Source organism: Leucopleurus acutus, assembly GCF_964270905.1.
Source record: "Leucopleurus acutus genome assembly, chromosome: X".
Lineage (NCBI taxonomy): Eukaryota > Metazoa > Chordata > Mammalia > Artiodactyla > Delphinidae > Leucopleurus > Leucopleurus acutus.
Window position 1 is genome coordinate 109,817,015 of NC_139148.1, and position 72,089 is coordinate 109,889,103.

The window sequence follows — 72,089 nt, forward strand, 5'->3', positions numbered from 1 at the left end:
AACGTTCCATTTTTAAAACAAATTGTGACGGGTGATGAAAAGTGGATACTGTACAATAATGTGGAACAGAAGAGATCGTGGGGCAAGCAAAATGAACCACCACCAACCACACCAAAGGCTGGTCTTCATCCAAAGAAGGCGATGTTGTGTATATGGTGGGACTGGAAGGGAGTCCTCTATTATGAGCTCCTTCCAGAAAATCAAACGATTGATTCCAGCAAGTACTGCTCCCAATTAGACCAACTGAAAGAAGCACTTGACGAAAAGTGTCCAGAATTAGTCAAAAGAAAATGCATAATCTTCCATCGGGATAATGCAAGACCGCATGTCTCTTTGATGACCAGGCAAAAACTGTTACAGCCTGGCTGGGAAGTTCTGATTCATCTGCCATATTCACTAGACATTGGACCTTTGGATTTTCATTTATTTCGGCCTTTAAAAATTTCAATTCCCTGGAAGACTGTAAAAGGCACCTGGAACAGTTCTTTGCTCAAAAAGATAAGAAGTTTTGGGAAAATGGAATTATGAAGTTGTCTGAAAAATGGCAGAAAGTAGTGGAACAAAAGGGTGAATATGTTGTTCATAAAGTTCTTGGTGAAAATGAGTCTTTTATTTTTTACTTAAGAAGTGAAGGCACTTTTTGGCCAACCTGATATGTATACATATAGCTGATTCACTTCATTGTACAGCAGAAACTAACATAACATTGTAAAGCAATTATACTCCAATTAAAAAAAAAACTAATGAACATTGAAATAATTAATTAAAAACAGATTCAACTATATGACACTCCTTAGACACCTTATCAAAGACATACTGTATTCAAAGATAAAATTGGGTTGGAAATAAAAAGATGGAAAAAGATGTATCCTGCAAACAGAAACCATAAGAAAGCTTGAGTGGCTAAACTAATTATAAGGTAAAATAGATTTAAGAACCAAAAATGTTATTGGAAATGAAAAAAAAAGCTTTATAATGAAAAAAGTGTCAATAAATTATGAAGTTATAATAATTATAAAAATATACATACTGAACAGCAGGGCACAAAAATACATGAAGCAAAGGCTGACAGAATTGTGGGGAAAATAGAAAGTTCAACAATAATAGAGACTAAGTACTCCACTTTCAATAATGGATAAAACAACTAGGCAGAAGATCAGTATGGATATAGAAGACTTGAACAACCACATAACCAAACTAGACTTAATATGCATCTATTGAACACTCTACCCAAAAACAGCAGAACACACATTCCTCTCAAGTGCACATGGAACATTCTCCAAGGTAGATCATATGCTAAGCCATGAAACAAGCCACAGTGGAGTTAAACTGAAAATTAATAATACAAAGAGATTTGGGAAATTCACACATTTGTGGGAGTTAACACTCTACTCAATAACCAATAGGACAAAAAAGAAATCACAATAGAAATTACAAAATACTTTGAGATGAAGGAAAATGAATCACAACAAACCAGAACTTACAGGATGCAGTTAACACAGTGCTCAAAGGTATATTTAGAGCTGTAAATGCCTATATTAAGAAAGAAGAAAAATCTTAAGTTAACAACGTAATCTTCCATCCTCAGACACATAAAGAGGAAGAGCAAACTATATTCATAACGAGGAGAGGTAGAATAAGGATTAGAGTAGAAATTAAAGAAATAGACACTAGAGAAACAATAGAGAAAACTAACAAAACAAAATGTTCGTACTTTGAAGAGACAAAAACAAACTGACAACCTGTAATTTGACCAAGAAACAAAGATAAAGACTCATGACTAAAATCATAAATGAAAGAGGGGACATAACTTTTGACTTTATAGAAATAAAAATTATTATGAATGAATACTATGAATAACTGCATGCAACCAAATTTCACCAACTAGGTGAAATGGGAACATTCCTAGAAAGGTGCAAACTATGAATACTGACTTAAGAACTAGAAAATCTGAATAAAATATAATGAGTAATGAGAATGAATTAGTAAAATTATTTTCTGAATCAAAGTAGTTAGGGCTCTAAAGAAAAATATTTCTTTAATTTTATGGTTTTTTTAAATTTTCACTTGTCACTTTGCTCATTTGGTTTGCAGAAAGTTTTATTTTTAAAAATGTAGCTATAGTAACTAAAAGAAGCATGCTTAAAAGACAAATGATAGGTACAAATAATTTTTATACCTAGTAAGGCACCAACATTAACGTAAAAATCCATAAGATTTGTATCCACTAAAATGCATTTAATAGAAAATTCTTGTTTTCTTAGCCTAACGTATGAATTCAATTTATATACAATCATTTTCCTGTGGAGACTGGTTACATTTTTCATTTTCAAACAATAATAGTGAGGTTTATTCATCTCTTTCATCTCTGTATTATTCATCTTTGTTCCTCAAAGTTAATACCCAACTGCCAATAAATATATTCAAGAAAATTGTTTGAAGTGAACTGTTTCCTGTCTATATATTTGTATTACAATGAAAATGTCAGAATTATGGTATCTTCTGAATTCTAACTTGTACACATTATAGATTCTTTGTAGCTGAAAAGACTTAAAAATAGTGGTGAATGTTACATGTCTATTCAGATAGCTCAAGGGACAGAATCTAGTATAATGGCCTTTACCTTTTGGAGCTACATAGGTGGGTCAATTACAATTCATTCATTCTTCTTAGCTAACGATATTTTAGAATTACAAAAATAACTGTAAAACTTTTGTGACCCAGTAATAATCAACATCCATTTTGAATATTTAAGGGAAGGGAGTTGTCCAAATCAACTTCTGCCTATGACAAAGTCTATTAAAATATCTTTTAATTTCAAGGTTAACACTTTAATAATTATGATCACATCAAACATGTTCTCTATATATACTTTAAGCATTCAAGGAAGTCATGAGACCTTCATATTTTTTGCAAAGAAAATTCAACCAACATAATAATTTAGTAATATAAGCAACAAAAATAATGATTTCAATTTCCTCTGACCTAGAAGTATTTAGGTGACTGAGAAATATAGACAAAGGAAAAGCAAGCTATACTGTTTCATTGTTCATGTGTGCTTTTCACATTTAGGCCTCCAATATGGTAACTACTATAAAAACATCTGGTAAATTTAGCAAACCATCGCAAGTGGCAAATTGATAAAAAGACACCGTCCTTGTTCATACAGCACTTACATAGGCGATAAAAATGTTTGTCAATTCATTGACCTTGAAGAGGAGGTAAAAAAATATATATAATAATATTTAGGTAGCTTAGAGAGTATAGCATAAGGTGAAAGTTCATTCTTTATTCCATACCATTCTAGATGTGATTCAGGTCTATATAAATAATCAAATAACTAAATTTATTTTACAGTTAAAGTGATAACTGTACATCTCCTTAAAATTGTTTTTTCAGCAGCAGGCAAACAACCATTACTTTATTTTATTCAACCTGCCAAACAAAATCTGACATTATGCCTTATTTCAGTATTTTTTCAGTCTTTGGAATCAGAATAGAGAGGTTTAAAGTTGATTTCTAAGTTTCCTTCTTTTGTGAAGGTCTAAGAAAGAAAACAACAGTTTATAAAGATAACAGATGCTGCTAAGTGCCTTTTGTCCTTACTTGCTAAAGTTTTATTTCTCTTCTGATGGCCTGGAAGCTGAAGACTTCAATAAAAAACAAACAAACAACTGTTCTCATTTGATTTTGATTATAAATATATGAACAGTATTCTATTTATTGCTCATTTATGATGAACAGTAAATTATCCTAGCAACGTTTACAATTCTATTTATTTTTCATTTGAGAATGATTAGAAGTGAGTGGCTATTAAAGAGCCTTTGGCAGGTGGCAAAAATGGAACTTATATAATTTTATTGTGTTTATTCTCATCTGTAATTGCCTTAGGTACATTGTCTCCTACACACACATATCAGCCAGGGGTGGTCACTTCAATGAATATCGGCACACTGGTCCTCACATAACAACAAAAAAATACCCTCTGATACGCAATCCATTTTTAGGTGGTTGCTGAACTCAGTATCAAGGAATAACTTCCTGTGGTTATTAGATGGTTATCTGTCCAGCTCAATCTAATTTCTTATTTTTTATTATCAATTGTACCTAGGTAGCAGTTACCCAGCCAGCAAGTTGTGTGACCACTACTAGTCTTTTGTGGTCACAAGACTAGTTATCCACAGTGGCATGTGGGTAGATGTGATCTACGTCACTTCTAGGCCAAGGCTCTTAAGAAACTAGCGTGCTTTCTCCAGGTTCTTTTTCCTTTCTGGCCACCTGGATGGCAATCTCCTGGGTAACACTAGAAATCAAGTTTTAGAAAAGGCAGAACTAACAAAACTGAAACTTCCCTGGACTCTTAGGTAAGCAAGAAATGAACTACATATTTATTAAGCAATTTCATATTTTAATCTGTTACCATGATCTAGCCTACTCTAATATATCCCTCAAAAGTTCTTTTCTTCTATAACCAAAATGGAGCTATAGAACACTATTCTCTCATCACCACCCATCTCATAATAATAGGTATTGTTTTCAGCCTATAGTGTTTTTCAATAGCTAGCTTCAATTTGTACTCAGTATAATGTGTAGGAAAGTATATATTTCGTGGTGTCAGGAGACTTCATTTTGAACCCCACTTTGCCTCTTTCTAGTTGTGTGATTTATAACCTTTGTGCCTCAATTTCCTCATTTGAAAACTGTTTAATAATACATAATTCACAATTTTATGTGAGTTTGTGTCTGTTGTGTGAAATAACTAAAAGAAGTAGTACTTATGAAAGTTCCAAACACATACTTGAAATATTAATTCCAGAAATTTAATAATTAATATTTAATAAATAATCGAATGAAATGAATGATATTGATATTCAATGAATGATATTAAATAATATTATAAATGAATGATATTAAATAATATTAATACTACTGGTATTAATATTTACATTTAATTTATTAATTTTTAACTGATTTTAATAATAAGAAGGTGGCAATATAAACAAGCAGGCATTACCTCAGGATTTAGATGGAGAAAATGAAATCCAGGGAATTTAACTCACCAGCACTGGTGAGGTTAAGGGGAAACTGTCACTTTTACTTCATTTATGTTTTGCTAGTCCTTTTTCAGTGAAACTGAATAATTATTAGGATTAAAGTAAAGATTTAATGTAAACACTCCTTGGGGGTTAAAACATTGAATTACTCATTGATTAATGAAACTTGGACAGCTTAAAGAGCTATTTAAAGTGGGGGAAAAAAACCAACAGATTTTGATAATGTTATAGGTTGGCAGTTAAGAGTAGAGATTCAGTTAAGGGTAAACAAGACTGCTTAGATACATAACTCTGTTTTACCACTTACTATCTGTGTGATTTTGGGTAAATTCTTCAACTCTCTAGGTCCCAATTTCATAATCTATAAAAAGTAGGTAATAACGGCACTTACTGGGTTCTTGTGAAGATTAAGGGAGATAATCTATAAAAGAACTCAGAACATTTGGTACACAGTAAGCTCTGAAATGTTATTTTTATAATTAATATGTGATACATATAAGAAAATATGGATGTTGAATGTTAAAAGAACAGAGACAGAATCTGTTGCTTGTGTTAGCATCTGACTGTCTAACTTCTCATTAATGTGGCTGAGAGATACCCAATCATATCTAATACCCTTTTGATCACAGCTTAAACCTTCAAGTCCAAGTTCATTCACCCACGCATGGTTACCTAAATACAGGGAAATGTCAGGTAGATAAATGTAGACATAGGATGATGCCACACTATGACTGAGATGTCATTTCCAATGCCCAGTATAATCAAATGATCAGAAGCTAAAAATGCTAGCATCATTATTTGTATTTGAACAAGACTTCTGCTTCCTTTAAATATTCCTCTCCATTTATGATAAAATTATGATTATAAAACTTTTTATTTTTAAACTATTATTTTATTATGATGATGATAAAACTATTATTATTATAAACAAATAATTATTTGTTTTTTTCTGATTAAATAAGCATCTACCAAAAATGGTTTTATTACCAGGGAAAAGGATTTATAAAGTGGAAAATACAATGGATTCTTTGAAATTGTTTGACTCCACTCAGTCACTGGAGCACTGGAGCACTTAATTCATCCATTGACATATGTAGATAATAGTTCTAAATTACCACCCTCTCCTCAAGAGTAGATAAGTACAAGCAATTTATGTACATGTGAGTGGCCAACTTATTGTCCAAATCAATAAAACTGAGCTTCTAAAACTATTTTAAATATACATATCTGTACAGTATGAAAGATCAGACAGAAGTATCAAATTTAATTCTACTTTGACTAAATTGTCTAAATTGACTTTCATCTTGTGAAAATAAACCTACAGGGAGACAATGTCAAAGACTTTTTAGTATGAAAATGGGCACTGCCACATTCTAGAACATTCTTTTTATAAAAACTCAATTTTCTGGTACAACCATTATGGAAAAAACAAGTATGAAGGTTCCTCAAAGAATTAAAAATAGATACCATATCATCCAGAAATCCCACTTCTGGGTATACATCTGAAGGAAATTAAATCCAGATCTCAAAGAGCTATTTGTACCCCCATGTTCTTGCAGCATTATTCACAACAGCCAAGACATAGAAAGAACTTAAGTGTCCATCACTGGCAAATGGATAAAGAAATATATACATATATATATTTTGTACATACATATATACAATGGACTATATTCAGCCATAAGAAAGGAGGAAATGCTGCCATTTGTGACAACATGGAGGGTACCTGAGGGTATTATGCTCAGTGAGATAAGTTAGAGAGAGACAAATACTGTATGATCTTCCTTATATGAGGAATCTAAAAGAAAAAAAAATTATAGAGACAGAGTAGAATAATGGTAGAGGGGTAGGGAAAATGGGGAGATGTTGGCTAAAGGATACAAACTTCCAGTTATAAGGTGAATACGTTCTGGGGATCTAATGTACAGTATGGTGACTATAGTTAACAATTCTGTATTATATACTTGATAGTTGCTAAGAAAGTAGATCTTAAATGTTTTCACCACACACCAAGAATTTATAACTATATGAGGTGATGGATGTGTTAACTAACCATATTCTGAAAATCATTTGTAATAAATATGTGTATCAAATCATCACATGGTACACCTTAAACTTACACAATGTTATATGTCAATTATATCTCAACAAAGCTGGGGGAAAAAGTCAATTTTCCACACAGTATCCATAGCACATACGTTCAATTTAGTCTTAGCTGCCATAAGATTAGTTCAACCATCATTTCTATTCATGTGAGCAACTGAATATTTTTCATTTGCTTGCGTTCCATTTATAGGATCATTCTCAAAAAGAAGGGCTATGTCAATTCTAAAAGAATCTCACGTTTGCAAACTCACTAATGAATGGTCATGTACATCCTCTCTCAAATTTGTATCTGCAAATAGTATTTATCGTTTAAAATTATTTGTGGACTATTAGAATAACATGTACTTACTTTAGGGTAAAATAAATGGCATATAGAAGGAAAATATTGTTTCCAAAATTATAAATATAATTATTCAAAGTAACTTGTAACCAGATTCAGATTTTCCTTCCACCTCTTTATTATGTGAATAATTACTTCTTCAAAACTACTATTAATTAGCTAGCACTTTCCTCCCATTGTCATTGACTCATTTAATTTCTATTCCAAAGAATCATGTGCTTTATTTTGGGTGATGACATTACTATCTCCATTTTACAAATGAGGAAACTGAGGCACATTTAGGGGTTGAAATGCTTGCCCAACAGTTGCAACTTGCCATGGACTTAATAGTGTCCTCCCCAAATTCAAATGTTGCCCTAATCCCCAATGTGATGTTATTTGGAGATGAGGCCTTTGGGAAGGAATTAGGTTTAGTAGAGGTCATGATGGTAGGACCCTTGTGATGGGACTGGTACCTTATAAGGAGATCTTGTGTTCTCTCTCTCTCTGTCTCTCTTCCTCCCTCCCTTCTTCCCATCTGCAAGCCAGGAGGAGACCCTCATTGGGGAATCAAATCAGCTGGCACTCTGATTTTGGACTTCCGAGCCTCAATAATTGTGTACAATAAGTACCTACTGTTTAAGCCATCCAGTCTGTGGTATCTTGTTACACCACCCTAAGCTAATATGCAACCTTTTTAAATTTAATATTAATTATGTCTTGTACAGGATGATGCAAAAAATATTATCAAGCCGGTTAAGCTTGCAAAGTGTTTTGGCCTGAATCCTTTGTTCATAGTGGAGATATTTGAAATGCACTGAGTACAGATCAACCTTCTACTACATTTTAAAACAAACAAAAATCTGGAATTGTATTTTCAAGGTGAAGTCCAGGTATAACTTGCATCAAATTCCCTGAAAAGCTAACCAAAATTTCAGATTCCTAGAACAAAATCTAGGCCTACTGAATCACAATTTCTGTGGTAGATCACCAGGATCTATATTTGCAAACATTTCCTTTTTTTAAAATGTACTCTAAAATGTGAGGCCTAGCAATTTGGAGGGCTAAGTTGTAGATAGAAAATAGGAGCAATTAGAAAATAAGTATGTCAGCAGTCTTCACTGGAGCTCTTTTGTAAATCAGAAAAAGTAAAGGATATGCTAATCCATAAACCACTGTTATTTGATCAAAGACCCCAGTTGTAATGGCCCAATGCCAGTATACCTACCTTTTCAATCTTTTCTTCTACCATATTTTTTCTAGTTTAACTGATAAGTTCATCATCTCCCCCAAAAAGCCAACCCTTGCTTATATTGCCTCTTTTCATCCTTTCATTCACTCATTAATTGTTTACTGCTTTTCAACCATGTGCAAAACACTGTTCTATGCAGTAGGCATAAAACAACTAATTAGATAGCCAAAGGCCATAACTTTATGCCACTTACACGAGGGGGGCAGAAAATCAACACAAAATCAAATAAATAAGCAATTAAATTTATGATAAGACCTATGATGAAAATGAAACATAGTATATTATAGAGAATGATTTAATGAACGTGTGGTGTAGGGTAATTTAGCTATGGTCATTAGCAAAGTTCTTCCTGTGATGGTGAAAGTTATCTAATCTGAGAAATAAATAATGAAAAGGAACAAGTAACGAAAAGGTCTAGAGGAAAAGCATTCTAGGCCAAGGGAATAGCTAGTGCAAATGACTTGAGATAGAAAAAATCTTGGAGTGTTTCATGTCAGAAGGAAGTCCAGTGGCTGCAGAATAGTAAATAAGAATGGGAATCGTAAGAGATGTGGTAGGAAAGGTAGTCAGGGCCTTCTCTGCCCAGAACCCAGGGCATCCTTCCAAAAATGCAAAGCTAATTATGGCATCAATTACCCAAAAAACTTCAGTTGCTATCAAATTGCACATAGAAGAAAATAAAAACTCCCTCTCTCCCTTCTTACCAGCCTTTTTCCTTCCTTACTTTATTTCCTCATAAATATTTATTGGGAAATTACTATGTGGCCTGTAACCTTCTAAGCACTAAGGAAATGCTAAGTAAAAGACAAAGATTCTTGCTCATATTGGAATTCATCATCTAATTTGAGGATTAAGACAATAAATGTATAAATAAGTACAATAAAGTGTAAAACATATCAGATTGAGATATGTGGCATGGAGGAAAACAATTGGAAACAGGAAATACAAAGTGTGTCAGGGAATCCAAATTTAAATAGAATGGTCATGAAAGACCACACTATGTATATGACCAAAGTCCTAAAGAAGGTAAGGGCTGGATTCAGAGTCCAGAGTGCTCACCATTACACCATGGAACATATATACATTACTATTTATAAAATAACTAATGAGAATCTACTGTATAGCACAGGGGACTATACTCAATGCTCTGTGGTGACCCAAACAAGAAGGAAATCTAAAAAAAAGGGGACACATATATATATATATATATATATACACACATGACTGATCCACTTTGCTGTACAGCAAGAAACTAACACAGCATTGGAAAGCAACTACACTCCAATAAAATTTTTTTTTAAGAAAAATGAATTTGAATTTTTTACACCTTTTTAATTGTATGGATTATATTCTTTAATTTAAAAAAACTGAAAAAAAAATAAAAAAAGAAGGTAGGGCTTCCCTGGTGGCACAGTTGTTGAGAGTTCACCTGCCGATGCAGGGGACATGGGTTCGTGCCCCGGTCCGGGAAGATCCCACATGCCACGGAGCGGCTGGGCCCGTGAGCCATGGCCGCTGAGCCTGCGCAGCTGGAGCCTGTGCTCCGCAATGGGAGAGGCCACAACAGTGAGAGGCCTGCGTACCGCAAAAAAAAAAAAAGGTACGGGCATGAGTCATGTGAATATCAGCAGAAGAAAATTCCAGATAAAAACAACAGCAGGTTTGAATGCCCCATACTGGAATTGTGCCTAAAATTACAGGAACAAAGAGTCAGTATGGCTGGAGTACAGTGAGGAAGGATAAGTTTAGACAAATAACTCGTGTTTCCTTGGTGCCATTTGCAGGGATTCTCTGGTGAGGTTTACTCAGGGGCTTTTGCATGGGTTTCCTGTTGTAGTTCTGATTGCAATCATCCAGAACATCTTTTTTTTTTTTTTAAACATCTTTATTGGAGTATAATTGCTTTACAGTGGTGTGTTAGTTTCTGCTTTATAACAAAGTGAATCACTTATACATATACATATGTCCCCATATCTCTTCCCTCTTGAGTCTCCCTCCCACCCTCCCTATCCCACTCCTCTAGGTGGTCACAAAGCACCGAGCTGATCTCCCTGTGCTATGCGGCTGCTTCCCACTAGCTATCTATTTTACGTTTGGTAGTGTATATATGTCCATGCCACTCTCTCACTATGTCCCAGCTTACCCTTCCCCCTCCCCGTGTCCTCAAGTCCATTCTCTACGTCTACGTCTTTATTCCTGTCCTGCCCCTAGGTTTTTCAGAACCTTTTTTTTAATTTTAGTTTCCATATATATGTGTCAGCATATGTTATTCGTTTTTCTCTTTCTGACTTACTTCACTCTGTATAACAGTCTCTAGGTCCATCCACCTCACTACAAATAACTCAATTTCGTTTCTTTTTATGGCTGAGTAATATTCCATTGCATATATGTGCCACATCTTCTTTATCCATTCATCTGTCGATGGACACTTAGGTTGCTTCCATGTCCTGGCTATTGTAAATAGGGCTGCAATGAACACTGTGGTACATGACTCTTTTTGAATTAGGGTTTTCTCAGGGTATATGCCCAGTAGTGGGATTGCTGGGTCATATGGTAGCTCTATTTTTAGTTTTTTAAGGAACCTCCATACTGTTCTCCATAGTGGCTGTATCAATTTACATTCCCACTAACAGTGCAAGAAGGCAGAACCACAACCTTTTAATGCTCGCTAGTATTATCTGCCTCTTTCTCCGTCTCCTCTCCCCCCCCCATCATGGAGGTCCCACTCCAATACTTGGGGTGCTGTGGGAGAAAAACTGGTTTCTCCAGAAGCATCCTGCACAGCTGAGGAAACCAGGCACTCACTCACTACTCTCCCTTTCCCTGTGGGAGAGGTCACCACCGGCTAATTCAGCTCCATGCAGTGCCGCCATGGGGGAAGTCAGCGCTGGCAAAGCTCCTCTTACCATCTCTACTGCATCTAAACTCGTAATTTGTTTTTTTTCTCCAATGGAGTGCTGGAGTCTCTCCTCAGGAAACCTGAACTCCTACAAAGACCAGCTCTCCTTGCTTCTAGACCTTTAACTAGACTCAAGTTTTAGCAGGTCCCTAAAGATGAGGTATACTTTGTGACCCATGAAGATGTGTGCTACACATCAAAAGAACTACCTGAGTTTTCTAATTTATACCAACAGATCTCCGGGACATGTGTGAGAATGGACAGAATGTTGATGTGTGGGATAATGATGGAACAAATTTAATGTTGCTAAGGCAGAATTTATTGAGATGGGCTCACTAAGCAGAAATTCTGCTTTTGATGCTGTGGCACAGTGAGTGAATTAGAAAAGCCAGATCTGCCTAGTTTTAATGTACAGAAAGGAATTCAAAGGTTTAGGGAGATTTGAATGTTAGAGTGGGTACTTAAGACCTACTCACCAACACAGGGATGGTTCAGAAGACACACCTTTCATCAAAATGCTGAGAAATAAATTTCTGAGGGGACTTCCAAAATCCTTGAAGAGCTCTGTAATTGCTCTTCGGTGTAGGTGAGACCTTTTCATGGAACTCCAGTCACTGAATTGCCTAATCTAAGTATAGTGCGAGGAAATGTCAGGTGGCAAGGGCCAAGGTGCAGCAGTGAGCCACCGAAAGCAAGGTAAGTGTGGTTGCTATAATGGACAGTAGAGACAAGGCAGCGACAGAATAGCCTGAATTATGCAGACCTATGCTGTTGGCTAGTCATGGTGGCTGTAGCACTGAAACGGATAGAAGCCTACTGAATCATTTCAGTTGTATAATCAGAAAAGTTCTAGATGAAGTTAACAAAAGTCTAAACTGGATCATAAAAACAGAGAGTTATGGATCCTCAGTCAATTCCCAGTCTTGAGCGATTTTACACACCTAGAACTCCTTGAATGAAGGAGAGGCCAGGTCCCCTTGAGGAAGGATCCCAGTACACTGCCAAAATTTTACACTCTTACGCTTTCTCCCTGCCTTCCCCAAAGGAACCAATGCACTAGAGAAAAGAAAATAATCAGACCGTTTGTGGACTATAAGACCCTGGCTCTCAAAGAACACTAATTTCAGGAGACCCAAAATATCACTGCAGTTGACCATTCAGAGTAGGGAATTATGAAGGTCACGTGATCAGGGAAATCTTAGCTCTGATGCATCTCACAGTGGGCCCAGTGGGTTCCCAAACCCATCCTGTGGTTATTTCCCCCAAAGGATGCATAACTGGGATAAATATACTCAACAGCTGGCAGAATCCGTACATTGATTCCCTGACCTGTGGTGTGAGGGCTATTATGATGGATTAGGCCAAATTAAAGCTACTAGAACTGCCTCTAACTAGCAAAATAGTGAACCCTAATACCACATTCCTGGAGAAGTTATAGAGATTAGCCACCATCAAGGACTTGAAAGATGCAGGGGTGATGATTCCCACCACAGCCCCATTCAATTCTCCTATTTGGCCTACGCAAAAGTCAGATGAATCTTGTAGAATGACAGTGGACTACTGTAAACTTTACCAGGTGGTGATTCCAACTGCAGCTGCTGTACCAGATGTGGTTTTATTGCTTGAGCAAATTAACACATCCCCTGGCACCTGGTTTGCCTCTATTAATTTGGCAAATGCCTTTTTATCCAACCCTGTCCATATAGTCCACCAGAAGCAATTTGCTTTCAGCTGGCAAGACCAGCGATATACCTTTATGTCCTATTTCAGAGATATAGCAACTCTCTAGCCCTATGCCATAATGGAATTCTCAGATATTGATCACATTTTCCTCCAATAAGATATTGAAACCGGGGGGACCTTGAAGATGGCGGAAGAGTAAGACGCGGAGATCACCTTCCTAACCACAGATACACCAGAAATACATCTACACGTGGAACAACTCCTACAGAACACCTACTGAATGCTGGCAGAAGACCTCAGACTGCCCAAAAGGCAAGAAACTCCCCACGTACCTGGGTAGGGCAAAAGAAAAAAAAGAAAAAACAGAGACAAAAGAATAGGGACGGCACCTGCACCAGTGGGAGGGAGCTGTGAAGGAGGAAAAGTTTCCACACACTAGGAAGCCCCTTCGCGGGCGGAGACTGCGGGTGGCGGAGGGGGGAAGCTTCGGAGCCGCGGAGGAGTGCACAGCAACGGGTGCGGAGGGCAAAGCGGGGAGATTCCCGCACAGAGGATCGGTGCCGACCGGCACTCACCAGCCCGAGAGGCTTGTCTGCTCACCCGCCGGGGCGGGCGGGGCTGCGAGCTGAGGCTCTGAGGCTCGGGTTTCGGTTTCGGACGGAGCGCAGGGAGAGGACTGGGGTTGGCGGCTTGAACATAGCCTGAAGGGGTTAGTGCGCCACGGCTAGCCGGGAGGGAGTCCGGGGAAAAGTCTGCACCTGCCGAAGAGGCGAGAGACTTTTTCTTCCCTCTTTGTTTCCTGGTGCGTGAGGAGAGGGGTTTAAGAGCACTGCTTAAAGGAGCTCCAGAGACGGGCGCGAGACGCGGCTAAAAGCGCGGACCCCAGAGACGGGCGCGAGCCGCGGCTGAAAGCGCGGACCCCAGAGACGGGCGGGAGACGCTAAGGCTGCTGCTGCCGACACCGAGGGGCCTGTGTGCGAGCACAGGTCACTCTCCACACCCCTCTTCCGCGGAGCCTGTGCAGCCCGCCACTGCCAGGTTCCCGGGATCGAGGGACAACTTCCCCGGGAGAACGCACGGCGCGCCTGAGGCTGGTGCAAAGTCACGCCGGCCTTTGCCACCGCAGGCCCGCCCCGCACTCCGTGCCCCTCCCTCCCCCCCACCCCCCGGCCTGAGTGCGCCAGAGCCCCCGAATCAGCGGGTCTTTTAACCTGTCTGAGCAAAAAACAGACGCCCTCCAGCGACCTACACGCAGTGGCAGGGCCAAATCCAAAGCTGAGCCCTGGGAGCTGTGAGAACAAAGAAGAGAAAGGGAAATCTCTCCCAGCAGCCTCAGAAGCAACGGATTAAAGCTCCACAATCAACTTGATATACCCTGCATCTGTGGAACACATGAATAGACAACCAATCATCCCAAATTAAGGAAGTGGACTTTAGGAGCAAGATCTATGATTCTTTCCCCTTTCCTCTTTTTGTGAATGTGTATGTGTATGCTTCTGTGTGAGATCTTGTCTGTATAGTCTTGCTTCCACCATTTGTCCTAGGGTTCTATCCGTCCATGTTTTTTTTAAATTTTTTTTCTTAATAATTAATTTTAATAACAATATTATACTTTACCTTCGTTCTTTCTTTCTTTCTTTCCGTCCTTCCTTCCCTCCTTTAGACAACGAATCATCCCAAATTGAGGAGGTGGTCTCTGACAGCAAGATTTAGGATTTTTCCCCATTTACCTCTTTTAGTGAGGGTGTATGTGTATGCTTCTGTGTAAGATTTTGTCTGTATAGCTTTGCTGCCAACATTTGTCCTAAGGTTCTTTCCGTCCCTTTTTTTTTCATAAATAAGAATTTTTAATTCAATAACTTTATTATACTTTATTTTTACTGTATCTTCTTTCTTTCTGTCTTTTTTCCTTCTTTCCCTCCTTCCTTCCTCCCTCCCTCCATCCCTCCCTCCCTCCCTCCCTCCTTTCTTTCCTTCTTGCCTTCTTTCCTTCTTTCTTTCTTTCTTTCTTCCTTCCTTCCCTCCTTTCCTTCTTTCTTTCCTCATACTTCTACTAATTCCCTCTACATTTCCTCCATTTTATTCTGAGCCCTGTAGATGAAAAGCTCTTGGTGCTCCAGCCAGGAGTCAGGGCTCTGCCTCTGAGGTAGGAGAGCCAACTTCAGGACACTGATCAACAAGAGATCTCCCAGCTCCACATAATATCAAACGGCAAAAATCTCCCAGAGACCTCCATCTTAACACCAGCACCCAGCTTCACTCAACGACCAGCAAGCCACAGTGCTGGACAACCTATGCCAAACAACTAGCAAAACAGGAACACAACCCCACCCATTAGCAGAGAGGCTGCCTAAAATCATAATAAGGCCACAGACACCCCAAAACACACCACCAGACGTGAACCTGCCCACTAGAGAGACAAGATCCAGCCTCATCCACCACAACACAGGCACTAGTCCCCTCCACCAGGAAGCCTACACAACCCACTGAACCAACCTTAGCCACTGGAGACAAACATCAAAAACAGCAGGAACTACGAACCTGCAGCCTGCAAAAAGGAGACCCCAAACACTGTAAGATAAGCAAAATGAGAAGACAGAAAAACACACAGCAGATGAAGGAGCAAGAGAAAAATGCACCAGACCTAACAAATGAAGAGGAAACAGCCAGTCTACCTGAAAAAGAATTCAGAATAATGATAGTAAGGATGATCCGAAATCTTGGAGATAGAACAGACAAAATGCAAGAATCAGTTAACAAGGACCTAGAAGAACTAAAGATGAAACAAGCAACGATGAACAACACAATAAATGAAATTAAAAGTACTCTAGATGGGATCAATAGCAGAATAACTGAGGCAGAAGAACGGATAAGTGACCTGGAAGATAAAATAGTGGAAATAACTACTGCAGAGCAGAATAAAGAAAAAAGAATGAAAAGAACTGGGGACAGTCTCAGAGACCTCTGGGACAACATTAAACGCACCAACATTCGAATTATAGGGGTTCCAGAAGAAGAAGAGAAAAAGAAAGGGACTGAGAAAATATTTGAAGAGATTATAGTTGAAAACTTCCCTAATATGGGAAAGGAAATAGTTAATCAAGTCCAGGAAGCACACAGAGTCCCATACAGGATAAATCCAAGGAGAAATACGCCAAGACACAGATTAATCAAACTGTCAAAAATTAAATACAAAGAAAGCATATTAAAAGCAGCAAGGGAAAAACAACAAATAACACATAAGGGAATCCCCATAAGGTTAACAGCTGATCTCTCAGCAGAAACCCTACAAGCCAGAAAGGAGTGGCAGGACATACTGAAAGTGATGAAGGAGAAAAACCTGCAGCCAAGACTACTCTACCCAGCAAGGATCTCATTCAGATTTGATGGAGAAATTAAAACCTTTACAGACAAGCAAAAGCTGAGAGAGTTCAGCACCACCAAACCAGCATTACAACAAATGCTAAACAATCTTCTCCAGGCAAGAAACACAAGAGAAGGAAAAGACCTATAATAATGAACCCAAAACAATTTAGAAAATGGGAATAGGAACATACATATCAATAATTATCTTAAATGTAAATGGACTAAATGCTCCCACCAAAAGACACAGATTAGCTGAATGGATACAAAAACAAGACCCTTATATCTGCTGTCTACAAGAGACCCACTTCAGACCTAGAGACACATACAGACTGAAAGTAAAGGGATGGGAAAAGATATTCCATGCAAATGGAAACCAAAGAAAGCTGGAGTAGCAATTCTCATATCAGACAAAATAGACTTTAAAATAAGGACTATTGAAAGGGACAAAGAAGGACAGTACATAATGATCAAGGGATTGATCCAAGAAGAAGATACAACAATTGTAAATATTTATGCACCCAACATAGGAGCACCTCAATACATAAGGCAAATACTAACAGCCATAAAAGGGGAAATTGACAGTAACACATTCATAGTAGGGGACTTAAACACTCCACTTTCACCCATGGACAGATCATCCAAAATGAAAATAAATAAGGAAACACAAGCTTTAAATGATACATTAAACAAGATGGACTTAATTGATATTTATAGGACACTCCATCCAAAAACAACAGAATACACATTTTTCTCAAGTGCTCACGGAACATTCTCCAGGATAGATCATATCTTGGGTCACAAATCAAGCCTTGGTAAATTTAAGAAAATTGAAATTGTATCAAGTATCTTTTCTGACCACAACGCCATGAGACTAGATATCAATTACAGGAAAAGACCTGTAAAAAATACAAACACATGGAGGCTAAACAATACACTACTTAATAATGAAGTGATCACTGAAGAAATCAAAGAGGAAATCAAAAAATACCTAGAAACAAATGACAATGGAGACACAACGACCCAAAACCTGTGGGATGCAGCAATACAAGTTCCCCCTTAGAACTCTAAGGGGGAAGTTTATAGCAATACAAGCCCACCTTAAGAAGCAGGAAACATCTCGAATAAACAACCTAACCTTGCACCTCAAGCAATTAGAGAAAGAAGAACAAAAAAACCCCAAAGCTAGCAGAAGGAAAGAAATCATAAAAATCAGATCAGAAATAAATGAAAAAGAAATGAAGGAAACAATAGCAAAGATCAATAAAACTAAAAGCTGGTTCTTTGAGAAGATAAACAAAATAGATAAACCACTAGCCAGACTCATCAAGAAAAAAAGGGAGAAGACTCAAATCAATAGAATTAGAAATGAAAAAGGAGAGGTAACAACTGACACTGCAGAAATAAAAGAGATCATGAGAGATTACTACAAGCAACTCTATGCCAATAAAATGGACAATCTGGAAGAAATGGACAAATTCTTAGAAATGCACAACCTGCCAAGACTGAATCAGGAAGAAATAGAAAATATGAACAGACCAATCACAAGCACTGAAATTGAAACTGTGATTAAAAATCTTCCAACAAACAAAAGCCCAGGACCAGATGGCTTCACAGGCGAATTCTATCAAACATTTAGAGAAGAGCTAACACCTATCCTTCTCAAACTCTTCCAAAATATAGCAAAGGGAGGAACACTCCCAAACTCCTTCTATGAGGCCACCATCACCTTGATACCAAAACCAGACAAGGATGTCACAAAGAAAGAAAACTACCGGCCAATATCACTGATGAACATAGATGCAAAAATCCTCAACAAAATACTAGCAAACAGAATCCAACAGCACATTAAAAGGATCATACACCATGATCAAGTGGGGTTTATTCCAGGAATGCAAGGATTCTTCAATATACGCAAATCTATCAATGTGATAAACCATATTAACAAACTGAAGGAGAAAAACCATATGATCATCTCAATAGATGCAGAGAAAGCTTTTGACAAAATTCAACACCCATTTATGATAAAAACACTGCAGAAAGTAGGCATAGAGGGAACTTTCCTCAACATAATAAAGACCATATATGACAAGCCCACAGCAAACATCATCCTCAATGGTGAAAAACTGAAAGCATTTCCACTAAGATCAGGAACAAGACAAGGTTGCCCACTCTCACCACTCTTATTCAACATAGTTTTGGAAGTTTTAGCCACAGCAATCAGAGAAGAAAAGGAAATAAAAGGAATCCAAATCAGAAAAGAAGAAGTAAAGCTGTCACTGTTTGCAGATGACATGATCCTATACATAGAGAATCTTAAAGATGCTACCAGAAAACTACTAGAGCTAATCAATGAATTTGGTGAAGTGGCAGGATACAAAATTAATGCACAGAAATCTCTGGCATTCCTATATACTAATGATGAAAAATCTGAAAGTGAAATCAAGAAAACACTCCCATTTACCACTGCAACAAAAAGAATAAAATATCTAGGAATAAACCTACCTAAGGACACAAAAGACCTGTATGCAGAAACTTATAAGACACTGATGAAAGAAATTAAAGATGATACAAATAGATGGAGAGATATACCATGTTCTTGGATTGGAAGAATCAACATTGTGAAAATGACTCTACTCCCCAAAGCAATCTATACATTCAATGCAATCCCTATCAAACTACCACTGGCATTTTTCACAGAACTAGAACAAAAAGTTTGCAATTTGTATGGAAACACAAAAGACCCTGAATAGACAAAGGAATCTTGAGAACGAAAAAAGGAACTGGAGGAATCAGGCTCCCTGACTTCAGACTATACTACAAAGCTACAGTTATCAAGACGGTATGGTACTGGCACAAAAACAGAAAGATAGATCAATGGAACAGGATAGAAAGCCCAGAGATAAACCCATGCACATATGGACACCTTATCTTTGATAAAGGTGGCAGGAATGTACAGTGGAGAAAGGACAGCCTCTTCAATAAGTGGTGCTGGGAAAACTGGACAGGTACATGTAAAAGTATGAAATTAGATCACTCCCTAACACCATACACAAAAATAAGCTCAAAATGGATTAAAGACCTAAATGTAAGGCCAGAAACTATCAAACTCTTAGAGGAAAACATAGGCAGAACACTCTATGACATAAATCACAGTAAGATCCTTTCTGACCCACCTCCTAGAGTAATGGAAATAAAAACAAAAATAAACAAATGGGACCTAATGAAACTTCAAAGCTTTTGCACAGCAAAGGAAACCATAAACAAGACCAAAAGACAACCCTCAGAATGGGAGAAAATATTTGCTAATGAAGCAACCGACAAAGGATTAATCTCCAAAATTTACAAGCAGCTCATGCAGCTCAATAACAAGAAAACAAACAACCCAATCCAAAAATGGGCAGAAGACCTAAATAGACATTTCTCCAAAGAAGATATACAGACTGCCAACAAACACATGAAAGAATGCTCAACATCATTAATCATTAGAGAAATGCAAATCAAAACTACAATGAGATATCATCTCACACCAGTCAGAATGGCCATCATCAAAAAATCTAGAAACAATAAATGCTGGAGAGGGTGTGGAGAAAAGGGAACACTCTTGCACTGCTGGTGGGAATGTGAATTAGTACAGCCACTATGGAGAACAGTATGGAGGTTCCTTAAAAAACTACAAATAGAACTACCATATGACCCAGCAATCCCACTACTGGGCATATACCCTGAGAAAACCAAAATTCAAAAAGAGTCATGTACCAAAATGTTCATTGCAGCTCTATTTACAATAGCCCGGAGATGGAAACAACCTAAGTGCCCGTCATCGGATGAATGGATAAAGAAGATGTGGCACATATATACAATGGAATATTACTCAGCCATAAAAAGAAACGAAATTGAGCTATTTGTAATGAGGTGGATAGACCTAGAGTCTGTCATACAGAGTGAAGTAAGTCAGAAAGAAAAAGACAAATACCATATGCTAACACATATATATGGAATTTAAGAAAAAAAATGTCATGAAGAACCTAGGGGTAAAGCAGGAATAAAGACAGACGCAGACCTCCTAGAGAACGGACTTGAGGTTATGGGGAGGGGGAAGGGTGAGCTGTGACAGGGCGAGAGAGAGTCATGGGCATATACACACTAACAAACGTAGTAAGGTAGATAGCTAGTGGGAAGCAGCCACATGGCACAGAGATATTGGCTCGGTGCTTTGTGACAGCCTGGAGGGGTGGGATAGGGAGGGTGGGAGGGAGGGAGACGCAAGAGGGAAGACATATGGGAACGTAAGTTTATGTATGACTGATTCACTTTGTTATAAAGCAGAAACTAACACACCATTGTAAAGCAATTATACCCCAATAAAGATGTTCAAAAAAAAAAAGATATTGAAACCAAGCAGGACCCTGTGGGGCTCTTGGGCACAAAAGTGTTTCTGTGTCCCCTGTTTCTTGATTACAGGAAATAGGCTTCATACAGCGTCCATGACCTTCCCTGAGTTCCAATGGGCAAGTTCAAACAGCTCCTAATTAGGGAAGGGAGGGGATGCAGAGACAAGGGAGGAATAGTCAAGAAACAATAGTACAGCCTTGGGGCAGGGTCCTGTTTCCCCCTCAAGGGAGATACAAAACAATATCTTTGAGCTGTTTTGCAGATACTGAAACTCCCACCAGGTGGGAGAAGTTAACTGTATGCTGCCCACGAGCACATAGACCCCAGACCAGTTGGAACCAGAAGGTTGATGATGCTGACCCCTACTTACCTCACCACCAACCAATCACAAGAATATCCATGAGCTGATCATGCTCTCTTTGAACCATTACTATAAAACTCTTCACTATCCCCTCCAGGTAAGGACACACAGTTTTGAGGGCATTAGCCCGCTTTGGCCCCCTTTGCCTGGCAAAGCAATAAAGCTATTCTTTTCTACTTCACCCAAAATTCTGTCTCCGAGATTTAATTCAATGTAGAGGTACAGAGGCCAGATTCAGCTTCAGTATCACACTCGTTCATTACATTGATGGCATTATGCTTATTGGACATAGTTATTAAGAATTAGCACCTATTTACTTAATGCTAAGATATTTGCATGTCAGAAGGTGGAAAACAAATCCAACAAATTTCAGGGTCTTTTTACCTCAGTGAAATATCTAGGGCAGTGAGGTGTGGAACATGTTGAGACATCCCTTTTAAGGTGAATGTTATACACTGTTTTGTCCTCTCAAAATTCGTATGTTGAAACCTAATCCCCAAGGTGATAATATTTGGAAGCAAGGTCACTGGAAACTGATTAGGTCATTAGGGTGGAAGCCTCATGAATAGGATTAGTGTCCTTATAAAAGACCCCAGAGAATTCCCTTGCCCCTTCTACTGTGTGACAATACAGAGAGAAGATGGCTCACTATGAACCAGAAAGTGCGTTCTCAATAGACACCGAATCTGTCAGCACCTTGATCTCGGACTTCTCGGCATCCAGAGTGGTGAGAAATAACTTTCTGTTGTTTATAAGCCACACAGTCTATGGTATTCCATTATAGTTACCCGAACTAAGACAGCGAAGGACAATTGTTGCACTGGGCCCCTCCTAAGACCAGAAAGAGGCACAATGACAAGTAGGCCTCTTTGGATTTTAAAGGCAAGATATTCCCCATTTAGGCATCTTACTCTGGCCCATTTACCAAGGGACTTGGAAAGCTGATAGATTTGAGTGGGGCTCAGAACAAGAGAAGACTTTGCCACAGGTCCATGCTTCTGCGCAAGCTGCTCTGCTACTTGGCCCATATGATCCAACGTATTCAATGGTGCCTGAAGTGGCAGTGATAGATAGGGATGCTCTTAGGGGCCTTTGACAGGACCCTATAAGTGAATCATGGCACAGGCTCTCAGGATTTTGGAGCAAAGTCCTGCCATACTCTGTGGATAACTACTCTCCTTTTGAGAAAAAGTTCTTGACCTGCTACTGGGCCTTAGTAAAAATTGATTGCTTAACCAAGGTTCAACAATTTACCATTCTAACTTAGCTACCCATCATGAGCTAGGTGTTATCTGACCCATCAAGCCATCAAGTTGGGCATGCGTAGCAGCACCCCATCATTGAATTGAGATCATATACATGATTGGCCCAAGTAGGCCCTGAAGGCACACATAAGGCACATGAAGAAGTGGCCCAAATGCCCATGATTCCCACTCTTGATACACTGCCTTCTCTCTCCCAGCCTGCACCTATGGCTTCATGAGGAGTTCCCTACAATCAGTTGGCAGAGGATAGAAGACTAGAGTCTGACTGACAGATGACTCTGCATGGTATGCAAGTACTACCTTAAAGTGAACAGTTTCAACATTACAGCCCTTTCCTGGGACATCCCTGAAGGACAGCGGTGAAGAGAAATCCTCCAGTTGGGCAGAACTTCGATTAGTGCACCTAATTATTTACTTTGCTTGGAAGGAGAAGTGGTTAGATGTGTGAATATATTGCAGCTGTGGGCTGTGGCCAACAGTTTGCCTGGATGGTGGGTGACTTGAAAAGAACACAATTGGAATATTAGTGACAAGAAACTTTGGGGGAAAGGTATGTGGATATACCTCTTTGAGTGGGAAAAATTGTAGCTATTTGTGTCCCATGTGAATGCTCACCAAAAGGTGACCTCAGCAGAGGAGATTTTTAATAATCAAATGGATAGCATAACTCATTCTATGAATACCAGTTAGCCTCTTTCTCCAGTTACCCTGTCACTGTCTAATGGGCTCAATAACAAAGTATATATGATGGCAGGATCAGGAAGATAAGCATGAGCTCAGCAACGTGGCCTTCCATGCACCAAGGCTCACCTGGCTATGGCCACTGCTGTGTCTAATCTGCCAGCAACAGACCAAAACTGAGTCCTCAATATGGCACCATGCTCTAAGGCATCAGCCAGCTGCCTCGTGGTGAATGGATCACACTGGATTTCTTGCATCATGTAAGGGACAGCATTTTGTTCTTACTGGAATAGACACTTTCTATGCCAGCAGGGCATATGGTCATAGGAACAAAAAGCAAAAAAATTTACTAGTGGGTCACTAGAAGTAGTAGTGAATGGTACCATTTTCATCCCCTGATTCCTGGATCTGTGATTCCTGGCTATAAGAAAAGCAGCACCATATATTGGACACCGATTCAAATCATATACACCATTCTGGAGACCTTTGCCTCAGCCCTGCAATATTGCCACCTTGCTGGTACTGTAACTGTCTTCAAAAGGCTCTTCCACCATTTTACTGATAGTTGCTTCAAGATGGTGGCGAACATGGTAATATCAGTGAATTCCATGAGCATGGACAATTACCACACTTCTTTTGCTGATAAACGAGTTCCTTGATCACAAGCAATGCTATTTAGAATACTATAATGGTGAATATAGCATTAGGTAAGTCCATGGATGGTACTTTTGGCAGAAGGACTGTGTGCAGGGAAGGCAAATATATTTGTTAATTGTTATTCACATCTGCAGGAATCAGCCATTGTTTTTTTCCTAATTTATTTAACTTTTATTTATTTTTGGCTGCGTTGGGTCTTCATTGCTGCGCACAGGCTTTCTCTAGTTGCGGCGAGTGGGGGCTACTCCTTGTTGTGGTGTGCGGGCTTCTCATTGTGGTGGCTTCTCTTGTTGCAGAGCACGGGCTCTAGGCGCGCGGGTTTCAGTAGTTGTGGCACGCAGGCTCTAGAGTGCAGGCTCAGTAGTTGTGGTGCATGGGCTTAGCTGCTCTGCAGCATGTGGTATCTTCCTGGACCAGGTATTGAACCTGTGTCCCCTGCACTGACAGGCAGACACCAGGGAAGCCCCATTTTTCATTTTTAATCTAGGACACATATAAATATCCATGGAGACTACACTTACACAAATATATTTTCAGATTCTACAGTGATTGGAATCATGAACTTAGTGGCACTCAGTTGCTTTAGCTCTCTAGGCATATATATTTTTTCTTCATCAATCAGCTCTCTGCCAGGGACAAATACATGGTTACATTTTATCCAGATTGTTCCACTGTTTAAAAGAAGGCTATTTAAATAACTTGATATATGTTCAGTTTCACGATTTCAGGGCATACGTTGAGTTGGGTACATAACTATGTTAGTATATTATTTTATGGAACTCACATTCTTAGTATTGCCCCAAGATATTTAAAGCACAAGTCCACACAAAAATTTATACACAATATTTATAGCAGCAGTAGTTATCCTCCTAAATGGAAACAACCCAAAAATCCATCAACTAAGTGGATAAACAAACTGTGCTATATTCATATTAAAGAATATTGTTCATTGGTCAAAAGAAAGAAAATATTAATATATATAAAAGCATGGATGGATGTCAAGGACATTATGCTCCATTAAATAAGTCAAATATAAAAGGCAAGATACTATATGAATTCATTCATATAAAATTCTATAAAAGACAAAATTACAGTGACAGAAAGCAGATCAGTGGTTCCAGATGTAGATAAACAGCAAAAGGACAAGAGGAAACTTTTTAAGGATATGGAACTAATTTATATTTTGATTGCACTTGTGGCAGCCAGTTCTCCATTTTAATAAATTTGACTTTAATGTATATAATTAATTTTTAGAAAGGCATGAAGTGGTTGGAAATGGACACCATCTTATTTACATGAAATTGCAAGTAAATATAGAGCAATTTATGCATCTTTCAGTCTGCAAAGTATTTCTTCACACACAGTGGTAAATTTTATATATTTTTTATATGGAATCTATCACAGATTATATTGAATATATATCACATGTGTAAGTGATTTTTGCTTTAGAAACAATAAATACACATGTAACCAATACTCAGCTAAGAAACATAATATTGCCAGTATTTTAAAGACCCTTTTGTACCTGGGTCTAATGTGATCTCCATTCATCCCATCAGAGTAATCACTGTCTGGAATTTTGTGTAACTTATTCCTTTTCCTTTCTTTATAATTTTATCACAGTGTGATAAAACTTTATAGTGTGTATCCCTAAACTATACGTTATTTAAGTATATACTATTACTACTGTTTAAGTGCTGATCATAGGCATTTTCATATGCTTAACAATGTCTAAAATTAATCAATATCTTTAAACATTTCCTGACAAAATGTATTAGAATAATTTTAGTCCAATAACCCCAATCCCAAATTATAAGTTCCTAACCAATGTTTACTTTTTTTAAACCTTAAAAATAGACATCAATAATATTACTTTATCATTTTTTTAAAGATTTACCCACTTGTATGGTGGTGTTGCTTATTATTCTTTTGTATTTCTTTAAAACCTCTTCTAAGATTATTTTTCTTCCTCCTGAAGAATGTCCCTTAAAAGTTTCAGTTTTTGTTACATGAAAATAGCTTTATTTACCCTGATTTGTGAAAAATAGTTTCAATGCCTCTACAACTCTAACTTAACAAGGTTACTGTCTTTCATTTTGATAAAGGTATTATTTCATGGCCTTCTTGCTTCAATTACTGATCTTGAGAAGTCAGTGTACTTGTCAGTTTTTGTAGGTTATCTGTATTCTCTCTGGCTATTTTTAAGATGTTACCAGTTTTGTATTTTGTACTTTTACTGTGATACAGATTTATTTAATTTTACTCTTCTTGTGAACTGCGGTTTTCTGGCTCTTTAGATTGGTGTTATTGATACATTTTGGGAAATTCTCTGCCATACTCTCTTGATGTTTCCTTGGCACTCTTGATTAAATATGTCATAATTTACCACTCTTCTCTATGTTTCCTAAACTACCATTCGTATTTTTTCCTCTTTTTATCTCATTGTGCTAAGTTAATAATTTCTTCAGACTATATTTTTTATTTTATTTTTTAAACATCTTTATTGGAGTATAATTGCCTTACAATGGTGTGTTAGTTTCTGCTTTATAACACAGTGAATCAGTTATACATATACATATGTCCCCATATCTCTTCCCTCTTGCGTCTCCCTCCCTTCCACCCTCCCTATCCCACCCCTCCAGGTGGTCACAAAGCACCTGTGCTATGCTATTTCTTTTTAACAACTTTCTCATCATTTGTGTTTAATCTGCTCTGCAAGCCCTCCACTGTCTTTCTAAATTAAATGGTTAACATTTTCATTCAAAGAATTTTTTGTTCTCCTTCCAAATCTATTTCAAACTTTGTGAAAGTACTTTAGTCAGCTTTCACTGTATTAGTAATCTTTCTTATGTCTTTAAGGATATTTAACATCCATATTTCATGTTCTATTCCCTATAACTTTACAATCTAAAGTAACTATGAACTAATACTTCTTTTCATTATTTTTGCTAAGTGTCATTCATGAATAATGTTTTCTGATATAGTTTTTAAGTTTTGATTTTTAATTTTTGTTATTTGGAACTTTGTGGCAGTTTGCTGTGGCAGTCCCCCAGAGAGGATGTGGTTTGTGTATTGCCAAGTATCTCGGCATTTTATAATACTTCAAACATTTAATTTAGGCTTTTTTCTTTCTGGCCAAACAAATAGTGTGAATTGAAACCCCATGTTCAAGTGAGGATTGAGGTTACATGAAGATTTAGTTTTCTTCTCCACTTCTCTACTCAGGGCCAAGACCAATATAAGCAAGCGTTCAACTTCCTTGATCAAGACTGTCTCTCCCTCTGTCTCTCCCTTGTCTCTTTTTCTCTCACGTGCATGCGTGTGCACACACATACACACACTTTCTCCCTCTATGTCATTGTAGCATTTTAGCACGTGAGCTTTACCCAAGGCTTTTTGATCTAGTGAAGGTCATAGGATTTGTCTTTTCATTCCTACATGTGTATGCCCGATTAAAATTCAAGTTGTATTCAAAAAGGGATGGGAAAAATCCCAGAAAAAAACTCCAGTTTCAGTGCTCATTTACCAACCTACATGCCTACTTTCTCATTAATCCTGGCCTCTAAGTGTTTCACTTTCACTCTCAATAATTTATTCATGCATTTATGAGGAGTTTTATATTTCACCTAGCAGTTTCTTCGGTTATGTTGCTAACTATGTTCTTAGAAACTGAAATCTGCCATATGTGTTTTGCAATTTATTTCATGATTCTTTTATGATATGTTTATCATGATGCTACATAGTCAATGCCGAATCCTCTATCAAATTGTAAAAAAGTTAAAAACATAATCTGTATAGCTCTGCGGGGCCAAATCCAAGGCTGAACCCCAGGGGCTGTGCGAACAAAGAAGAGAAAGAGAAATCTCTCCCAGCAGCCTCAGGAGCAGCAGATTATATCTCCACAATCAACTTGATATACCCTGCATCTCTGGAATACCTGAATAGACAAAGAATGATTCCAAAATTGAGGCAGTGGACTTTGGGAGCAACTATAGAATTGGGGCTTGCTTTCTGCATCTAATTTGTTTCTGGTTTTATGTTTATCTTAGTTTAGAATTTATTATCATTCGTAGATTTATTGACTTGATTGTTCCCTTCCTTTTTTTTAATACATATATATATTTTTTCCTTTTTCTCTTTTAGTGCATGTGTATGTGTTTGCTTTTTGTGTGATTTTGTCTGTATACCTTTGCTTTTGCCATTTGTCCAAGGGTTCTGTGTGTCCTTTTCTTTTTTCTATAGTTTTTAGCGCTTGTTATCATTGGTGGATTTGTTTTTTGTTTGGCTGCTCTTCTTTTTTTTTTTATTTTGTTCTTTTTTATTTCATATAACTTTAAATTTTTTAATTATAAATAAGATGTTTCTATTTTAATAACTTTATTTTTTTTCTTTCATTCTTTTTTTCATTTTTTTCTCCCTTTTCTTCTGAGCCATGTGGCTGAAAGGGTCTTGCTGCTCTTCACGGGTGTCAGGTCTGTGCCTTTGAGGGGGGAGAGCCGAGTTCAGGATATAAGTCTACCTGAGACCTACTGGCCCCATGTAATGTCAAACAGCAAAAGCTCTCCCAGAGATCTCCATCTCAACGCTAAGACCCAGCACCATTCAACGACCAGCAAGCTGCAGTGCTAGACACCCTATGCCAAACAACTAGTAAGACAGGAACACAACCCTACCCATTAGCAGAGAGGCTACTTAAAATCATGATAAGTTCACAGACACCCAAAAACACACCACCGGATGTGGTACTTCCCACCAGAAAGACAAGATCCAGCCTCATCCACCAGAACACAGGCACCAGTCCCCTCCACCAGGAAGCCTACACAACTCACTGAAACAACCTCAGCCACTGGAGGCAGACATCAAATACAACGGGAACTACGAACCTGCAGCCTGAAAAAAGGAGACCCCAAACACAATAAGTTAAGCAAAATGAGGAGACAGAGAAACATAACAGATGAGGGAGCAAAGCAAAACCCCACCAGACCAAACATATGAAGATGAAATAGGCAGGCTACCTGAAAAAGAATTCAGAGGAATGATAGTAAAGATGATCCAAAATCCTGGAAATAGAATGGAGAAAATACAAGGAACATTTAACAAGGACCTAGAAGAACTAAACACCAAACAAGCAATGATGAACACAATAAATGAAATTAAAAATTCTCTAGAAGGAATCAATAGCAGAATAACTGAGGCAGAAGAACGGATAAGTGACCCAGAAGATAAAATAGCAGAAAAAAATACAACAGAGCAGAATAAAGAAAAAAGAATGAAAATAATGGAGGACAGTCTCAGAGACCTCTGGGACAATATTAAACGCACCAATATTTGAATTATAGGGGTCCCAGAAGAAGAAAAGAAAAAGAAAGGGACTGAGAAAATATTTGAAGAGATTATAGTTGAAAACTTCCCTAATATGGGAAAGGGAACAGTCAATCAAGTCCAGGAAGCGCAGAGAGTCCCATACAGGATAAATCCAAGGAGAAAGATGCCAAGACAAATATTAATCAAACTATCAAAAATTAAATACAAAGAAAAAATATTAAAAGCATCAAGAGAAAAACAACAAATAATATCCAAGGGAATCCCCCTAAGGTTAACAACTGATCTTTCAACACAAACTCTGCAAGCCAGAAGGGAGTGGCAGGACATATTTAAAGTGATGAAAGGGAAAAATCTAAAAGCAAGATTACTCTACCCAGCAAGGATCTCATTCAGATTCAACAGAGAAATTAAAACCCTTACAGACAAGCAAAAGCTAAGAGAATACAGCCCAACAAACCAGCTTTACAACAAATACTAAAGGAACTTCCCTAGGCAGGAAACACAAGAGAAGGAAAAGACCTAAAATAACAAATCCAAAACAATTAATAAAATGGTAGTAGGAATATACATATCAATAACTACTTTACATGTAAATGGATTAAAGGCCCCAACTAAAAGATACAGACTGGCTGAATGGGTACAAAAACAAGACCCTTCTATACGCTGTTTACAAGAGACCCACTTCAGACCTAGGGACACATACACACTGAAAGTGAGGGGATGGTAAAACATATTCCATGCAAATGGAAATCAAAAGAAAGCTGGAGTAGCAATTCTCATATCAGAAAAAATAGATTTAAAAATAAAGACTATTACAAGAGACAAAGGACACTACATAATGATCAAGGGATGAATCCAAGAAGAAGATATAACAATTGTAAATATTTATGCACCCAACGTAGGAGCACCTCAATACATAAGGCAAATAATAACAGCCATAAAAAGGGAAACTGACAGTAACACAATCATAGTAGGGATCTTTGACACCACACTTTCACCAATAGATAGATCATCCAAAATAAAAATAAATAAGGAAACACAAGCTTTAAATGATACACTAAACAAGAAGGACTTAATTGATATTTGTTGGATATTCCATCCAAAAGCAAAAGAATACACTCTCTTCTCAAGTGCTCATGAAACATTCACCAGGATAGATCATATCTCAGGTCACAAATCAAGCCTTGGTAAATTTAAGAAAATTGAAATTGTATCAAGTATCTGTTCCGACCACAAGGCTATGCGACTAGATATCAATTACAGGAAAATAGCTGTAAAAAATACAAACGCATGGAGGGTAAATACACTACTAAATCACCAAGAGATCACTGAAGAAATCAAAAAGGAAATCAAAAAATACCTAGGAACAAATGACAATGAAAACACGACGATCTAAAACCTATAGGATGCAGCAAAAGCAGTTCTAAGAGGGACGTTTATAGCAATAAAATCCTACGTCAAGAAACAACAAACATCTCAAATAAACAACCTAACCTTACACCTAAAGCAATTAAAGAAAGAACAACAACAACAAAAAAAACCAAGGGAGCAGACGGAAAGACATCATAAAGATCAAATAAGAAATAAATAAAACAGAAATGAAGGAAACGATAGCAAAGATCAATAAAACTAAAAGCTGGTTCTTTGAAAAGATAAACAAAATTGATAAACCATTAGCCAGACTCATCAAGAAAAAAAAGGGAGAAGACTCAAAACAATAGAATTAGAAATAAAAAAGAAATAACAACTGACACTGCAGAAATACAGAGAATCATGAGAGTTTACTACAAGCAACTATATGACAATAAAATGGACAAACTGGAAGAATTGGACAAATTCGTACAAAAGCACAACCTTCTGGGACTGAACCAGGAAGAAACAGAAAATATAAACAAATCAATCATAAGCACTGAAATTGAGAGTGTAATTAAAAATCTTCCAATAGGGCTTCCCTGGTGATGCAGTGGTTGAGAGTCCACCTGCCAATGCAGGGGACACGGGTTCGTGCCCCAGTCTGGGAAGATCCCACATGCCGCAGAGCAACTGGGCACGTGAGCCATAGCCGCTGAGCCTGCACGTCTGGAGCCTGGGCTGCGCAACGGGAGAGGCCACAACAGTGTGAGGCCCACGTACTGCAAAAAAAAAAAAAAAAAATTCATCCAACAAACAAAAGCCCAGGACCAGATGGCTTCACAGGCGAATTCCACCAAACATTTAGAGAAGAACTAACACCTATTCTTCTCAAATTCTTCCAAAATATAGCAGAGGGAGCTACACTCCCAAGCTCATTCTACGAGGCCACCATCACTCTGATACCAAAACCAGACAAAGATGTCACAAAGAAAGAAATCTACAGGCCAGTATCGCTGACGAACATAGATGCAAAAATCCTCAATAAAATACTAGCAAACACAATCCAACAGCATATTAAAAGGATCATACACCATGATGAAGTGGGGTTTATCCCAGGAATGCAAGGATTCTTCAATATATGCAAATCAACCAATGCGATATACCATATTAACAGACTGAAGCAGGAAAATCATATGATCATCTCAACAGATGCAGAAAAGGCTTTCAACAAAATTCAACACCCATTTATGATAAAAACACTCCAGACAGTAGGAATAGAGGGAACTTACCTCAACATAATAAAGGCCATATATGACAAACCCACAGCCAACATCGTTCTCAATGGTGAAAAACTGAAACCATTTCCACTAAGATCAGGAAGAAGACAAGGTTGTCCACTCTAACCAGTATTATGCAACACAGTTTTGGAATTTTTAGCCACAGCAATCAGAGAAGAAAAAGAAAGAAAAGGAATCAAAGTTGGAAAAGAAGAAGTAAACCTGTCACTGTTTGCAGATGACATGTTATATATAGAGAGTCCTAAAGATGCTACCAGAAAACTACTAGAGCTAATCAATGAATGTGGTAAAGTAGCAGGATACAAAATTAATGCACAGAAATCTCTTGCATTCCTATACACTAACGACAAAAAATCTGAAAGAGAAATTAAGGAAACACTCCCATTTACCACTGCAACAAAAAGAACAAAATACCTAGGAATAAACCTACCTAAGGAGATGAAAGACCTGTATGCAGAAAACTATAAGACACTGATGAGGGCTTCCCTGGTGGCGCAGTGGTTGAGAGTCTGCCTGCCGATGTAGGGGACACGGGTTCGTGTCCCGGTCCGGGAGAATCCCACATACTGCGGAGCGGCTGGGCCCGTGAGCTATGGCCGATGGGCCTGCACGTCCGGAGCCTGTGCTCTGCAACAGGAGAGGCCACAGCAGTGAGAGGCCCATGTACCGCAAAAGAAAAGAAAAAAAAGACATTGAAGAAAGAAATTACAGATGATACAAACAGATGGAGAGATATACCATGTTCTTGGATTGGAAGAATCAACATTGTGAAAATATCTATACTACCCAAAGCAATGTACAGATTCAATGCAATCCCTATTAAACTACCAATGGCATTTTTCAGAGAACTAGAACAAAATATTTCACAATGTGTATGGAAATACAAAAGACCCCGAATAGCCAAAGCTATCTTGAGAAAGAAAAATGGAGCTAGAGGAATCCGGCTCCCTGACTTCAGACTATACTACAAAGCTACAGTCATCAAACCATATGATAATGGCACAAAAACAGAAATACAGATCAATGGAACACGATAGAAAGCCCACAGATAAACCCATGCACATATGGTCATCTTATCTTTGATAAAGTAGGCAAGACTACACAATGGAGAAAAGACAGCCTCTTCAGTAAGTGGTGCTGGAAAAACTGGACATCTACATATAAAAGAATGAAATTAGAACACTCTCTAACACCATACACAAAAATAAACTCAAAATGGATTAAAGACCTAAATGTAAGGTCAGACACTAGAAAACTCTTAGAGGAAAACGTAGGCAGAACATTCTATAACATAAATCACAGCAGGATCCTTTTTGACCCACTTCCTAGAGAAATGGAAATAAAAACAAAAATAAACAAATGGGGTCTAATGAAGCTTAAAGGCTTTTGCACAGCAAAGGAAACCATAAACAAGACGAAAGGACAACCCTCAGAATGGGAGAAAATATTTACAAATGAAGCAACTGACAAAAGGATTAATCTCCAAAATATACAAGCAGCTTATGTGGCTCAATATTAAAAAACAAACAAGGCAATCCAAAAATGGGCAGAAGACCTAAATAGACATTTCTCCAAAGAAGATATACACATTTCTAACAAACACACGAAAGGATGCTCAACATCAATAATCATTAGAGAAATGCAAATCAAAACTACAATGAGGTATCACCTCACACTGGTCAGAATGGCCATCATCAAAAAATCTACAAACAATAAATGCTGGAGAGGGTGTGGAGAAAAGGGAACCCTTTTGCACTGTTGGTGGGAATGTAAATTGATACAGCCACTATGGAGAACAGTATGGAGCTTCCTTAAAGAACTAAAAATAGAACTACCATGTGACCCAGGAATCCTACTCCTAGGCATATACCCAGCGAAAAACATAATTCAAAAAGAGTCACATACCACAATGTTCATTGCAGCACTATTTACAATAGCCATGACATGGAAGCAACCTAAATGTCCATCAACAGAGGAATGGATAAAGAAGATATGGTACATATATACAATGGAATATTACTCAGCCATAAAAAGGAACAAAATTGGGTCATTTATAGCGAGATGGATGGACCTTGAGTGTGTCATGTAGAGTGAAGTAAGTCAGAAAGAGGAAAACAAATATCATATATTAATGCATATATATGTGGAATCTGAAAAACATATGGTTCTGAAGAACCTAGGGTGAGAACAGGAATAAAGATGGAGATGTAGAGAATGGACTTGAGGACATGGGGAGGGGGAAGGGTAAGCTGAGGCGAAGTGAGAGAGTGGCATGGACATATATACACTCCGAAATATAAAATAGCTAGCTAGTGGGAAGCAGCCACATAGCACAGGGAGATCAGCTCAGTGCTTTGTGTCCACCTAGAGGGGTGGGATAGGGAGAGTGGGAGGTAGACGCAAGAGGGAGGAGAAATGGGGATATATATATGTATAGCTGATTCACTTTGTTATACAGCAGAAACGAACACACCATTGTAAAGCTATTATACTCTAATAAAGATGTTTAAAAAAATAAAATAAAAACAATAGAAAAGAACAATGAAATTAAGAGCTGGTTCTTTGAAAAGAGATGCAAAATTGATAAATGTTTTTCCAGACTTATCAGAGAAAAAGAGAGAGACCCCAGATAAATAAAATCAGAATTGAAAGAGAAGAACTTACAATCGATAACAGAAAAATACAAGGGATCATAGGAGAATACTATGAATAACTATATGCCAAAAATGTGACAGCTTAGAAGAACCAGATAAATTTCTAGAAACATACAATCTTCTGAGTCTAAATCTTGAAGAAACAGAAAATCAGTAATCAAAAACCTCCTAACAAACAGAAGTCCAGGGACAGATGGATTCACAGGGGAATTTTGTCAGATATTTAAAAAGAATTAATACCTATCCTTCTCAAATTATTCCAAAAAACTGAAGAGGAAGGAACTCTTTCAAAATCATTTTTCAAAGCCAGGATTACCCTAATTCCAAAAGAAGACAAAGGTACTACGAAAAAAAGAAAATTGCAGGCAAATAACCTTGATAAACTTAGATTCAAAAATCTGCAATACAGTATCAGGAAACAGAATTCAACAATACATTAAATAATTATAGACTATATGATACTATATGCAGAAAACCTCAAGACTCCAGCAAAAAATTATTAGAACTAAAAAACTCAGTAAAGTTGCAGGATAAAAAATTAATATACAGAAATCTGCTGCATTTCTATATAGTATTAACATCTATCAGAAAGAGAAATGAAGAAAACAATCCCATTTACAATTGTATTACCAAGAATAAAATACCTAGGAATAAATTTAACCAAGGATGTGAAAGACCTGCACTCTGAAAACCCTAAGACATTGATGAAAGATATTAAAGATGACACAAATAAATGGAAAGATATATTGTGCTCATGGATTTGAAGAATCTATTGTTAAAGGGTCCATTACCCAAAGCAATCTACAGATTTAATGCAATCCCTATCAAAATTCCAATGGCATTTTTCACAGAACTAGAATAATCCTAAAATATGTATGGAACCATAAAAAGACCCCAAATAACCAAAAAAATCTTGAGAAAGAAGAACAAAGTTGGAGGTAACATGCACCCTGATTTTAAACTATACTACGAAGCTATAGTAATCAAAACAGCATGGTAGTGGCACAAAAACAGACACACAGATCAATGGAACAGAATAGAGAGCCTAGAAATAAACCCATGCACCTATGGTCAATTAATCTATGACAAAGGAGGCAAGAATAACAATGGGGGAAAGACAGTCTCGCCAATAAATGGTGTTGTATTTGTTTTTATAGTACCTCAGAACTTGAAGAGGGTGATGGCAGAAGTGGCAAAGTCTCTTCAGGCCTAGGCTCTGGAATTTGCTGTATTAGTTTTCTATTACTGCTACAACAAATTACTAGAAAATAAGAGACTTAAAACAGCACATTTATGGGAAGAGAGGAGTACACTGCAGTGAAGAGTAAGGAAATTCACTGTCTATTTTTAACCCCCTGGGATTACTACAATTAAATCTTTTTGTTTAATTCTATTTGTAATTGGAAATATTTGGCACAACCAAATTTTCAAAGTTAGGAATCAATAGAATTATTTGGAGAATTACTAAGTCATAAAGTTAATTCTCTCTTTAAACTGTAGCTATGATCACAGAAAACTGAGTTTTGTTTTATATAGAAGTAAAACCTCAAGAAACTGTGTAGGGCAATTTAATGAGTCAACATATTGAGATGAAAATAGGACCTGTTTATGATAGAGCAAAGACTAAGGTTTGTGAGCAAATGCTCAACTTGGGACAACTTTATTCCATTCCATTCCATTCCATATATTCGAAATGAGTCATTCTTCTTCTTTGATCTGATATATCTCTCTCCTGTGACTGTTTATTATGAATCTGCTAACAAAAATGCAGGTCTTGTTTTATCCCTTCAAAGTAGCCCTTTTTTTCCAAAGAGGAAATATGAAGACAAATTAGCAAAGGATGTTTGCTTTGATGACCAAGTGCTTCTGAAGTTTTCATAGAAATACAACTTGCAGCCAACACTTACTTTTTTAACTTCTAACGGGTTTATTAAAATACCCTTACTTCTGCTTTAAATAAGAAACCCTTATTCACATAGTAATAGGGTTTTTTCCTAGCTTAACATCTCAAACGTAATACACCACTTTTACTCCTTTTACTTTATTGTTATAATGAAACATAAGCGACGATTAAATGTAAGAAGATACTTTGAAAAATCATTAATTTTGTATAAAGTTAACTTGGTTGAACTCATACAACTTTTACCAAGGTATATATATAGATAGATATAGATATAGATATCTATATCTATAGACATATACATATACCTAAATATTGATAATATAATAGAATTCCAAGGATTTTTGAATGTGTAAATAGATTTATATAAAAATTTTCAGATATAACATTTGATGATTAGCAATTTCTACTGAGTAAAATTTAGCTCTAGTTTTTCGTTCAGAAGTTATGACAACCTGAGATTTAAGTTTCTACTTTGTTATTTAAATAAATATTTCTATGATTTTTATACTGTTGAGAATATAGTTTGCTGTAAATTTTTGGTAGTTACTTTTTTTAGGTACTGAAGTGAAATTTGGTAACTTATGTTTATAAAATTTGTTTTAAATGTTTAGAATTGCATTTTCTAAATTTTAATTATCAATTTTTCTCAATTTATTTAGTTAATCCCAGAATATAAAAGAGCACAGTGGGGCAGCAGCTCAGATTTGACAATATTCTTCCTTGTATGGATTGTGTTACCAGCAGGATATATTCCTTTTAGATACTTTGGAGGCCAAATGACTCTATAGTAAAGCATGCTGCATCTACTCCTATACTTTGTGGCCTCCCCACCTCCATAAATGTCTGGAGTAAGTGAATGAAAACTTATTATAACTTTTTATTCTGTGTGTGTGCATGTGCACGCGTGCACATGTGTTGGTGGTAGTCTTTCCCATACATCTATATCCTACCTGAAAGGCTGCAAATGGAAAAAAAAAAGTGTTTTTGTCTTTCATTCTTTTCATTGCAAATAATACAGATAGAATCAAGTTAGTACAAATAGAGAGTTATTATGAGAATGATTATGAATAAAGGGGCATCTTATAAAAATCCAAGATAATGAGACTTTACAGTATTTGCCTTTCAGAGTGATTTCTAGACTTGAGTTGAAGTGTGGTTCCAAATTAATGCAACTTTAGAAAAATTTTCAGCAGTTACTATAGAGCTTCACTGTGATGTTCCAGTAGTAATCTTTTTCAACTCTATTCTGCATATCTGCCTTTTTATTTCACACTACCAATTGGCCTTCTCTAATAATTCATAATTTGTATTTCCTTACCTTTTTGAATTTCATCTCATGGCACTCCACATTTGTTCCCTCATAACCATGTACATTTTTTTTTTTATCAGTAAAGGGGCAGCTTCCTTCTATGTTTTTTCGTTCGAGTTTCCAAAATAGGCTATGTGATTTTTCACAGTTGAGCCAGACCAAGAAATGGATTTGTCAGCTCTTGGGTCAACAGTCCCTTCTTAGTCCAGTTGGTTCTGGCCAGGATGAGATGAGTGTAGGGGGACATATAAATAATGACTCTCCAGGCATCAAGGGTTTTAAATGGAGCAGTTTCCATTAGAAAGGAGTAACAGAGTGGCAGATAGCATGAGTGGCATATATAATGCAGGCATATATCCCAAGGACAAATGCAAAGGAATAGCATGAACTTTTGAGAGTAAAATTCAAAATGAACTAAGGCATAGGAAAATACCAAATAAAGCAGATCTCTTTCAAAGCATTTTCATCTGCAAAACTGAGCTTTATGGCTTTCCTGTCCCATACAAATTAATTTTTTTGTTGTTTTACCTGCAACAAAAAGCCTATGAATAAGAACATGTGGTACTTGAGTCAAAATGCTCTTATGTGAAGGTTCAAAACGTGTTTCATTTCATTATGTAAATTATTTGTTATGAATTGAGATGAGATTTATGTTACTTAAATGAAAAATTTTATAGAAAAAAATATTTATGTTAAAATCCTTATTTGTTAGCTTATTTTTAACCCTGAGCTGAACAATGATTTGGTAAAATGTCATATCCTGAGTATGGAATTTATGGTATCCTTTCTAAATCAAAATCCTCCCTTGTATTTACATAATGTCAATCGCCAAAGAGTTCAAAGCACTTAACAAACATTTCTCAACGAGCCTTAATGGTTTTTAAAATTAAATTAAGGAAGAGCGTGTTGCATTGCACACGTGCATGCTTATTCAATATTCATTTCTTCTTGTCATTGCCTCCCACTCTTTTTAACATTCTTACCCTTCATATTTTTAAAATTCACCCTTGGAATATTCCTCTGATCAATAAAAATTACAACTGAATCCTAATTTGCCCAAGGTCATACAGCCCGCAAAGAGGAAAATTTGACATTACACAATTATTTTAATAGCACTGAAACACATATTCTGTATGTCTTAGATGTATATCATTAGAGGGTAGGGTGTCATGCATCTGGTAATAGCCAATGCAATATTGCCCCATCACCCTTCAAAAGAGAAGCTCTGCTCCCATTCGAGGGAATCTTTCAACTTCAAAAAAAGTTTTTTTTAAAGTTTCATGTTTTTCATCAAGCGGTTTGTTCTTCATAAGGTTAAGACAACTATAGATGACTTTCACTGTAGTTTTTATTAAAATGTCAAATTATAATAAATATTTTTAAAAGGTTTTCATCCACAGACTTCACTGCAGCTTTATTGAAACCTCAATTGTAAGAAACCTGCCAGCTTGTGAAACAAACATTTATTTCTCTGTTTATCTATCTGTCCATCTAGTCATCCATCTATTTATACCTGTTATGGGTACTTTCTCCCTATAGGAGCCTGTCAAATTAAATACATTATAATCAAGTTGTCAAGAGCTGACTGTACATCCATTAAAATAAAATTCATCTGGGTGCCATATTCACATAGTTATTTTATCTTTTAAAGAGATATTTTATAGAGTTGCCATATGATCTGGCAATCCCACTCCTGGGCATACATTCAAACAAAACTATAATTCAAAGAGATACATGCACCACTATGTTCACAGCAGCACTATTCACAATAGCCAAGACATGGAAACAACCTAGATGTCCATCAACAGATGAATGGATAAAAAAGATGTGGTATACATACACAATGGAATACTACTCAGCCATAAAAAAGAATGAAATAAATGCCATTTGCAGCAACATGGACAGACCTAGAGATTATCATACTAAGTGAAGTCAGAAAGAGAAAGACAAATACCATATCACTTATGTGTGAAATCTAACATATGACACAAATGAACTTATCTACAAAACAGAGTCACAGACATAGAGAGGCTCTGATAATCAATTATACATCCTGTGTTTGGTCTATGTTATGTTCCTCCTTTGTGGTTGCCAAGGGGGAGAGGGAGTGGGGGAAGGATGGATTGGGAGTTTGGGATTAGTGGATGCAAACTATTATATACAGAATGGATAAACAAGAAGGGAAATATATTCAATATCCTGTGATAAACTGTAATGGAAAAGAAAATGAAAAAGGATATATATATATAATATATATACATATTATATATATTATATATATATATATAAAACTGAGTCACTTTGCTGTACCACAGAAATTAACACAACATTGTAAATCAACTATACTTCAATAAATAATTTTTTTTTTTTTTTTTTGTGGTACGTGGGCCTCTCACTGTTGTGGCCTCTCCTGTTGTGGAGCACAGGCTCCGGTCACGCAGGCTCAGCAGCCATGGCTCACGGGCCTAGCCGCTCCGCGGCATGTGGGATCTTCCCACACCGGGGCACAAACCTGTGTCCCCTGCATCGGCAGGCAGACTCTCAACCACTGCGCCACCAGGGAAGCCCCAATACAATTTTTAAAAAGAGATATTTTACTGTTAATACAAAATTAATTGGAAATTGCTTAGAAAAATCAGTGATCAAGTTAACCCCAAAGATATCTGGGTAAGCTTTACCTTAAAATTTTATTTTATCACGTGCAAAGCCTTTGGATGTTTAAGAGCATTTGAAGGTAAGTCAAAAATTATGTACTGTACTTCTACTGTTTACAGCTAAAATGATCTTAAACTGCTTTTATTAAGACCTATAACCACACCCTTCCAAATATATACCCAAACCTCCACCTACAATACAGAACCATTTGCTGGTGCCCAATATTTGGCCATCAGTGTTTCCTTTAGATTAAGTTTTATCAGCATTTACTGCCCTTTAGAATTTCCTGGGAACTATTAAAAAAATCTCGTGTTCAAGCTTCCTCTCAGACCAATTCAATCAAAATCTATGAGGTGGGACTCACGTATCAGTCTTTTTTAAATGAGAACACTAAGTGAATCTGATGTCTATTCCATGTGGAGAGAGTAAAGTAAGTCTCTACCATGCATTGTCCCTTCTTTGTATTCTCTATGACATTTTGTGTCACCAAAGAGATGTGCTACTTGGATTTAACCAGAGATTCTTAACCTTTTCTTGGGCAATGGACCACTTTGGCAATCTGGTGAATCCCATGGATCCCTTCTAAGAATAATATTTTTTTTATAGGCAACACTTTATTTAATGGTGAATAGACTTGAAAAGGCTCTGACAATCAATGATACATCCTGTGTTTGGTCTATGCTATGTTCCTCCTTTGTGTGGGAGCAATACACATTAACTTTCCTGTGCTGAGTAAATGTTGAAACAGTGTCATTTGAGAATTCTGGTAAAGAACACACTGCAATGATCACTTGAATTAAGCTAAAAATAAAAAGGTCTGAAGAAATGTCTACTGACATATAAACCCTTGTTCACATCTTAAAGACGTCACAAAGCCAGAAAACATGTTGAGTTCCATGTGTCTGGGTGGAGAAGGGGTGTTATTTCTAGAGAACAAAAAAATCATTTTTCAAAGTCATGTTCTGAAATAAGTGTGCCTCCGCTGATGGATCACATCAGAGTTATTCTTTGAAGTTCTAAGAATAAGTGAGAACTTACGTGAAAAACAGATCGCACGCGCGCGCGCGCGCGTGTGTGTGTGTGTGTGGCCACTGTGTTGGCAATTCTTGGAAAGATTTCCCTCCCCTGCTTACCAGAGCTCAGCTGAGCAGGTGTTTGGGCTTTACCTGTTTCAGACAGTAACTGCTATTACTCCCCCATCCCCACCTCCCAAGAGCCAGTTTTCCAGCTTCCAGATATAAGGCCATTCCTCCCTCCCACCCACCTCACCTCCCTAAGGAAGAAAAATCTCTTTCAAAGAACTTGTAGAGAGTGGCGGTTTCTAAGCCCAGCCAATCCACCCACACTCCTCGATGTTGTAGTACACCTGTAAGCAGCTCTTTGCAGGAAACTGCTCTCAGCAGGAAGCCCCCTTTCTTGTCACTTTAGCAAACCTATATTGTAACTACATTTTAAACCAGACAACTCATACAACATCTACTCATACAACCATGCTCTACTTATCTCCCGCCCAAGCACATCTTTCCAATCTTTTAATCATACAATACCTTGCCTAACTTGTCGGTTCTTACCGTAGATCAAAGTAGAAATGAAGGATAATTAACAGATGACCAGACCTCTTCCCTAGCTTCCCCTTCAGTAATCTCCTTAACAAACTGTGTGACCAAACTGTGTGAACAAGATAACGTCCAGAGGAAGATCAAGAGGAGTCGACAACCCTGCACACAGTGGGGGATGGTGACTACTCTGACTCCCTATCTCAATGATTAACAGATTACTTCCCTGTTTCCCTTTAAAAGATTTCATGGCTGAGCAGAATCTGCAGAGGCGGTTTTGGGGGGACGTTGAGTCCACCATCTCCCCAGATTGCTGGTATTCTGATTAAAGACATCTTGGTTTTCTATCAACACCTGTGAGTACTGATTTTGTAAGCAGGGAGCAGCGGAACCCAATTCATTCCATAACACATCTGCTGCTAATTATTATATCTTAATATAAAATATCCAGCACATGGGATATCCAGCAAGTAGGGGGATTTCCATGGGAACCCCTTCTGTTCTCACTCTGTGGGTTTTATTATCTAGGCTACCCCCGGGTTGGCTGCCTTCACCTTTGGCATGTGCTTAGGGAGGTGGCTATCCACTCTGCCATGGACGTCCCAATGCGTCAGGGGGAAGACCTCACTCGAGGAGCCCTTTTGAGAGAGCCTTTCCACCGGCACACCTAAGAGAAAAGCTTGGCCGAACCACCTGAAGGGAATTAATGGCCTACCACAAGCTCAGCTCTTCTGAAAGGACTATCTTGGAGACGTTGCCCATGCGTTTGGGAGAAAGTTTGAGTTCACGTCTTCACTGCTGGCTTCTAAATGCCATTTCAGATAAGGAATTTGGAAAACCCAACCTTGATCGTAAACAAGTGGTGGCTTGGGGAGTGATTCCTTAAAGATGCAAACACCCCCCAACCCCCGCCCCAAACTCCGAGCCCCATGACTAGCCCTGCACGGAGCCCCGTCTGGAGCTGGCTTCTACTCCTCCCCATGCTTTCCCAGGAGCAGAGGGCGAGCGGGCCCGGAAGAGAACGGTGGCGAAAGTAACAAAAGAAAAGTTCAAGTACCTCCGAGCCACTGTCGTGCTGGGAGACCGTGGCATTGGGGCCCACGCCCCCGCGAACGGAAGGATCCAGCCTTCTCCCGCTCCAGCCGCTAGCAAGGCCGGGCCGCAGCTGCAGGGAAGCAGAGGGGCCTCATTTATGTAGCGCCGCGCGCACGGCGCACGGCGCACGGCGCACGGGAGGAGCCTCGCGGCCGGAAACGTCCGCGGCAGGACTTTTGACCTGACATGGGGCGGGGTACCTGACTCTCTAACTGTGGAAGATCCACCGTATCCCCCAACAACGCGCCCTCTGGGTGGTCGCCCTGGAGAAGCCAAGCTGGACCAATCCAAGATCGAAATTGGGGAAACAGCCACGACCCACCCACGGCGGCGAGGCGCCGGCCGCCTGCGGCCAAGCAGTTGACCTTCGGCTGACCCTCAGGTCGCTCCCCCATCACCCCAGGCTGCCTGAAAGCTTCGGGAAAGCGGCCTGGGGTTGGCGCTGGGGAGACTTTCTCTCGGAGGTGTTTGCTAAGCCGCCTCGTGGTAGCAGGCCCGGGTGTGCAGCCCGGAGGCCAGGCAGGGTGGGAGGAGGCTCCAGGACACAGAGGCTCCCGTGCGCGACAGCCGGAAGTTTTCCTGGGGACCAGAGAGGAGTCATTGTGCCGAAGTGTCAGACTTGCCTCTCGAGAGCTCATTTGTCCGAGTGTGTGTGTGTGAGAGAGAAAGAAGAATATTTTAAGTGCATAAAATAAAATACATGGAATGGCAGTGGAAGAAAACCATTGACATAATTATCAAAATATTAAAAATTGTGATATAGTTATATATATACACATAGCAGTTAACTTGCTTAAAAACATATAACAGTGAATCTGCTATCAGAATTTTTAAGAAGTGATGAACATCAGTGCCATTTAGCTGCAACAGCTATAATGAATTAGAACAATGTCCATCTTTCTGTCACTGAGGCAATCACAGTCCTAATAATGCGTTAGGCTGTTGTCAACTTTTATAATAGAAGAAAATGCTGAATTTCAGTGACATTGCAGAGAAAAGAGAGATGTAATTTGTTCCCACCACCCAAGTTTATGAACATTCTGAATTTTGTAAGAGGTCTGTGAACCCTAAATAATAACCCCTGGTGAAAAGTGTTTTCTGTGATAAACTGCAAATGTGTCTCAGTAGATATCACAAATAACATCTTAACACAGAAACTGACATAATTTTTAATCTAATTTGAGGTGGAGGACCTTACGTCAATGAGATACAGAAAATTACTTTTCAGCGGCAAAAATGCTTAAATTATAAAGCTTTATCCAGAGCAAATAGATATTGGGAGAAACTTTTACTGGTTGGCCCTAAGGTACAATCAGGTGACATGATGACAAAGAAATTAAGAATTGAATGAGAAGTCAATTAGGGATAGAAAGGAAGTTGACGAGGCACTGAAAATAAACTTTCCCTGGTTTACAATTTTTGTTCAGGGTTGGACCAAGTCTAAGTGATTTATCCTGGCAATTACGGCCTGGTGTGTGAACAGAGAATGGAGCTAGGTACAAAGGGGAAGTTCAGGGAAAACAGTATACATTTATATTCATTCCTCTATATCAGAGGTTAAGAAAAGAAAAAGGTAGGTGTTAAGAAGAGAAAATTAAGTGTGGTAGTTAAACGGAGCAGGACCCTATGGTCGTTGACCCACATGTCCTCAGCCTGCCTTTAGTCTGTGGAAAAATTTAGCCAAAGAATAAGTTTAATCAGAGAAGTGAGAAAATGCAGAAACAAAGTAAAACAGTCAAAGGAGACCAAATGATAATAGTTTAGTCATTAAGCAAAGTCAAGGACCTTTAGTTCCTTCTCAAGGGCTATAGGTAATATTCTGAGCCATATCCTGTGAGCTGTGTTGTAGATACTGAAACCCCTACCAGGTGGAAGAAGTTAACTACATGATGACCAATTGTAGCCATGACATAAGCTGCCACAATTCCGAGAACTGGCCTCAGAGAAATGGGTACAAAACGACCCTGGAATTGAAGGTTAACTGTACTTAAAAGAATCAAGATGACGCTAGTCAGAACACCGCATGACCAATTTCAAGATGACTGTCAGAGCTGACTGCTGTTTCTGCATGTAGCCCCCTCCCTCCATCTATAAAAGCTCTTGCCCACTGATTGTCAGTGGTGAGGAGTCATCCTTTGGACAGGAGTCCTCCTTCCCCGCCCCCCCACCCACCCCCATTGCCGGCATCTGAAATAAAGCAAACTTTCCTTTCCACCAACCTTGCCTCTTTATTGGCTTTTGAGCTGCGAGCAGCTGGACCCCACTTTCGGTTACAGTGATACATTAAGCGATCAACTTTATTTCCTTTGATTTACTGTTTATACTATTCTTTAGATTACTTTTTGAACAGAACTGTCAAGAGGTAAGTGTAAATCTTTTGTTGCATGCTTCGAATAGCAGCTTCCTCTTAAACACAGTTTTATGCCCTCTGCAACTGTTACCTGTCTTTCTGTGACTTGAGGGCCAGGAGCAAAGATTTGCGTGCCTGGCTTTAATATTTCACAGATTTACTAACAGGTCTTTTAATTAATTCCAGATTTATTAAGATCTAACAGAATTTAGAGGCTAGTTGAATAGGGACAGTCATTGCTATTCTCTAAATCTACTTTTATTTAAGTCATTTAGAGGTAAATTACCAAATTAATGATGTGTTTCTACGCAAAAATGTATAAATAACTTGTGTTTAAGCAGAAATAATGTAGGCTGGCTAGAATGATGTTGCTGATTGACTGATTAGGGAGTAAAAGGTGAGCAGCATGATAAATGGAAATTCCAGATAAATTGAGGGTTATGTTTGAGTATTTTTTGGATAGCTTATTTGTAAATCTGGAAGCAGCTCTTTTGCCCCTTTCCTGTTTGCCCATTTCTCTTCCCTCTAACCTTAAAAGAACCTAATTACAGGAATGAGATCACTAAGCAATTGAAACTAACTCCTGACTTCTGCTCTCCTAAATGCACACCATGCCTTGTATAACCTGTTGATTCTTTTCCTAGATAAAAAGAAGTAAGAATGACGAATTAAGCAGTTAAAAAATGACTAGCTCTCTACCCCCAACATCCCCCCTAAGCAATCCTGCAGGCAGATCATTCAGGCAACATAATATCTGAAGAGTCAGCCAGTCTGCACGCAATGGAGAATGATACAGAACCAAACCTCCTGCCTCGATGATTCACTGAGATTCTTCCCTCCACTTTTCCCTTTACAAACTGTCATGGCTGAACAGAATTTTTGGTCTCTGGACATGAGTCCACCATCTCCCCAGATTGCTGGTTTGCTGATTAAAGCACCTTTCTTTTCTACCGACACTTGCCTCTCGAATTATTGGCACATGAGCTGCAAGCAGCCGCACCTGGGTCTGGTTACAAATCAGCCTGTTTGTAAAATCGTATTGAATATCAGCTTTGTGTGTTGGTATTTATTTCTTCTTCCTAGTCCTCTAAACGTGTATACAACTTCTCAGAAGATAGGAAATACCTCTAAAGTAAGAGCAAAAAGAAAATCTGACATTTGGTGATATTCTGTTACAGTCAATAATTGCATTTCATGCCACTTTATTATCTCTGTAATGGACAGGCTACCCCAAATTCTAGAGGTATTATGTAAAAAAGTGTAAATAATTGTGCCGAATTTATTGCTTTTATTAAAATGTATCATTTTAAATAAGAAAAAAGTCTTTATTTTTCATTCTAAAGCACATTGCTAATTCCATATAACTTCACTGGTTACTTCTACCAAACGTTTGAAGAAAAAATAAACACAAATCCTTTGCAAGCTCTTTCACAAAATAGAGGAGAAGGGGATATTCCCTAATTCATTCTATGGGGCCACTAATAGTCTGATACCAAAGCTAGAGAAAGACATCATAGGCAAAGGAAACCAAAGACCAATATCCCTTTGAATTGCAAAATCCTCAAGAAAATACTAGCAAGCCAAACTGAGGATATGAAAGGAACTTTACACCATGACCAATTGGGATTTAACCCAGAAATACAAGAGTGGTTCAACATACAAAGCAAAATCAATGTAATACACTATACTAATAGAACAAATAAAAAAAAATCATCTCAATAGACACACAAAAATGCATTTGACAAGATCCTACACATTTTAATTATAAAAACACTTAAAACATTGGGAATAGAAGGGTACTTTTTAACATCATAAGGGGCACCTATGAAAAATTCACAGCTAACATCATACTCAATGGAGAAAGACTGAACTATTTCTCCCTAAGATCAGAAAGAAAGACAATGTCCACTTTTGCCACTTCTGTTCAACATTTTACTGAAAGTTCTAGCCAAAGCAACAAGGTAAGAACATGAAAAAGAAGATTCAGATTGGAAAGAAATAATTAAATCTATCTTTTTACAGAAAGCATGATCTTACATATAGAAAACTTGAGGATTACAGACACAATGTATTAGATGTAATGAGTTCAGCAAAGCTATGGGATACAGGAAGAATATGCACAAATCAGTTGTATTTCTACACAATACCAATGAACAATCAGAAAGAAAAAATTTTTAATCAAATCTATTTGTAATAATATTAAAAAATGATGAAATACTTTAAAAAATGTTTAAGTGCAAGAACTGTACACTGAAAACAACAAGGAATTTTTGAAAAAAATATTTAAAGACCTAAATAAATGGAAAGACAGTATATGTTCATGGGCTGGGAGATTTAATATTGTTACGATGTCAATACAGCTGAAAGCAATCTAAAAACTTACTAAAATTCCTATCTAAATGCCAACTGAACTTTTTGCAGAAACAGAATCTAATCCTAAATTCATGTGGAATTTCAAGGTCTTTTATAGCCAAAACAGTCTTGAAAAAAAAGAGAACAAAGTTCACCTCCTCTACTTACCATTCTCCACACAGCAGCCAAAGTTATTTCTATGAAACATATATCATATTACTATTTTACACAGAAGTCTCAATGCAGTACAATTTAATTCAGAACAAAACATGAATTTTATGTTTTTGTGTATAATGTCCTACATAGTCTGGTCATCCACTACCTCTACTACCTGATCTTTCATCACTCTTTCTGTTGTTTGCTTGACTCCAGCCACTAGACTCCTTGAAATCCCTTGAATATACTAAGCCAGCTCTTCAGGGCCATTGTACATAATGACTTCTTTGCCTGTAATGCTTTTTCTCAGCTTCAGGATTTGCTTTCTCACTTCATTTAGGTAGCTGCTCTAATGTCACCTTTTCAGAAAGGACTACCCTATCTACTCTCTCAAAAATAGCACTCCCAATTCCCATAACTTCCATTGGCTATCTGTTTCCTTTTCCCTGCTTTATTTTTTCTTCATCATTATCTCACATATATGAAAATATTTACTGTTTATTTATCCTCACAAAATTTAAGCTACATGAAAATGAGGGTTTTCTCCATTTGTTTATTGTTGTATCACCAATGCCCAGACCAGTACACAGCATATGGTAAGTGCTCAATAAATATTTTATGAATAGATAAATGGATATTAGTAAATGAGGTGATACCTATATCTTCATACTTTGAAAAATATTAAAATAATACATCTGCCTCTTTCCCCATCTCCTTTCTTCTCCAACTCTTCCCCATTAATTTTCTTCTTCCTTATATAAGGATAATATAGCTATAAAGTGTATAGTTTAAAACTTTCCTTTAGGAATTGAAAGGATCTCCATATTACTGTCATTTATGATTCAAATTGAATGTCTAATATTTATTTTTGCCCACATTTGAAACATAAATGTGTATATTTTAATGATATGTATATACATACTTATATATGTATGAATATATACATACAGTTGGCCCTCTGTATCTACATGAGGTTCCACAATCATGGATCCAACCAACTGTGGATCAAAATATTTTTTAAAATTCCAGAAAGTTCCAAAAAACAAAACTTGCAATTGCAGTGCACCGGCAGATATTTACATAGCATTTACATTGTATTACAACTACTTACACAGCATTTACATTGTATTAGGTATTATAAGTAATTTAGAGATGATTTAAAGTATACAGGAGGATGTGTCTAGGTTATACGCAAATACTTCACCATTTTATACGAGACTTCAGCATCCATGGATTTTGGTATCCTCAGGGAGTCCTGAAAGAATCCCCCACAGATACCAAGGGACAACTGTATATAAACAAAAACACACCCAGATATAAGTGTATTTCTATTTTCTCAGGTTATAAACTTGGGTACTATGGTAATGAAGCCATCTTCTCTGATTTTATGCTCATTCTTATTGGTTTACTTTGTTCAGAAAGGGAAAAAAAGCAGGGAAATCGCTGCTCAGCGGTTCCAGGTGGCTTACTTAACTTGAATTAGCCATCTCACATGCCTATGTTGATTAAAAGCAGCAAAAACATATGGGTAGCTTAAAAGTAAACATTTTCTCTAAGAGCCTCTCATTTACCATACCTGTAATCTCTCTTAGCTACATAATCAAAATTCACAGAACATTTTCTTACTTCGTAAACTTTTGTATTATTTATTTATGATATTTGTATGACAATGGAGTGATATCCTTTCTCAGTGAGATGTCACTAATCCTAGAATATACATTAATGATATGAGATAGAATTCCGTCCTGTATTCATATAAGCACTGACTGACCTCGCTTACTCAGCAATCATTAATCTTCCTCTGCTCCACTTTTATTTATTCATTTATTTTTAGGTATATGACTAGGAAATCTGGCCATCTCTCTCCAATTGCAATCATAAATTCCATAGTTGAAATTCTGAGAATCTGATTTTCCAATGGACATTTTAAGGCTTTTAAAAGATCAACTATGAATCAGTGCTGTGGCACAATTATGATATTCTAAAGGTCATTAGGAACTTTCTCCCATCAGCAGCTGTTCAATGTGGATCTGTTTGGTCTTCTCCTGGATGAGCTGTAGCCTTGCTCTTTAATATCAACCAGCCTCTTATTTTTAGAGAGGAGGCACTTTGAAATTGGCAACCATTTAAAATCACTGATCAAAGTGTGCCATGGATTGTTTCCAACAAACCGCATCTGCATCTATGACAACTGGCTTCCAAAAGATATTTCCTAATGCAGTAGCAAAATTGGCTGTGACACTGGTCACAGGTCAACTACCCTCAGCTTTGCTCCTGTGATGATGGTTTCTATCAAAGGCCATTGAGCAGTTTTCAATGGCACTTTGGCTTCTTCCATAACACAATGAAAGTGGAAGGTCATCTTCTATAAATAACTGCATCTATTTAAAAGTACCAAGCTAACTACTTTTCAAGCCAAGCAATCCTAATATATGCATGGTATATATCAAGTGGTTCTCTGAAGCTGAAAAGTGATTGAAGAGAAAAAATTACATATTTTCTGGAAATTGGTTTTCAAAATTAATGTGTTTGTATTTCAATTTACTGTAAGACCTATCTAGAAATCCACAAAGTTCTAAATTGTACTTCTATTGAAATCGGGTTCCCAGGTTATTGGTTTATCATTTTGATCAATGACCATTATTCCCATGATCAGTTGTCAGTATCCATATGAGTATTATACATCAATTAACTTTTAGGAAGAACAAGTGAAAATCACGTATCAGTTTTCCAGAATGAGAAAAACAATCAAACAAAAATGACCCCCAAAATGTAAAGTCTCTAATAAGGAGAGTAAACAACCAGAGATTAAATTAAATATGTGGGAAAATGGAGGTCACTTATAGGCATATTCTACATGTCTGTTGATGCTTGACATATACTCAACAAAGTAAATACAAACAGGCATGTAGATACTCTATCACTCTGGAAAACAAATGATTAAGACATGCATTCTGTTTTTATATAGATTTAAAATGCATATTGATATATTTTGAGCTCCAAGATCTTTATAGACATAGTATGCAAGTAGTATTCCGCTGACGAGTCATCCTGATTTTCAAAGTGATGATTCATTCTAATAAAATTATTTGGAGAAGTCAATATATAAAGTAAAACCTGTAAATAATTTAATTTAACTCAAGCTTTCCTTTCAAGCTTCTAAGCACCCTGTCATATTTCATCAACTGAAATATTTACGTCAAAAGCTCTATGTTTTGAACATACGAATAAGAGAATAATGAAAAGATTTGGCCTTTAGTTTTTCATAGATGGAATGTTTCCCCTCAAAATTCATATTTTGAGTCCTTAACCCACAATTTTTTGTATTTTGAGATGGGAATTTTGGGAGGTAATTAGGGTTAGATGAAATCATAAGTGTAGGGCTCTCATGATAGGATTAGTGTCCTTATAAGAAGAAACATCAAAGACCTAGCTTCCTCTCTCTTTCTCTCTGTCTCTCTGTCTCTGTCTCTCTTCTCTTCTCCTTTCCTCTCCTCTCCTCTCACAATCCCTGTGCACACCCACACACCGAGGAAAGAGCATGTGAGAACACAGGAAAAAGGTTGCCATCAGGAAGCCATGAAGAAGCCAGAAACTATGAGAACTAATAAATGAATTCAGTAAGGTTGCAGGATACAAGATTAATATATGGAAATCTTTTGTGCTTCTATAAACTAGTAATGAAATATCAGGAAGAGAAAGAAATCCCATTTATAATTGCATCCAAAAAAAAAAAACCCTCTAGGAATAAACTTAACCAAGGAGGTGAAAAACCTATATGCTGAAAACTATAAAACATTGATGAAGGAAATTGAAGGTGATACAAAGAAATGGAAAGATATCCCGTGCTCTTAGATTGGAAGAATTATTATTAATATGGCCATACTACCCAAGCAATCCACAGATTTGATGCATTCCCTATCAAAATACCCAGAACATTTTTCACAAGACTAGAACAAATAATCCTAAAATTTATTTGGAACCACAAAAGACCCTGAATGCCAAAACAGTCCTGAGAAAAAAGAACAAAGCTTGGGGTATAACCTTCCCAGACATTAGACTATACTACAAAGCTACAGTAATCAAAATACCGTGGTACTGGCACAAAAACAGACACACAGATCAATGGAACAGAATGAAGATCTCAGAAATAAACCCATATACCTAAAGTCAATTAATCTATGACAAAGTAGGCAACAATATACAATGGAGAAAAGACAGTCTCTTCAATAGCTGGTGCTTGGAAAACTGGACAGCCACGTGTAAAAGAATGAAATTAGAACACTCCCCACATGATATACAAAAATAAACTCAAAATGGTTTAAAGACCTAAATGTAAGGCCTGAAACCATAAAACTTCTAGAAGAAAACATAGGCAAGACACTCTTTGACATAAATCGCAGCAATTTCTTAATCTTCCAAGGCAAAAGAAATAAAAGCAAAAATAAATGAATGAGACCTAATTAAACATAAAAGCTTTTGCACAGCAAAGGAAACCATCAACAAAATGGAAAGATAACTCACGGAATGGGAGAAAATATTTGCGGATAATGTGACTGACAAAGGGTTAATCACTAAAATATACAAACAGCTCATGCAACTCAATATCAAAGGAACAATCCTACCAGAAAATGGGCAGAAGACCTAAACAGACATTTTTCCAAAGACATACAGATGGCTAACAGTCATATGAATAGATGCTCAAAATTGCTAATTATTAGAGAAATACAAGTCAAAACCACAATGACATATCACCTTGCACCTGTCAGAATGGCTATTATCAAAAAGCTTACAAATAACAAATGTTGGCCAGGACGTGGAGAAAAGGGAACCCTCAAACACTGTTGGTGGGATATAAATTGGTGGAGCCACTACGTTAAACATTACGGAGGTTCCCCAAAAAACTGAAAATAGAACTACCATATGATATAGCAATTCCAGTCCTGGTTATATATCCAGAAAAAAAAAGAAAACACTAATTGAAAAGGATACATGGACCCCAATGTTCATAGCAGCACTATTAACAATAGCCAAGACATGAAGGCAACCCAAGTGCCCATCAAGAGATGAATGGATAAAGACGATGTGGTATGTATGTATATACATGTGTGTATGTTTGTGTGTGTGTGTGTATATATATATATATATATATATATATAATGGAATATTAGTCATAAAAAACAATGAAATAGTGCCATTTCCAGCAATGTGGATGGACCTAGAGAATACTATTCTCAGTGAAATAAGTCAGACAGAGAAGACAAATACTGTATGTTTCTACTTATATGTGGAATCTAAAAAAGAAAATAAATGAATGTAGTTACAAAACAGAAACAGACTCACAGATATAGAAAACAAACTTGTGGTAACCATAGGGGAAGGTCGGGGGAGGGATAAATTAGGAGTATGGGATTAACAAATATAAACTACTATATATAAAACAGATAAGCAACAAGCATTTACTGTATAGTGTACAGGAAATTATACCCAATATCTTTTAATAACCTATAATGGAATATAATTGGACAAATACTGAATCACTATGCTGTATACCTGAAATTAACACAATATCATAAAGCAACTATACTTCGATTTAAAAAAAAAAAAGCCAGAAATAAAGCTCTCATCAGGAACCAAATGGTCTGGCACCCATTTTGGGGCTTCCCAGCTTTCAGGACTGTGAGAAATAACTTTCCACGTTTAAACCATCTAGTATATGGTATTTTGTTAGGACAGTCTGAGCTATTACAGTTTTCTAAAAAGTATAGAGGAAGAAGTAAACCAGAACACCTTTTCACTTAACTGAGAAGTGAGAGTCCCTATTTTTTTGTCTCCACATTCTTCAGGAGGCGTTTTTGCTTTGTTTTGTTTTAAATCAATGGTGAGTAACTCCTTAAAATGTTGTTCTAAGAAAAGCCACTAATACTATTTTATTATTTCATGAAAAACAATGTAGCTTGGTGTGGTAAGAACAAAAGTGACGCTTTAAAGATAAATATTGGATAGAGCTATCTTTAAGAAGCAATGGAAGTAACTGATATTAATTGCTGTTTCAGATACTGCACCAACTACTTTATTATGTAATATATGTTTAATCTTTAAACCCTGAAGATGGTTATCTCCTTTTAGAGATGAGGAAACTAGAGTAGCTTGTAAAAGCATAGACCTAATATATGAGAATCTGGAATACAATTTATGTTATCCAAAGCCCTCTTTTCTTTCAACCAAGCCATATTACCTCTCAAACCATGCAGACTATTTTTTAGTGCTCAATCTATCATACCATTGAGAGATTCTGGGTGGCTTAATTCTTCATCTTCTCTGAAATGAACACTAGATTTAAGGTGTCTTGGGATACTACTTTTCAAGTTTCATTGTATTGATTCTCAGTGACCCTGAGTTTATATTGTCCAAGGATATTATGAATGCCATTTAATGTAGTAGTTAAGAATAAGGACTGATACAGACCTCCTGGGTTCAAATCTCTGTCTCTATTTAAATAATATTTTATGCATCTTGGTTCACATCTGTAAAAAAAACATGTAACAACAGTACATAACTCAGAAAATTTTTGTAAGAATTAAGGGAGGCAATATACCTAAAGTGTTTAGAAGAGTGCCTGTTGGCACATAGTAAGTATTGATAACATAAAAACTAGTCATTGTCGTTATAAATGATGTAAAAGGTATTTCCTCTTCTTACGGAAAAAAAGAAGATGCCTGCATGATTTAGAAATAGATGGATTTAAATAATGAGTATTTTGATCTGAGATTCTTAGACTAGTTGCGGAAAACATAGTATTGGTAATATGAAGATTACATGCTCATGCAACTGAGCTCTTTATTGTTAATTTAGTTATTCCATGCAATAAAACAAGAGACTTTGTTTCATTGTTTTATTTCCAGGATCTCAAACAGTGCCTACTATATGTATATTTGAATGAATTTTATCAAAATGTTTGTTTTTATTACATGTAGACAGTGTAGATTTGTACATGTGTGTCTGGGGAGGATAACTTGAAAATTGTTGAACATGTCTCATAAGAATTTGATTCCAAAACTGGCTCTGATCTTTGCTTTGTGTCTGTTTTTAAGCAAGTGGTTTAACTTCTCTAAGCCTCAGTTTCCCTATATATGACAGAAATAATATCTATCTGTATTAACCATGCTTCTAGATTCTGTATTGGCTATTTGACATCGATTATTCCCAAGCTCTCCAAAAGCCCTTTGGGTCACAGGGCCAAAGTTCTTAATATCTTCATTGCAAGGTAGCTTTCACAGAGTGAGAAAGTCATTTTATAATTCCCCAGCCAGTGACCCTAACCTGCCTGTTTCCCCTTATTACCCATAAGGGACATCTCGACCTAGTCACATCCTGCCACCATAGTCATAAAGGCAGAATCCCAATTCCTCTGTCTGCTTACTGACTTCTTCATGTGATAGACTTTGTGTGGTCCTGCATGGCCTGCTGTGCCTCTCATTTCTGGGGGAACTGTTTTTAAAATCTTCTTTCAATGGAATTAACCTCTCTATGTGATCCTTCAGTCACTTTTACAAATTAAGATCCTAGTACAATACACTATCCTCTGTTGTAAACATATCCCAGGTGTGTATTTACAATTAAATGAGAACTGAAAGCACTTGATAAATGGTAAACAGCTTCGTAAACGTGTTGCTCATCAAACACCTGTTGAACTAATTCCCCAATCAAGAATGTATATTCCAATCTCTTTACTACAGAAAACAAAACTAATGACTTCTGAGAATTAACTCATTTTATATACAAAATTTGCTCAAACCTCTTCAAAGTTTGGTGATAGCAACACTTGACTACGAATATTATAGTAGTAATTATTTTATTACATTTTTCAACACTCAGCTTACTGAAGTATGAATTACATATACTAAAGCTCACTCTTTTTAGATTTTGTTTTATGAACTTTGACAAGCACATATAATAATGTAACCTCTACCACAGTCAAGATTTAGAACCTTTTTTTACCACAAAATGTTCTCTCTGCTACTTTGTAGTCAGCCCTTTTCCAGGACTCCATCCACAATCTCCATTTCCAGCCCTTGACCAGGACTGCTCTGCCTCAGGGGATAGAATTTCTGTATCCTGGGTCTCTCTTTTGGGAAGGTTTGTGGCTCTTTGGAATTCAGACCTCTTTGCCCTATCTGCCATGTCTGCCCTGTGACATCAATCTAAATGTCATTTTAGATTATCTGAATTTTCTCATTTTTATTGTGCTAGCAATGCTCCTTCTGCCTTATACATCCCACATGGAAATCAAACTATGTTATCTTTTTGGACATACGTTACCATGTTGGAAAGATGTACATGAAATAATTCTAATACATCATTTAATCTTCAGAAACTAACTCTAATCAACCAATCTTTTTCTTTTTTGTGGTTGTCCTATTTCTATCATGCCCTCCAAGTCCAAAGTTTCTTCCAACTTTGTTTACATATTGCACATATTTGTCTCTTTTTTCTTTTGTAGATTTGCGGACTTAAAATGTTTTTTGAGGTTTAAATACACTGCATGAAAACAACAAATTTCCCTAATGATTTCAAGTTTAAAAGATATATCAAAACTCTTTTAAAAGCCCATTTTGGCCTAGTGAGTATTCAGAAAAAGAGAAAAAAGAAAGGAGAGTAAAGAAAGAGAGAGAGAGAGAGATTGAGAGATTGTAGCCCAAGATACCTGTTCATAAGGTGGTATATTAAAGTTAATTTTTATAGCCACATTTGCATGAATTTAATCTATTTAGAAATTCATGAATTTTTTAATGCTTGTTTTAATGTCCATTTTCAAATTTGTAATGGATATGTCTTACTACTTAGAAGAATATTCGACTTTCTTTTTTTATAGTCAATTGAACCTGGCTTATAATTTAGAACAATATTTTACCATAAGAAAAGCACTAAGGAAATTTCCACATGAAATTACTCCTCCTCCAAAATGGAATTTATTATGAGCTCTTGTATATAAACTACATTAATTTAAGTTGTGAAGAAAAATGAACTTAAAAAGGTGTTTCCTTCAGCAAATAATAGAATTCTTTGGCAAACTGACTACTTTCCTAACATATAGCCATGTGGTACTCTTTTATTCTAGAGAATAGAATGTCTTTTATTCTCTCTTTATTCTCTGTTTATCTCTATCAGTAATCAAGGCTCTGATACCACATTCTAAACATAAATACTCTATTTTTTCTGAATATTTTTAGGGTTCATTACAGTCATCATGGGTATTAAGTGAGCACTCAAAATGCATTATAATTATATAATTCATGGATTTGATTTGTTGGTTTCCAGGTAGGCCAGAGTTAAAACAGAAATTTTTCTTTTTTTTCTTTTTTTTTTTTTTTTGCGGTACGCAGGCCTCTCACTGTTGTGGCCTCTCCCAATGCGGAGCACAGGCTCCGGACGCGCAGGCTCAGCGGCCATGGCCCACGGGCCCAGCCGCTCCGCGGCATGTGGGATCTTCCCGAACCGGGGCACGAACCCACGTCCCCTGCATCGGCAGGCGGACTCTCAACCACTGTGCCACCAGGGAAGCCCAAAACAGAAATTTTTGTAAGCTAATTTTAAACCACATAAAGTGAAAGAAAGAAATTTGTACTTTCTTCTGAAATCTGCTCTTCTGTAGAATAAAAATAAATAATAAATCCAAATGTTCCAATTATTTCCCCATTCTCTAGATGATTTTTAAAAATCATTACCTATTTTATCAGCCTATCTTTAATTCACTGAATGTCCATCTTGAAAGTTATTCAATATTTTTATCTTTAAGTATACATGGAATACAGAAAATATGTGTTTAGCTATAAAATATTAAATGTCAGTTAATTTATGATAGTGCTGTGGGACCATTCATTTAAAAGTGTTTATTTAAGCGTACCTCTATGGTTAGCTAACAGAGGTTACAATATAATTTGGATAAAATGGGCTCCTGGTATTAAATTCAGGGCTTGTAATTTAGCATGTGCTTGTGAACTGTAAACATGTTTTCTGGCTGAGACAACTGGAAAAGTCACTTCTTCATTAAGCCTCAGCATTTTTAAATCTAAAGAAAGTTTGGGACTTGATTATCTCTTGACCAACTTTCTAGCCCTAACAGTCCTTAATCTAAGGACTTAATTAGGTGAGTTTATCTGTAAAATTAGGCATGACATTGATTTGCTGATTCTTTATTGCTATAGATACTTGATTTTTAGGGATGATGTGTGGTGAGAACAATTGCAAGAACTCTGCCTGCCACTCCTCAGTTTTATGAAAAACACAGAATTGAGGCTAGCAGCATTCCCTGAGGAAATAAAGAAGCTTGTATGACACTTTTCTGATTACTTCAGGCAAAGAAGATATTTCCTAACTCTGTAAGAGACACATGTTTACTTAGAACCAAAACCTTGCTTATAGGATATTTTTTCTTCAACATGGATTTAGACTGTGCTATTTCTGATGAAAAGAAAGAAAAAATGTTTTACCTTCAGAGATGTGCACGTTTAATAAGCCAAATAATAAAAGAAATATCAGGCTAAGAATTTCCACTGCTTGGGATATTGAAAATAAAATCGTTAGTGAAGAATCTTAAAAAGAACTACTAATGTCCATCCAGCTGAAGCCATCTGAGGCTTCTGGGGTTACTCTTTGTTACCGTTTGAATGTTTGTGTCCCCCAAAATTCATATACTGAAATCCTAAAGCCCAATATGATGGTATTTGGAGATCGGGCCTTTGGGAGGTGATTAGGTCATGAGGGTGGACCCTCATAAATGGGATTTGTGCTCCGTAAAGGAGGACCCTCTGAGCTGACTAGCCCCTTCCACCATGTAAGGACACAATGACAGGTCTGGAACCTGGAAGAGGGCCCTCACCCAATCATTCTGGCACCTTGATCTCAGACTTTCAGCCTTCAGAACTATAAGCAATAAATTTCTGTTGTTTAAAGCCGCCCAGTCTGTGCTATTTTGTTATAGTAGCCGGAACAGAGTAAGACACAATTCAAATGTCAAACTGTAGGATTTGGTAAGGATCAGAGAAAAACACTCTTTCTTGCCTCTGGAAAGGGGCAGAATTTTCTGAAGGACGGGGATAGTATTTCTGACTGAAATACTTGAATAAAATAATGCTTTGAAGATATGAGTACAAAACTGAAAGGAGGAGAGCTGCAGATGGAGTGGAGAAAGTATTCACGGGAAAAGCTTTCGTGGAGGAAACCTAAATTATTAGGCGCCTTCCCTTATGAACTTAAAGGGAAGTTAAAGTTAGTACTTTCATTTTTCCCCCCATCTCATCGTAATTTGGATATTAAATTTTCCTATCTTTATACTAAAGAAATTGAAACAAGTGCATTATCCTTGTACAGGCTGAAAGGTCATTGTAGCAGAAGAAAGAAGGCCTTTTGTGCCACATTCCATCTAAGCTCCAGCTGGACAGAGTAATTTCCCATAAAGTTGTCACTTAAAATTACAAGTGGTGATAGAATGTGTCAGTGGTGTTAAGTAACTCTGGATAATTCCAATTCTTAGGTGCATATAAGTGATAATTAAAGCAACATAAATTAAGGATTCTTCCTTAAGAATGGAAGGAGTAGCCTCTGAATTATTATGCATTATATTTGCTTGAGAATAGACACACTAAATGACCTTCATGATGACCAGAATTAGCAACTATAGTAAACTTCTGTCATTCTTGTTGAATGCTGACAAACTCCATATATTTGGGAATGTTCTACCTTATGATGCAGAATTTTCTCTTATTACAAAGTTTCTAAATGCTGGATATTCACTTTCCCAGATTCTCTTGCATCTAGGGTGCAGGGACATGACTTAATATTGACAAATTATATTCACTATTTCAGATTTTGAATGGGAAGCAATGGCCTAGAAGAAGCAGGACCCAGCAGAATTGATTGTGATGATGGTACAGTAGAGGCAGTAGATATACATCCAATGTCTACAGCCTGGAGTGGCATCGGTTCTACTGGTAGCATTAGTAGGTGTCAGTGACTGTAGCAAGCTGTGATGTCTCTGACCAGCAGCAATAACAATGTTATCTTTAGAAACGTAATACTGTGGCATTACCTGGAGCATATTTTCTGGCCACATAGACTCTAAGCCTGATTCTCCTGTCTTTCTGGAAATCCTTTGAGCTTTCAGATATCCTCAAATGACATTTTCTGCTTAAATTAATCAAAAGTGGTTTCTGTTGCTTGAACCTAAAAACCCCGATTGATATAATAATCAAGAGGTAGAAACTTCTGTTCTTAGTCCATACATACCGCATTGCTGATATCTAAAAGTCTTACTAAACAGTTATTTAAACATGATTGATAGTGAATTGAGCCCTATAATATAAACACTAATTGTAATTCTGCCTTTAACCAACGCTTGTAGTCTTTATTTATGAATTAACTACATGAATTGCATGTAAGATTGCACATGATAAACTATAAGGAATGAAACCTATAATGTTTGTAAGCTTTTTGGCCTTAATTCTGTTAAGCCTCTTTAGATATTTCATAGTGAAACTTCTCAGTCAATATCTCTCTCAATCTCAGTCTCTCTCTCTCTCCCCTCCCTCTTATATTCCAGATTGTCAACTTTTATCACAAAAATATCAAGTAATTCTATACTCTTTCAAAAGAGTTATGCTAAATATGACTAGTTCTAGGGAGCAGGGCATATAAAGGAATAGAGAAAGCAAGCAAGCAAGAAAGAAAAAAGAGAGAGAAAGAGAAAGAAAGGAAGGAAGGAGGAAAGAAGGAAAGAAGGAAGCAAAAAAGGAGGGAGGGAAGGAGGAAGGAAGGGAGGAAGGAAGGAAGGAAGGAAGAAAAAAAATTTTTCTCTACAAAGCGAGAGAGAGGCATGGACATATATACACTAACAAACGTAAGGTAGATAGCTAGTGGGAAGCAGCCGCATAGCACAGGGATATCAGTTCGGTGCTTTGTGACCGCCTGGAAGGGTGGGATAGGGAGGGTGGGAGGGAGGGAGATGCAAGAGGGAAGAGATATGGGAACATATGTTTATGTATAATTGATTCACTTTGTTATAAAGCAGAAACTAACACACCATTGTAAAGCAATTATACCCCAATAAAGATGTTAAAAAAAATTTGTCTCTAGGTAAACTGTTGAAAATCAAGACAGTTTCTAACAAGGGCATACCTATGGGAACCTATCAAAAAGAGGTATAATTTCTAGAATCATAAAGTTTCTGTTATTCTTCCAGGAATTATCACTAAATTTCATTTCTTCAGTGATTTCAAAATCTTAAGAGATAGAATTCACAATAAAATTTACCATCCTTTAAATTAAGGAAATAAAAATCTTTATTCCTAAGGCATTTTTCTCTATAGCCAAAGAAACAAAACAAAATTTAAAAAAACATAGCAAGTTATGTTAAAAATAGTAAGAAGATACTTGATTCATCAGGATTTGATGTTGTACACCTTTACCTTCACTTTGCCTTGGCCTTCAACTTTACCATCACAATCTAAGGTGTTTTAATACTGGTAGAGTATTTTCGCTTAAGCACAAACTTAATTTTGCCAATTACATGGGTACAGAGAGGGTCTCTTCTTATGTCTTATTGCACCTTCTAAAAGGGGCATTCTCATTATTGTCAGTTCTTTTTTTTTCTTTAAGAGTTTTCCTTTTATGTGGACCATTTTTAAGGTCTTTATTCAATTTATTACAATATTGCTTCTGTTTTATGTTTCGGTTCTCTGGTCACGAGGCATGTGGGATCTTAGCTCCCTGACCAGGGATTGAACCCACACCCCCTGCATTGGAAGGGGAAGTGTTAACCACTGGACCGCCTGGGAAGTCTCAATTCTGATTTAAAAAAAATAAAAGTTATACTTAGCTTTCTATCAATCAGTAGCACACTTATGCTTTGGTAACATTTATTGTTTGACTACAAACCCTGACCTAGATATTTTAATGAAGCAAAGAATATAACACAGAAAATCATCATGCATATATGTACAATGATGAGGATATCAGCGGCTGCAAACGTACTTGTATCTCAGCTGTATGTACAATGATGAGGATATCAGCGGCTGCAAACGTACTTGTATCTCAGCTGTGATAAGAATGAGGATCATTCTTATCACAGAGAATGAGGATCATTCTCCCGCCATAGAAGTGCTGTGAGCTGCAGGCCATGGAAGATTCTCATTTCAAAAAAGGAAAACAAAAAAACTAGCTCTTCTAATAAGAGTTCTCCAAGGGGAGGAGTTATGGGCTTTGCACATTAAGCTACTCTAGGTACATGAGTACTCAGTGTACATGAGTAACACAAATCCCAATTCCACCATCAATTTATTTGGTTCTCTCTATAAGTCTCTTGAGTTGCTATCTCATTTTCTCATTTGTCAAATGGAGATAGCACAATCTACCATATCCAAGGGTTATTTCAAGGGTAAATGATAATGGATGTTAAAATATTCTGAAATTATTGAAAGCATTATATAAATGTAAGACATTACTATTACTAGTATCAATGAAGGTTTGTACAGATGGGAAAACAATGCTAATATAATGTAATAAAATGAAACTCCACCAACCCAGAACTACATGCTACAATCATATTCAGTTCATGAAAATTTAGAAACCTTCTGGCTTGGCTGTGGTAAAAAAAAAAAAAATGTACTTTAACTATTATCGGTGAGTTTTGATTTATAGTTTTTTGTTTAGAAGTAGCAATTTGCTAAATGCAAGGCAACACAAATCTACATAGTTTGATCCACACATACACACATATTGTATGGCTAATTCTTAGCCTACTACTATATAAATATTTTACACTTGTGACTGTAAATTCATTCTATAACCTAAAACTTAGATTGTCCTCCTACATACTACCATCAGCTTATTTGAATCTTAACATTTATCATATACCAATATATTGCTTCTTTATGGGTTACCTTTCCCAACAAACCATAAGATGTGTGATTATAGGGACTATGCCTATCTTGCTTACCAATAAATCTTTATTGCATAGTACAGTATCTGAAATATAGAAGACACTAAATAAATTTTAATGGAATGATGAAAGAAACAAATTAGTGTTATAATGCCTTTCTGCTGAGTGATAAATCCCATGTTCCATTTCAAATTAAAAGTTTAAAGAATTTTAGATACAAGGTTTGATTTTTTTTAAAGTCATCAACTGCCTTGTAAAAAATGAGGAACTATGTAAATTTTTCCACATGATCAAAACATAATATTATAGTAGCATATATGACATTGATTATTGTGATTACTGATATAAATTATTGTGATTATAGAAACAATGAGATAGCAATTACACTTATCCTAATATATGTCTCATGAAAGTGATGAAATTATGGTAAACTACTGGCAAAGATGCTGAAGAGAAATAGTAAGAGCATGAAGTTTTGAGTAGGTGGGGAAATTACTGACAGCTACAAACAAAGCTCAGTAGCATAATGAAGACAATACAAACAAGATTATAAATGATAGCCCAGAAGCTCCCAGCAATAGAAGCATAAAACTGAAAGGGTAAGCCCTGGAGTGGGAGAACAGACTGATGAGTACATTTAACTGAGTCTAAAGGTATACAGGAGAGACAGGAAACAAAAGACATTATCAAAATGCCAACCATGAATAAGAAAAGTGTATGAAATACTATTAAATTTTGTATCAAACAGCCATGAAGGAAACCTTACCTCAGTCAATTAAATCTACATTGAAAACTACCTCCTGCTTTTCTACAACCAAATTTGGTTAACATTAATGAACTATCCTTGCTTTGGATTGTCTGTGAAGAAGAGAATTTCTATGTGATTGGATAAATGCCTGTGGATAAAATAGAGTTATTAATAATGTATGAGTCTATTAAAAATCAAAACCAATGCATGTTGGAGATTTTTCACTAACCCCTTTTCCCTGAATCCTTTATTTCTAAAGATGACTTTTTTTCTTTCTATCTGATGTCTAGAAGCAAGGCAAAGTACAAGGTGGCATCTTAGGATTTCTTCTAATGCCATGATTCAATACCATATAAATCCAAGTGTGTTTATGCACACGTCTCATATTAGTCAACAACCGAAAAACCAACAACTGTAAAACCAATTTTGGAATTCATCAAGTGCTGGAAAAAAGACAATAAATTGGAATGATTCCCAGAACAACTCTGACAATTTGCTGAGGTCCACTAGGAAATTTTCTGTCACAATAAACTCTAAACACATCATTTCTATCACTTATATCACCATCTAGTCTACAGTCTTGATGCAATCTTATTTCAAAACTAGTCTGTAAATACTATTTAAACATTTTCCCAGTAGATTTATTAAATAATTCAAATGGAATGCTACCAAGCAATGCTTGGTATTTAATGACTAAAAACAATTTCACAAGCCCCAATTCTTCTCTTATAATTATTTTTTTACCTCATTGCATAATATCACATATTTAATTTTTGAATAATTCAGTATTACTCCCTCCCTACTTATCTAAGTGTCCAATACATTTTGAAGACAGAATGAGAAAATTCCTCAGTCTTTTACATAGAAAGAGACTCAAAGTACACATCTCATTTTGCACAGAACAGTAGGGAGGTGGCATATGCCTTAGCAAGTATAAAAAAAATCTATAGAGGTGGTAGGCATCTCGCTGCCAAGAGATATGGAGGAATATTTGAGGGGACAATATGGCAAATAGGGAGGCATGCTGCCTTTCTGAATGTATTTCTAGGATGTAATGGAGTACTTGAGAAGTTTGCCAAAAATTTGGACTGTTTCTAACTCTTATGAATTCAGGTGGGATAAACATCACCACTAGAAGAACCCTAGGAAGTATCTTTAAGGACAACGTGAAAAACTGCAATTGAACTTTCTACTATAAAATTCCAATCTTACTCTAGTTTAAAAAGAAGAAAATATGGTGCCACAAAGTAATTACTGCTGAAATTTCATGAGTCTAACAGAAATACTCAAATTTATAGATATGCTACAGTTCTGTATATCCAATTTCTCTCAGAAAAATTATTTAAATATCAATGAAAAAATGAGTATAAGGAAAGATAAAGCAATAATATATCTTCAGTTATTGTTCAGGAGTATGTATGACCTCACCAACCAAGCACAAGGAGAGGTGTCAATATCAACTAAACAAGATTAAATACAAAACAAAAAGAAAACAATAATATGATTCTCATCTCTTTTAGTTATATGGATCATCATTGTTTATGATACCTGAGTAATGGACTCTTAGCTAAGAATCAAGTAACGCCAGACATGCATATATATTGTGAGTGACTTCTTGATCTGATGAAGGGAATTTCAACTATAAAGGCAAGTAAAGGATATAGGACTGAAATTTAGCTGTGAAAGGAAACAGTTGTCCATTAAATACTAATTTGTTAGAGAAAAGTAAAGTACATTGCATATGTCTAATTGCACAGGTATTTAAAATCCTAAGAATAAAATAAGTGGTGTGGGGAAAATTGGATAGCTACATGGAAAAGAATTAGATTAGAACATTTCTTCATATCATGTACAAAAATAAACTCAAAATGGATTAAAGACCTAAATGTAAAACCTGAAACCATAAAACTCCTAGATGAGAACATAGGCAGAACATTCTTTGACATAAATTGTAGCAATATGTTTTTGGATCTGTCTCTTAGGCAAAAGTAATAAAAGCAAAAATAAGCAAATGGGACCTAATTAAACTCAAAAGCTTATGCACAGCAAAGGAAACCACTGACTAAATGAAAAGACAACTTATTGAATGGGAGAAAATGTTATGACTGCTAAGCGGTTAGTGTCCAAAATATATAAACAGCTCATATAACTCAATACCAAAGAAAAAAAAAACAATTTAAAAATGGGCAGAAGAGGGCTTCCCTGGTAGTGCAGTGGTTGAGAGTCCGCCTGCCGATGCAGGGGACATGGGTTCGTGCCCCGGTCTGGGAGGATCCCCCATGCTGCGGAGCAGCTGGGCCTGTGAGCCATGGCTGCTGGGCCTGCACATCCGGAGCCTGTGCTCCGCAAGGAGAGAGGCCACAACAGTGAGAGGCCTGCATACCGCAAAAAAAAAAAACAACAAAAAAAAACAGGGCAGAAGAACTGAATAGACATTTTTCCAAAGAAGACATACAGCTGGTTAACACGCACATGAAAAGATGCTCAATATCACTAATCATTAGAGAAATGCAAATCAAAACCACAATAGGTATCACCTAATACCTGTCAAATGGCTACCATCAAAAAGTCTACAAATGACAAATGGTGAAGAGGTTGTGAAGAAAATGGAACACTCCTACACTGAAGTTGGGAATGTAAATTGGTGGAACTACTGTGTAAAACATTATGAAGCTTCCTCAAAAAACTAAGCATAGAAGTACCATATGACCCAGGAATTCTACTACTTTATATATATCTGAAGAAAATGAAAACACTAATTTGAAAAGATATACGCACCCAAATGTTCATAGCAACATTATTTACAGTAGCCAAGATATGGAATCGACCTAAGTGTCCATGAACAGATTGAATGGATAAAGATGTTTTTTATATATATATATATATATATATATATATATATGATGGAATATTACTCAACCATAAAAAAGAATAAAATTCTGCCATTTGCAACAACATGGGTGGACCTAGATAGTATTTTGTTTAGTGAAATAAATCAGTCAAAGACAAATACTCTATGTTACCACTTATACGTGAAATCTAAAAATTAAAAAAATGAATATACATAACAAAACAGAAAACGGACCCACAGATATACAAAACTAATGGGGAGAGGGAAGGGGGAGAGGCAAGATAGGGGTATGGGATGAAGAGATATAAACTACTATGTATAAAATAGATAAGCAAAAATGATATGCTGTACAGCACAGGGAACACTCACAAAACAAAACTAAATCATCAGAGAAACATACAACCAAGATTACTCTACCCAGCAAGAATTTCATTCAAATTTGATGGAGAAATAAAAGCCTTTACAGACAAGCAAAAGCTGAGAGAGTTCAGCACCACCAAACCAGCTTTACAACAAATGCTAAAGGAACTTCTCTAGGCAAGAAACACAAGAGGACGAAAAGACCTACAATAACAAACCCAACAGAATTAAGAAAATGGGAATAGGAACATACATATCGATAATTACCTTAAATGTAAATGGATTAAATGTTTCCACCAAAAGACATGGACTGACCGAATGGATACAAAAACAAGACCCATATATATGCTGTCTACAAGAGACCCACTTCAGACCTAGAGACACATACAGACTGAAAGTATGGGGATGGAAAAAGATTTTCCATGCAAATGGAAACTAAAAGAAAGCTGGAGTAGCAGTTCCCATATCAGACAAAATAGACTTTAAAATAAAGACTATTAGAAGAGACAAAAGAGGATACTACATAATGATCAAGGGATCAATCCAAGAATAAGATATAACAAATGTAAATATTTATGCACCCAACATAGGAGCACCTCAATACATAAGGCAAATACTAACAGCCATAAAAGGGGAAATCGACAGTAACACATACATAGTACGGGACTTTAACACCCCACTTTCACCAATGGACAGATCATCCAAAATGGAAATAAATAAGGAAACACAAGCTTTAAGTGATACATTAAACAAAATGGACTTAATTGAAATTTATAGGACATTCCATCCAAAAACAACAGAATACATATTTTTCTCAAGTGCTCATGGAACATTCTCCAGGATACATCATATCTTGGGTCACAAATCAAGCCTTGGTAAATTTAAGAAAATTGAAATTGTATCAAGTATCTTTTCCGACCACAATGTTATGAGACTAAATATCAATTACAGGAAAAAATGTGTAAAAAATACAAACACATGGAGGCTAAACAATACACTACTTAATAACGAAGTGATCACTGAAGAAATCAAAGAGGAAATCAAAAAATACCTAGAGAAAAATGACAATGGAGACAAGATGACCCAACACTTGTGGGATGCAGCAAAAGCAGTTCTAACAGGGAAGTTTATAGCAATACAATCCTACCTTAAGAAACAGGAAACACCTCGAATAAACAACCTAACCTTGCATCTAAAGCAATTAGAGAAAGAAGAACAAAAAACCCACAAAGTTAGCAGAAGGAAAGAAATCATAAAGATCAGATCAGAAATAAATGAAAAAAAATGAAGGAAACGATAGAAAAGATCAATAAAACAGAAAGCTGGTTCTTTGGGAAGATAAACAAAATTGATAAACCATTAGCCAGACTCATCAAGAAAAAAGGGAGAAGACTCAAATCAATAGAATTAGAAATTAAAAAGGAGAAGTAACAACTGAAACTGCAGAAATACAAAAGATCATGAGAGATTACTACAAGCAACTCTAGGCCAATAAAATGGACAACATGGAAGAAATGGACAAATTCTTAGAGAGGCACAACGTGCAATGACTGAATCAGGAAGAAACAGTAAATATGAACACACCAATCACAAGCACTGAAATTGAAACTGTGATTAAAAACCTTCCAACAAACAAAACCCCAGGACCAGATGGCTTCACAGGCGAATTCTATCAAACATTGAGAGAAGAGCTAAAACCTATTCTTCTCAAACTCTTCCAAAATATAGCAGAGGGAGTAACACTCCCAAACTCCTTCTACGAGGCCACCATCACCTTGATACCAAAACCAGAGAAGGATGTCACAAAGAAAGAAAACTACAGGCCAATATCACTGATGAACATAGATACAAAAACCCTCAACAAGATACTAGCAAACAGAATCCAACAACACATTAAAAGGATCATACACCTTGATCAGTGGGGTTTATTCCAGGAATGCAAGGATTCTTCAATATATGCAAATCAATCAACGTGATACACCATATTAAGAAATTGAAGGAGAAAAACCATATGATCATCTCAATAGATTCAGAGAAAGCTTTCGACAAAATTCAACACCCATTTATGATAAAAACCCTGCAGAAAGTAGGCATAGAGGGAACTTTCCTCAACATAATAAAGGCCCTATATGACAAACCCACAGCCAACATCATCCTCAATGGTGAAAAACTGAAACCGTTTCCACTAAGATCAGGAACAAGACAAGGTTGCTCACTCTCACCACTCTTATTCAACATAGTTTTGGAAGTTTTAGCCACAGCAATCAGAGAAGAAAAAGAAATAAAAGGAATCCAAATTGGAAAAGAAGAAGTAAAGCTGTCACTGTTTGCAGATGACATGATACTATACATAGAGACTGCCAAAGATGATACCAGAAAACTACTAGAGCTAATCAATGAATCTGGTACAGTAGCAGGATACAAAATTAAAGCACAGAAATCTCTGGCATTCCTATACACTAATGACGAAAAATCTGAAAGTGAAATCAAGAAAACACTCCCATTTACCATTCCAACAAAAAGAATAAAATATCTAGGAATAAACCTACCTAAGGAGACAAAAGTCCTGTATGCAGAAAAGTATAAGACACTGATGAAAGAAATTAAAGATGATACAAATTGATGGAGATATATACTATGTTCTTGGATTGGAAGAATCAACATTGTGAAAATGACTCTACTCCCCAAAGCAATCTACAGATTCAATGCAATCCCTATTAAACTACCAATGGCATTTTTCACAGAACTAGAATGAAAAAATTTCACAATTTGTATGGAAACACAAAAGACCCCAAATAGCCAAAGCAATCTTGAGAACGAAAAACAGAGCTGGAGGAATCAGGCTCCCTGACTTCAGACTATACTACAAAGCTACAGTAATCAAGACAGTATGGTACTGGCACAAAAACAGAAAGATAGATCAATGGAACAGGATAGAAAGCCCAGAGATAAACCCATGCTCATATGGTCAGCTTATCTTTGATAAAGGAGGCAGGAATGTACAGTGGAGAAAGGACAGCCCCTTCAATAAGTGGTGCTGGGAAAACTGGACAGGTACATGTAAAAGTATGAGATTAGAACACTCCTTAACACCATACACAAAAATAAGCTCAAAATGGATTAAAGACCTAAATGTAAGGCCAGAAACTATCAAACTCTTAGAGGAAAACATAGGCAGAACACTCTATGACATAAACCACAGCAAGATCCTTTTTGACCCACCTCCTAGAGAAATGGAAATAAAAACATAAATAAACAAATGGGACCTAATGAAACTTCAAAGCTTTTGCACAGCAAAGGAAACCATAAACAAGACCAAAAGACAACCCTCAGAATGGGAGAAAATATTTGCAAATAAAGCAACTGACAAATGATTAATCTCCTAAATTTCCAAGCAGTTCATGCAGCTCAATGACAAAAAAACAAACAACGCAATCCAAAAATGGGCAGAAGACCTAAATAGACATTTCTCCAAAGAAGATATATAGACTCCCAACAAACACATGAAAGAATGCTCAACGTCATTAATCATTAGAGAAATGCAAATCAAAACTACAATGAGATATCATCTCACACCAGTCAGAATGGCCATCATCAAAAAATCTAGAAACAATAAATACTGGAGAGGGTGTGGAGAAAAGGGAATACTCTTGCACTGCTTGTGGGAATGTGAATTGGTACAGCCACTATGGAGAACAGTATGGAGGTTCCTTAAAAAACTACAAATAGAACTACCATATGACCCAGCAATCCCACTACTGGGCCTATACCCTGAGAAAACCATAATTCAAAAAGAGTCATGTACCAAAATGTTCATTGCAGCTCTATTTACAATAGCCAGGAGATGGAAACAACCTAAGTGTCCACCATCAGATGAATGGATAAAGAAGATGTGGCACATATATACAATGGAATATTACTCAGCCATAAAAAGAAATGAAATTGAGTTATTTGTAGTGAGGTGGATGGACCTATAGTCTGTCATACAGAGTGAAGTAAGTCAGAAAGAGAAAGACAAATACCATATGCTAACACATATATATGGAATCTAAGAAAAAAAAAATGTCATGAAGAACCCAGGGGTAAGACGGGAATAAAGACAGACCTACTAGAGAATGGACTTGAGGATATGGCGAGGGGGAAGGGTAAGCTGTGACAAAGCGAGAGTGGCATGGACATATATATACTACCAAACGTAAGGTAGATAGCTAGTGGGAAGCAGCTGCATAGTACAGAGAGATCAGCTGAGTGCTTTGTGACCACCTGGATGGGTGGGATAGGGATGGTGGGAGGGAGGGAGACGCAAGAGGGAGGAGATATGGGGATATATGTATATGTATAGCTGATTCACTTTGTTATAAAGCAGAAACTAACACACCATTGTAAGGCAAGTATACTCCAATAAAGATGTAAAGAAAAAAAAAACTAAATGATAAGGTGTTTGGCATTGATTGTAAGAGATCACATAATTTCTTTATATAAATCAAGGGTCTCAGTTTATGAAAATAGTTCCCAGATGCTATTGACAAAGTACTGCTTACAATGTTTTAGGAGTCATGGTAAATGGACGAAGTGACAACAAACTTAGGTAATGAAATGCAACAATATTTTTTCTAAAAAGATGAAAGTACATCACGCAATGGGTCAGTGAGTTTTATGGTAACTATACAAAAGATATCAAAATATGTATCTATAAATTAATGGGTTTTAATTATATAATACAAATAAGGGCTTTGTATTAGAAGTCAGTTATGTCATAAAAACAGCATCTAGACATGTCGAGATGCCAATGGCAAATCAGCAGGGAGAGGGGAAGGTGGACCGTTTCATTCTCTAGATCTGATCTCCAACAAAGGTAGTGTGTATTCCAAAAGGAACCTCCAGATCTCAGTTCTAGTTTCAGCTGGCATCAATATCCAAGAGATCTTCACAGTGAAATTACATTGAGGAGTCCAGCTCCTGGATAAAAACTTATAAGTGATTTTTCAAGTCTGATCATAGACAATCACAAAGGCTTTACCTGGCAGGCCTTATGGGGGAAAAGCTGCTCTCCCCATACCAGATTTGATGCACAGTTAATGCACTGTAGTCTCTGAAGGGAGTTGCAGTCAAGTTCTCAGGCCCCTCTGGCTGGTCTTGCTCTTCGCTTAT